The sequence below is a fragment of the Lutra lutra genome, chromosome 6 (genome assembly GCF_902655055.1).
Source record: "Lutra lutra chromosome 6, mLutLut1.2, whole genome shotgun sequence".
NCBI lineage: Eukaryota > Metazoa > Chordata > Mammalia > Carnivora > Mustelidae > Lutra > Lutra lutra.
The window spans coordinates 120,484,293-120,556,381 of record NC_062283.1 but is presented as its reverse complement, the minus strand read 5'-3'; positions in this window follow the sequence as shown (position 1 = coordinate 120,556,381).

Here is a 72,089-nt window from a genome sequence, read left to right as displayed (position 1 = left end):
ACAAAAATAAAATACTAACCTTGGGCATCACAAAAGTTAGGGAGACACACAATAGCTAGAGCAGGCTTGAACAGTAAATTTCATCTTTTTAAAAAGGCAAAATATTTAAGACTAAGAGAAGTGACTATTTCTCTAATGCATAGAGATCAACATAAAGAGTCATGCAAAATGGAGGAACAGAGTATGTTCCACACAACAAAGAAAATCTCAAAAAAAAAAAGAAAGAAAAAACACAACAACAACAAAACACAACAGCCTAATGAAATGGAGATAAGTAATTTACTCAAAGAATTCAAAGTATGATCATAAAATTGCTTACTAAAGCTGGGAGAAGAATGTATGAACAAAATGAGCACTTTGACAAAGAAATAAGAAATATAGGAAAGTTCTAAACAGAAGCCACAGAACTCAAGAATGCAATAACTGAATTTAAAAAAAAAAAAGTAAACTAGAGGCATTCAACAAATGACTAGATAAAGCAGAAGAAAGGATCAGTGAATATGAAGACAGAGCAGAGGAACTCACCCAATCAGAACAGAAAAGAAAAAGAGAGAGAATTTTAAAAACTGAAGATAGTTTGAGTTTATGGGATATCAAATGGATGAACATTCACATTATAGGCCTCTTAGAAGAAAAGAGAGGGGGGGAAAAAAGGCAGAAAATTCATTGGAACAAATAATCACTGAAAACTTCCCTAACCTGGGGAAAGAAACAGACATCAAGATCCAGGAAGTCCAGAGAGTCCCAACTGAGATGAACCCAAAGCAATCCACACAAAGACACATTATAATTAAAACATCAAAAGCTACAGACAGTAAATAATCTTAAAGCCAGGAGGAGAAAAGCAACTGGTTACCTATAAGGTAACCTTATATAACTATAAAAAGAGATATTTCAGCAGAAACTTTGAAGACAAGGAGCAAGTGGCATGATAGATGCAAAGTGAAAAGAAAAAAAAAAAAAAAATCCAGCAGAGAATACTCTAACTAGCAGCTGTGATTCAGAATTAAAGGGAAGATAAAGACTTTTAAAAACAAACAAAAGCTAAGGGAATGTCTCACCATTAAATAGGTTTACAAAAAATGTTAAAGGAACTTCTCTAAGCTAAAAACAAGGGCACTAATTAGTAACAAAAATATTAAAAAAGTATAAACCTTACTCATAAAGGCAAATATATAGTAAAGCTAGTATATTAATCACAACATTAAGATGAAGATTAAAAGACAAAAGTAGCAAAAATAACTAACAACAATACTTAAGGGATATATCTATGATAAAAACATGTTTAAACATGATATCTAAAACAAAATGTGGGAGGGGGGACTAAAAATGTAGAGTTTTAAAATGCACTTAAATTTAAGTTGCCATCAACTTCAAATAGATTGTTATAAGTTGTAATAAAAAATTTTCTTGGTAGGGGCACCTGGGTTCCTCAGTGGGTTAAAGCCTCTGCCTTTGACTCAGGTCATGATCACAGGGTCCTGAGATCGAGCCCCACATTGGGCTCTCTGCTCAGCAGGGAGCCTGCTTCCTCCCTCTCTTTCTGCCTGCCTCTCTGCCCACTTGTGATCTCTGTCTGTCAAATAAATAAATAACGTTTAAAAAAAAAGAAAGAAAGAAAGAAATTTTCTTGGTAATCACCAAGCAAAAACATAGTAGATGCAGGGAAGATAATAAAAAAGGAATCTAAACATAACACTAAAGATAGTCATCAAACCAGAAAGGAAGAGATCAAGAGAAGGAGACAGAAACAGAGAGGAACTACAAAACAGGCAGAAAACAACAAAATGAGAATAAGTACAAACCTATCAATAATTACTTTAAATGTAATGGAGTAAATTTTCAAATCAAAAGGCAGTGGTTAAACAAATTAAAAAGAAATCCATCCATATTCTACCTATAAGAGATACACTTTAGAACTAGACATACACAGACTGAGAATGAAAGGGTAAACAAAGCTATTCCATGAAAATGAAAACCAAAAGAAAGCTGGGGAGGCTATACTTATATCCCACAAAATAGACTTTAAAACAAAGACTATAATAAGAGATAAAGGGCATTACATATTGATTAAAGGATTGATTCAATTAGAAAATGTAACATTTGTAAATATTTGTGCTCCCAACATGGTAGCATCTGAATATATAACACAAATATTAATAAACCCAAGGGAGAAAAAGAGACAGCAATATCATAATACTAGAGGACTTTAATGCCCAACTTATATCAATAAATAGATTATCCATACATAAAATCAATAAGGAAACACTGGCTTCAAATGACTTATCAGACCTGATGGACTTAATAGATAAATACAGAACATTCCATTCAAAAGTAACAGAATACACATTCTTCTCAAGTACTCATGAAATATTCTCCAGGACAGATAATATCTTAGGCCACACACAAAAAAAAAATCGTTTTTTTTTTTTAAATTTCTTTTCAGCATAACAGAATTCATTGTTTTTGTACCACACCCAGTGCTCCATGTAATGCGTGCCCTCTGTAACACCCATCACCTGGCGCCCCCAACCTCCCACCCCCCGCCCCTTCAAAACCCTCAGGTTGTTTCTCAGAGTCCACAGTCTCTCATGGTTCATCTCCCCCTCCAATTTCCCTCAACTCCCTTCTCCTCTCCATCTCCCCATGTCCTCCATGTTATTTGTTATGCTCCACAAATAAGTGAAACCATGATAATTGACTCTCTCTGCTTGACTTATTTTACTCAGCATCATCTCTTCCAGTCCCGTCCATGTTGATACAAAAGTTGTGTATTCATCCTTGCTGATGGAGGCATAATACTCCATAGTGTATATGGACCACGTCTTCCTTATCCATTCGTCCACTGAAGGGCATCTTGGTTCTTTCCACAGTTTGGCAACCGTGGACATTGCTACTATAAACATTGGGGTACAGATGACCCTTCTTTTCACTACATCTGTATCTTTGGGGTAAATACGCAGTAGTGCAATTGCAGGGTCATAGGGAAGCTCTATTTCTAATTTCTTAAGGAATCTCCACACTGTTTTCCAAAGTGGCTGCACCAACTTGCATTCCCACCAACAGTGTCAGAAGAGACCCGAATTGCTAAGAAAATGTTGAAAAACAAAAATAAAACTGGGGGGATCATGTTACCTGATTTCAAGCTTTACTACAAAGCTGTGATCACCAAAACAGCCTGGTACTGGCATAAAAACAGACACATAGACCAGTGGAACAAAGTAGAGAGCCCAGATATGGACCCTCAACTCTATAGTCAAATAATCTTCGACAAAGCAGGAAAAAATATACAGTGGAAAAAAGACAGTCTCTTCAATAAATGGTGCTGGGAAAATTGGACAGCTATATGTAGAAGAATGAAACTCGACCATTCTCTTACACTGTACACAAAGATAAACTCGAAATGGATAAAAGACCTCATCATGAGACAGGAATTCATCAGAATCCTAGAGGAGAACATAGGCAGTAACCTCTTCAATATCAGCCACAGCAACTTCTTTCAAGATATGTCTCCAAAGGCAAAGGAAACAAAAGCGAAAATGAACTTTTGGGACTTCATCAAGATCAAAAGCTTCTGCAGAGCAAAGGAAACAGTCAACAAAACAAAGAGGCAACCCACGGAATGGGAGAAGATATTTGCAAATGACAGTACAGACAAAAGGTTGACATCCAGGATCTTCTCAAACTCAAACAAAAAGAACTTCTCAAACTCAACACACACAAAACAGATAATCATATCAAAAAATGGATAGAAGATATGAACAGACACTTCTCCAATGAAGACATACAAATGGCTATCAGACACATGAAAAAATGTTGATCATCACTAGCCATCAGGGATATTCAAATTAAAACCACATTGAGATACCACCTTACACCAGTTAGAATGGCCAAAATTAGCAAGACAGGAAACAACATGTGTTGGAGAGGATATGGAGAAAGGGGAACCCTCTTACACTATTGGTGGGAATGCAAGTTGGTGCAGCCACAAAAAAAAAAAAAAAAATCTTAATTTTTTTGTTTCAAGCTTTTATTTAAATTCTAGTTAGTTAACATACAATATAATATTGGTTTTAGTAGTAAAACTTAGTGACTCATCACATATATAACACACAGTGCTTATTACAAAGGTCAACTTAAAGTTGAATTGATATGAGGCCCCTTTTCCAACCACAATTATAACACAAAACTAGAAAATTCAGAAATATGTGAAGACAAACAATATTTTACTAAACAACCAGTCCAAAATGAACTCAAAGGCAAAAATAAAAATACCTTGAGACAAACAAAAAGGAAATACAGCATACTAAAATTTCTGGGATACAGCAAAAGAAATTTTAGGGGGGAAGGTCACAGTGATAAATGCTACCTTGAGAAAAAGAGAAAAATTTAAAATTACCTAACTTTCAATTTTAAAGGGTGTAGAAAGAGAAGTAAAATAATGTGCAAAATTAGTGGAAGGTAATAAACACTGAAGCATAAAGAAATAGAGACTGATCGCTTCTTGGCCTTTTGGCCAAGATCAAGTGAGGAAATAGAGTCTGAAAAGATCAATAAAATCAAGAACTGTCTCTTTGAAAAGATAAACAAAACTGACAAACCTTTAGACTCACCAAGAAAAAAAAAAGACGGAGGGCTCAAATAAATAAAATCAGAAATGAAAGAAGAAACATTATAGCTAATACTATAGATATGCAAAGAATTATACAATACTACTATGAACAAGTTTTTGCCAGTAAGCTGTGCAACCAAGAAGAAATGGCTAAATTCCTAGAAATATCACCTTCAAAAACTACATCATAAAGAAATAGAAAACTTGAACAGACTAATTACTAGTAAGGAAATTGAAATAGTAATTTTAAAAACTGCCTATAAACCAAAGTTCAGATCAGACAATTTTACTAGTAAATTCTGTCAAACATTCAAAGAAGAATTAATACCAATCTTTCTCAAAGTCTTCCAAAAATAGAAGAAGAAGGCACACTTTCAACCTCTTTTTCTGAAGCCAATGTTACCTTGATACTAAAATCAGATAAGGATACCATAAAAAAAGAAAATTACAGGCTAATATCCCTGATGAGCACATATACTTAATAAACATCCTCAACAAAATCTTAGCAAATCAAATTCAACAATTTTTTGAAAGGATCATACTTGGTCATTAAGTGAGATTTATTCCAAGGACAGAAGGAGAGTTCAACATCTGCAAATAATTGCTGTGATACAACATATAATCCAAATCAATGATAAAAATCATATGATCATCTCAATAGATTCAGAAAAAAACATTTCACAAAATTCAACATACAAATATGAGAAAAACTCTCAATAAAGTGAGTGTAGAGGGAATGCACCTCAACATAATAAAGACTATATATGAACAAGCCCATAATCAACATCACATTCAATGATGAAAAGCTGAAAGCTTTTCCTTTAGGATCTGGAATAGGGATGGTCACTCTCACCACTTTTTTCAACATAGATTTGGAAATCTTAAGACATAGCAATTAGGCAAGAAAAAGAAAAATCATCCAAATTTGAAAGAAAGTAAGTCTCATTATTTACAGATGATATACTATTTATTGAAAACCCTGAATAGTCCACCAGAAACTTTTAAAACTAATAAATAATTTCAGTAAAATTGCATGATATAAAGTCAACATACAGAGATCTGTTGCATTAACTTTCATGCCAAAGGGCCTCAAAAGAAAGCTGGGGTAGTGATTCTCATATCAGATAAATTAGATTTTAAGCTAAAGACAGTAGTCACAGATAAAGAAGGACACTACATCATTCTCAAAGGGTCTATCTGCCAAGAAGAGCTAACAAATGTAAATATTTATGCCCTCAATATGGGAGAAGCCATCTACATAAGACAACTGTTAATCAAGATAAAAAGTCATGTTGATATGAATATATTAATAGTAGGAGATCTTAACACACCTCTCTCAGTAATAGATCATCCAAGCAGAAAACCAATAAAGAAACAGAACATTTAATGGCACATTAGACCAGATAACCTCATACATATATAAAGAACATTCTACCCTAAAACAACAGAATACTCATTCTTCTCAAGTGCACATGGAACTTTCTCCAGAATAGACCACATACCTGGTCAAAATCAGGGCTCAAATGATACCTAAAGATTGAGATTATTCCCTGCATATTCTCAGACACAATGCTTTGAAACTGGAACTCAACCACAAGAAAAAGTATGGAAGGAATTCAAACACTTGGAAGCTAAAGACCACTCTGCTTAAAAATGTTTGAATCAACCAGGAAATCAAAGAACTTAAACAATTCATGGAAACCAATGAGAATGAAGACACATCAGTACAAAACCTATGGGATGCAGCAAAAGCCATCCTAAGGGGGAAATACATAGCCATTCAAGCCTCACTCAAAAAAATTGAAAAATCCAGAATACACCAGATTTCTTTACACCTTAAAGAACCAGAGAATCGACAACAAATTAAGCCAACCCCACACACAAGAAGAGAAATAATCAGGACTAGAGCAGAGATCAATGAGATAGAAACTAGAGATACAGTAGAACACATCAATGAAACTAGAAATTTGTTTTTTGAAAGAATCATTAAGATTGATAAACCACTGGCCAAACTAATCCAAAAGAAAAGAGGGAGGTCCTAAATTAATAAAATTATGAATGAAAAGGGAGAGATCACGACTAACACCAAAGAAATAGAAACAATCATCAGAAATTATTATAAACAGTTATATGGCATTAAGTTAAGCAACCTATACAAAATGGATGCATTCCTGGAAACCTATAAACTTCCAAAACTGAATCAGGAAGAAATTGACAACCTGAATAGACCAATATCTAGTAATGAGATTGAAGCAGTGATTAAAAACCTCCCAAAAAAACAAGAGCCCAGGACCTGATGGATTCCCTGGAGAATTCTATCAAATATTCAAAGAAGAAATAATACCTATTCTCCTGAAGCTCTTTCAAAAATTAGAAACAGAAGGAAAACTTCCAGACTCTTTTTATGAAGTTAGCATTACCTGATCCCCAAAACAGGCAAAGACCCCACCAAAAAGGAGAATTTCAGACCAATATCCCTGATGAATATGGATGCCAATATTCTCAACAAGATCCCAGCTAATAGGATTCAACAGTACATTAAAAAGATTATCCACAATGACCAGATGGAATTTATCCATGGGATGCAAGTGTGGTTCAACATTCACAAATCAATCAATGTGATAGAAAAAAATCAGTAAGAAAAGAGAGAAGAACCATGTGGTCTTCTCAATTGATGCAGAAAAAGCATTTGACAAAATACAGCATCCATTCCTGATTAAAACCCTTCAAGTATAGGGATAGAGGGAACATTCCTCAACTTCATAAAATATATCTATGAAAATCCCACAGCAAATATCATCCTCAATGGAGAAAAGCTGACAGCCTTTCTTTTGAGATCAGGAGAATGAAAAGGATGTCCTTTCTCACCACTGTTGTTCAACAAAGTACTAGAAGTCCTAGCAACAGCAATCAGACAACAAAAAGAAATAAAAGGTATTCAAATTGACAAAGAAGAAGTCAAACCCTGTCTCTTCACAGATAACATGGTACTTTATATGGAAAACCCAAAAGACTCCACCCCCAAACTATGAGAACTCATACAGCAATTCAGTAATGGGACAGGATACAAAATCAATCTACAGAAATCAGTTGCTTTCTTATACACTAATAATGAACATATAGAAAAGGAAATGAGAGAATCAATTCCATTTACTATAGCACCAAGAACCAAAAGATACCTGGGAATAAAACTAACCAAAGAGGTAAACGATCTGTACTCGAGGACCTACAGAACACTCATGAAAGAAATTGAAGGAGACACAAAAAGATAGAAGATTATTCCATGCTCATGGATTGGAAGAATAAACATTGTTAAAATGACTAGACTGCATAAAGCAATCTATACTTTCAATGCCATCCCGATCAAAATCCACAGTATTTTTCAAAGAGCTGGAACAAACAATCCTAACATTTGTATGGAACCAGAAGAGACCCCTAATTGCTAAGGAAATGTTGAAAAAAAAAAACAAAACTGGGGGCATCACGTTGCCTGACTTCAAGCTTTACTACAAAGCTGTGATCACCAAGACAGCATGGTACTGGCACAAAAACAGACACATAGATCAGCAGAACAGAGTAGAAAGCACAGGTACAGACCCTCAATTCTATGGTCAAATAATCTTCAACAAAGAGGAAAAAAATATACAGTGGATAAAAGTCTCTTCAATAAATGGTGCTGGGAAAATTGGACAGCTATGTATGGAATAATGATACTCAAACATTCTCTTACACCATACACAAAGATAAACTGGAAATGGATAAAAGACCTCAAGGTGAGGCAGGAGCCCATCAAAAACCTAGAGGAGAACATAGGCAGTAACCTCTTTGACATAAGCCACAGCAAATTCTTTCAAGACATGTCCCCAAAAGCAAAGGAAACCAAAGTGAAAATGAACTTTTGGGACTCCATTAAGATAAAAAGCTTCTGCACAGCAAAGGAAACAGTCAACAAAACAAAGGCAACCCACAGAATGGGAGAAGATATTCACAAATTACACTACACACAAAGAGCTGATATCCAAGATCTATAAAGAACTCCTCAAACCCAACACACACAAAACAGATCATCATGTCAAAAAATGGGCAGAAGACATGAACAGACAATTCTCCAAAGATGACATGTGAATGGCCAACAGACACATGAAAAAATGTTCATTATCATCATTAGCCATCAGGGAGATTCAAATCAAAACCACATTGAAATACCACCTTACACCAGTTAGAATGGCCAAAATCAACGAGACAGTAAACAACAAATGTTGGAGAAGATGGGGAGGAAGGGGGGACCTTCTTAACCCTGTTGGTGGGAATGCAAGTTGGTGCAGAGCCACTTTGGAAAACAGTGTGGAGATTCCTTAAGAAATTAAAAATAGAGCTACCCTATGACCCTACAATTGCACTACTGGGTATTTACCCCAAAGATACAGATGTAGTGAAAAGAAGGGCCATCTGTATCCCAATGTTCATAGCAACAATGGCCACATCACCAAACTGTGGAAAGAACCAAGATGCCCTTCAACAGACAAATGGATAAAGAAGATATGTCCATATATACAATGAAGTATTATGCCTCCATCAGAAAGGATGAATATACAATATTTGTATCAACATGGATGGGACCGGAGAGATTATACTGAGTGAAATAAGTCAAGCAGAGAGAGTCAATTACCATACGGTTTCACTTACTTGTGGAGCATAAGGAATAACACAGAGGACGTTGGGAGATGGAGAGGAGCAGTGAGTTGGGGGAAATCGGAGGGGGAGACAAATCATGAGAGACTGTGGAATCTGAGAAACAAACTGAGGGTTTTGGAGGGGAGGTGGGTGGGGGTTGGGTGAGCCTGGTGGTGGGTATTAAGGAGGGCACATATTGCATGGAGCACTGGGTGTGGTGCCTAAACAATGAATTTTGGAACACACACACACAAAATTAAATTAAATAAAAAAAGAAACCTGTTGCATTTTATACACCAATAACAAACTTTCAGAAAGAGAAATTAAGAAACCAATCCCATTTATAATTGCATTTAAAGAGAGTAAAATATGTAGAAATAAAGTTACCCAAGGAGGTGAAAGACCTGCATTCTGAAAACTGTAAGATTTTGATAAATGTAAGATGACACAAACAAATGGAAAGATATACAATGGTCATATATAGGAAGAATTAATATTGTTAAAATGTCCATACTACTCAAAGCATTATACAGATTCAATGAAATCCCTATCAAAATTCTTACAGAAATTAAGTGAACAATTCTAAAATTTGTATGGAACCACAAAAAGACCCTGAATAGCCAAAGCAGTACTCTTCTTCTTCTTTTTTTTTTCTTTTTTCTTTTTTTTAATTTTATCTATTTATTTGACAGACAGAGATCGCAAGTAGGCAGAGAGGCAGGCAGAGACAGAGAGAAGAGGAAGCAGGCTCCCCGCCAAGCAGAGAGCCCGATGCGGGGCTCAGGTCATGATCCCAGGGTCCTGGGATCCAGCCCCGCATCGGGCTCTCTGCTTGGCGGGGAGCCTGCTTCCTCCTCTCTCTCTCTCTCTCTGCCTGCCTCTCTGCCTACTTGTGATCTCTGTCTGTCAAATAAATAGATAAAATTAAAAAAAAAAGATTTATTTATTTATTTTGAGAGAGAGAGAGCACAAGTGGGAGAGGCAGAGGGAGAAGGAGAGAGACTATCAAGCAGACTCCATGCTCAGTGCTTGACATGGGGCTTGATCTCATGACCCTGAGATCACTACCTGAGCTAAAACCAAGAGTGAGATGCTTAACTGACTGTGCCACCCAAGTGCCCCTAGCCAAAGCAATCCTGAAAAGAACAAAGCTGGAGGCAACAGATTCTCTGACTTCAAATCATATTACTTAACTTATTAATTAAATCAGGTAGTATTGACATAAAAGCAAACAGAATAGTCAATTCAATGGAACAGAGAGCCTAGAAATAAACCATGCATATATGGCCATTTAAATTAAAACAAAAAATCCAAGAACATACAATGGGGAAAGTCATTATCTTCAATAAATGGTGTTGGGAAATGTGGACACCTACATGCAAAAGAATGAAATGGACTACTCTCTTTTATCATATAAAAGGCAACAAAGTAAAAAATAAACAAATAGTACTACATCACACTGCGAAGTTCTGTGCAACAAAGGAAATCCACCACAAAATGAAAAGACAACCTTCTGAATGGGAAAATAATTTGCAAATCCTATATCTGATAACAGACTAATATCTAAAATATAAAAAGAACTCACAACTTAATAGCAAAACAAAAACAAAATAAAAAACTAAGCATCTGATTTAAAAATGGGCAGAGGACATTAGGAGAAGGGAAAATTGAAGGGGTAGAAATCAGAGTGGAAGATGAACCATGAAAGACTCCAGGAAACAAATGGAGAATTTTAGAAGGGAGATGGATGGGGGGATGCATGAGTCTGGTGATGGGTATTAAGGAGGACATGGATTGCATGGAGCACTGGGTATTATATGCAAACAATGAATCATGGAACACTACATCAAAAACTAATGATATACTGTATGATGACTAACATAACAAAAAAAATAAAATAAAATAAAATAAAGAAAAAATAAATAAAAGTTCTACAACTATTAAAAAAAAATGGGCAGAGGATCTCAATAGATACTTTTTCCAAAGAAGGCATACAGATGGCCAACAGACACATGAAAAGATGTTCAGTATCACTAATATTAGAAAATACAAATTAAAACCACAATAAGACATCACTTTACACATGCCATTTGGTTAGTATAAAAAAGATAAGAAATAACAAGAGTCTCAAGAATGAAGAGAAAAGGAAACCCCAGTACACTGCTGGGGTAAATAGAAACTGGTAAAGCCACTATGGAAAACAATATGAAAATTTCTCAGAAACATTAAAAAAGAACTACCATGCAATCTGGCAATTCAATTTCTGGGCACTTATTCAAAGAAAACAAAAATACTGACTTGAAAAGATATTGCACACTCATGTTTACTGAAGCATTATTTATAATAGCCAAGATATGAAAACAATGTAACTGTCCATTGACAGATGAATCAATAAGAAAATGACACACACACACACACACACACACGCATGCACGCACACACACACAGGAATATTACTCAGTCATAAAAAAGAATGAACTCTTGCCACTTGTAACAACATAGATGGACCTTGACAGCCTTATGCTAAATTAAATAACTCAAACAGAAAAAGAGAGAGAGAGATCTCACTTATATTTGGAATCTAAAAAACCAAAACCAAAATCAAAATGTCAAGCTTAGGGTGCCTGGGTGGCTCAGGGGGTTAAAGTTACTAATTTGACTCAGGTCATGATCTCAGGGTCCTAGGATTGAGCCCCGCATCAGGCCCTCTGCTCAGTGGGGAGCCTGCTTCCCCCTCTCTCTCTGCCTGCCTCTCTGACTACTTTTGATCTCTGGCTGTCAAACAAATAAATAAAATCTTTTAAAAAAATGTCAAGCTCATAGATACAGACAACAGATTGGGGGTTGCCAGAAGCAGGGGTTGGAGTGTGGGCAAAACGGGTAAAGGGAATCAAAAAGTACAAATTTCTAGTTATAAGATAAATAACTCATGAGGGTGTAGAGCAGCATGACCAGTGTAGTTAATAAATAATATTGGACATTTGAAAGTTGCTAAACCAGTAAATCCTACCAGTTTTCATCACAAGAAAAAACAAGTTCTGTAACCATGTATGGTGATAACTATTAACTTATTGTAGTTATCATTTTTCAATATATACAAATATCAAATATTATGTGTACACTTGAAGTTAATATAATGTACATCAATCATACATCAGTAAAATTTTTTTTTTAATCAAAATCACATGAAGAGGGGCACTGGGATGGCTCAATCACTTAAGTGGTCAACTCTTGATTTTGGCTCAGGTCATGATCTCAGGGTTGTGAATTGAGTCCTGCATCGGGCTCCTCACTGAGTGTGGAGGCGGTTAAGATTTTCTCTCTCCCCCTCCCTCTGCCCCTACCCTGCCACTTGCACACACTCTTTCACTCTGAAAAAAAAAAACAAAAAAAAAATCAAAAAACAAAACAAACAAACAGAAAAACATGAAAAAAATCATGAACCTAAATAGATTTACTGTTGAATTCTACCAAACATTCAAAGAAAAATTAATACCAAATCTTCACAGACACTTCCAAAAATTTGAAGAGAAAGGCATACTTCTAACACATTCTCTGAGATGCCTATTACCATGATATCTAAGCCAAAGATTCACAAGAAAAAAAACTACCAAATGATATTAATTTTTATATAGATGCAAAAAATCTTAATGAAATACCACCAAACCAAATTCAGCAACATACAAAAGATTTATGAACATCAGACAAGTTGTACTCCAAGAAAAAAAGGGTGATTTAACTTTCAAAAATCAATTAATGTAACACACTATATTATTAGGAAAAAAATATGATCACCTTAATAGACACAAAAAAAGCATTTGACAAAATCCACACCCTTTCATAACAAAAATAATCCTCAAATTAGAAATAGAAAGAAACTTTTCAACTTAATAAGCAGTGTCTACTAAAATTGCACAGCTAGCCATCATAATTAACAGTGAAAAATTGAAAGCTTTCCCTTAAGATTAGAAAAAGTCAAGGATATTTTATGCATAATTGCAGATTTCTACATGTTTGGAATATTTTATATAACTCTTTTGATGCAATTATACTTAAAATATGTTGTAATATTAAATATCTGTCAAATGCTTAATTTTATTGGCAACATAATAATCTATTAATTGATGTACTATAATTTATTTAAATAATCTCCATATTGGAAAATATGGTTACTTTAAATTTTCTTTTATTTTTTAAAGAATTTATTTATTTGTTTGTTTGTTTGTTTGTCTGAGAGAGAGCGTATGAGTGATGGGAGTGGCAGAGGGACAAGCAGACTCCTCACTAAGCATGGAGTCCAGTACAGGCCTCAATCCCTGCACCCTGAGATAATGACATGAGCTGAAATCTGATGCTTAACTGATTAATCAATACAAGCACCCCTACGTCTTTCTTTCGTAAACAATGTTAGGCAAGTGGGCATGCTGTGTCCTGTACTAGGAGAGCTTTCAAAGACTTGATTTATTTGCCCAAATTTTTCCCAGTAAATTTGCACTAATTTATAATTCCTCCAGAACTTTGAGTAATATTTTAAAATTTTAAAACTTCTACAGAAAAAATATAGAAGCTAGAAGTTCAATGTTTTCTTAATTTGCACTTTAATTGATCTTGAATATATTTTCATGTTTATTGGCTATTTGTACTTTGTATTTTAGATTATTCATAGTTTTATATTTTTGTAATATTAAATAATTTTATCATACTTTATGAAAAAGTATCAAGTATCAATATCACATTTATTAATAGTTATTAATAATAATTATATTTAATAATAATAATATTATTATTAATATTATATTATAATATAATATTATATTATATAATTATAATATTATATAATAATATAATATTATAATAATTATTATTAATAATAATCTCATTCTTTAAAAATACTGTAACATTCTTCACAAAGTAAATTTAAATTTTCAGGTAATCAAAATCATTTTCTTTATGAGGTCTCAATATTTATTAAATATTCATCAATACTTTTAAAATTTTGTTTCATTTGTAACTCTTTAATCCATGAAATTTATTTTGATAATGATATAAATTTAAGGTGATAATTTGAGTTTTTAAAAACAGATGGCCCACTTTCTCACACATTTTTATAAAATAAACCCTTCTTTGTGATAAAGACACACACACACACACACACACACACACACACACACACACATTCAATAAATGATAGTTTGAAGAATAATAGTAGTATCTGCTGTTAAGAAACATTACCCAAATCAGGAATAAAGCAAAACAAGTTATGCGTGTTCTTTCAATGTTATACTGATGCACTGAATAACAAGTCCACCCACAGAGTATTTAATTCATAAGGGAAATGCAACTTCCTTTGATACATTATTTATTAGTCAGGGTTTAGGTTATGAAATTACATGTTAATTTCTAATTTGGGTGGATAGAGATATTATTGATTTTTATCCTAGAAGATTCACATTTTTATCATAAAAATTTATGATTTTATTGCCATGTAGGACTTTAAAGAATTTTATATATAAATTAGTAATTTTATTCTAACACTTTTCTTCAGACTATAGTAAACAGTTCCTTAAATGATCTCTGAACCCAGCTTTATAGCTCACTGGTTCCATCATTACTGATGTAAATAGACAAGTACATCTTTGACATACACTCCTCTTGATTTGTATGACACCCATATTTATATAACAGTTATAACTTTTAAAAAATTAACTTGCACTTCTGTATCTATGTAAAAATGTTAAAAATCAAATATTTTAATATTTGTTATTTATTAATTTTTATTCTTTCTATGCTATTTAGATTATTGTTCTTATTGTTTGTGCTCCTCTTTTTAGGCTTTTATAATTGTCCTTTTCTCTTTGTATTGTTCTGCTTATTTCTGTCTTCATATGTAATCTGAAGGATCATATCTGATTTTTATTTAAATTTAGTTATTTTATTTTTTTAACATATTTCATACTTAAATCTAATTTTAAACATCAAAGAATAAGTATAAGCCAAGTAATTTTTTTAAAAATATTTTTATTAACAGTTAATGTATTATTTGCTCCAGGGGTACAGGTCTGTGAATCATTAGGCTTTCACATTTCACAGCACTCACCATAGCACATGCCCTCCCCAATGTTCATAACCCAACCACCCTATCCTTATCCCCCACCCCCCAACAACCCTCAGTAGGTTTTGTGAGATTAAGAGTCTCTTAGGGTTTGTCTCTGTCCCAATCCCATCTTGTTTCATTTTTTTTCTTTCCCTACCCCCCCATAAACCCCTGCCCTGCCTCTCGAATTTCTCATATCAGAGAGATCATACGATACTTGTCTTTCTCTGATTGACTTATTTTGCTCAGCATTAATACCCTCTAGTTACATCCACATCTTTGCAAATGGCAAGATTTCGGTTTTTTTTATTATAAGCCAAATAATTTATCAGAAGTTTAAACCCTCTTTCCTGACAATGACTCCACCCCAACTCATCCTTACTTGATCTATTATAAGAGAACCTGGAATTTTAGATGCTGACTACTGAGATTGTATTATTATATTCATATTACATATGGTTTTATTCAAAAATAAAATCTGAATTATATTTGATCATAATAATTAAAACAATGTTAATTAGTAATAATATTCTATGAGCTATACAGAGCATTTAAAATATATTTGATCACTAAATTACTCTCTGAGATTGGTTCCATACTTTTTCCAATTGAGACAAAATATTCTGAGGCTTAAAGAAAGTTAATGCACAAGGCCACAGATTTCTAAGTGTTCCACCTAGGAATTAAATATAATTGTCTTTCCAGAACATATGCACCAAACTACCAAGTGATATTGCTTCTTAGTTTAGATTCAACTACATGTTTATGTGATCTCAGTGCTTATCATCAGACATAGTCCACATGTTCCCCATATTTTTTTTTTAAAGATTTTATTTATTTATTTGACAGACAGAGATCACAAGTAGGCAGAGAGGCAGGCAGAGAGAGAGAGGTGGAGGCAGGCTCCCCGCGGAGCAGAGAGCCCGATGTGGGGCTCGATCCCAGGACACTGGGATCATGACCCGAGCTGAAGGCAGAGGCTTAACCCACTGAGCCACCCAGGCGCCCCTGTTCCCCATATTTTAATTTTTAATTTTCTTCCATTATTTAGTTAGGTATAATATATTATTAAGATTTTTATTTCTAAAGAAGAATGAGGAAGTGGAGATGCAACATGGGGGGTTAAAGGGGTAGGAGAAGAATAAATGAAACAAGATGGGATTGGGAGGGAGACAAACCATAAGTGACTCTTAATCTCACAAAACAAACTGAGGGTTGCTGGGGGGAGTGGGGTTGGGAGAGGGGGGTGGGGTTATGGACATTGGGGAGGGTATGTGCTAAGGTGAGTGCTGTGAAGTGTGTAGACCTGGCGATTCACAGACCTGTACCCCTGGGGATAAAAATATAGGTTTATAAAAAATTTTTAAAAAAATAAAAAAATAAAGAAGAAACATTGGAAAATATATTCTAATATGTTTTATTTAGAAGTTTATGTTTCTACTGATTTTTATGTTTTAATGATAGCTCACTGACGAATAAAAGTTCTACATCATAATTTTTTTCCTTTCAATCCAGTAGATTTTGCTCCAATGTGACCTATAATGTCATCTTGTAGACATAAAATATGGTACTGGCCTAATGTTTTTATCACCATTTTATTTTTGTACCCAAATGCTAATTATTCAATTAAAAAATAGTATGAGGTAATTATAACATTTTGAGATGTATCTAGGATGTGTCTCTTTTCATTATTTTCTTCTTCATCATTTGATTACTAGTTCTGTTCCATTTGTTTTATGTTTCCTAAAATTGTTTCTTTTCCTTCCCACTAACTGAAATATATATTTCAACTTTATTTCTTTTGTCGTTTTTTGAATACCAGAGATTTTCTCAAGTGCATCTTCCATTTCGTGGATAAATTTATTCCATTAGGTTAGTATTATTTGATTGCTTTTTTGTTTATATTCTTATAATTTCTCTTCATTATCTACAAACTTCCCATATAATATTGGAAGTCAATCACAAGGAAAAAAAAAACTGAAAACAAAACAAAACAAAACACAAACATATGGAGGTTCAACAATATACTACTAAATAGCCCATGGATCAACAAAGAAATCAATGAAGAAATTTAAAAAAATACATGGAGACAAATGACATTTAAAAGACAGCATATCAAAAGCTTTGGGATCAAATGAACAGAGTTGCTACAGGGAAATCTAAAGTTATATAGACTTACCACAAGAAATAAGAAAAATTCAAATAAACAATATAACCTCACATCTAAAGGAACTGGAAAAAGAAAAACAAAGCCCAAAGTTAGTAGAAGGAATGGAACAAAAAGATCAGAGCAGAAATAAATGAAATAGAGACTAAAAGTGCAATAGAAAAGATCCATGCAACCAAGAGCTGATTCTTTGAAAAGATAAACAAAATTACTAAAATTTTAACCAGACTCATCAAGGAAAAAAAAAAAAAGGGAAAGCACAAAAAAATAAAATCAGAGAGCAAATGCCACAGAAAAACAATTATAAGAGAATAATACAAAAAATTATATGTCAACAAATTTAAAAACCTAGAAGAAATGGATAAATTTTTAGAAACATACAATTTCCAAAACTGAATCAGGAAAAAATAGAAAATATGAATGGACCAATTACTAGTGACAAAATTGAATCAGTAATCAAAACATTCCCAACAAATGAAAACTCAGGACTAAATGGATTCACAGGTGAATTCTACCTAACATTTAAAGAAGAGAAAATACTTATCTCAAAGTATTCTGAAACAACATACGTGGGAGAAAGGCTTCTAAATACAAGACCAACATTACCTTGATACCAAAACTAGACAAAGACAGAAGAAAGAAAGAAAGAAAGAAAGAAAAAAAAAAAAAAGAAAGAAAGAAGAAAGAAGAGAAAAGAAAGGAAAAGAAAAGAAATAAAGGAAAAGAAAAGAAAAGAACAGAGAAGGACAGAACAGGCCAATATCCCTAATGAACAATGAGGCAAAACTCCTCAAAATATTAGCAAACCACATTCAATAATACATGAAAAGGATCATTCACCATGATCAGGTGAGATTCATTTCAGGGATGCAAGGATGGTTCAATATTTGAAAAATCAATAAACATGATACAGCACATCAACAAAATGAAGGATATAAAGCATATGATCATCTCCGTAGGTGCATTAAAAAGCATTTCACAAAATTCAAGATCTGTACGTGATAAAATTTCTCAACTAAGTGGATATAGAGGGAACATATCTCAATGTAATAAAGGCCATATATGACATGCACAGATAACATCACACTAAGTGATGAAAAACTGAGAACTTTTTCTCTAAGATCAAGAACAAGATAAGGATGTCCACTTAACTTTTATTCAACATAGTACTAGTCACAGCAATTGGATGAGAAGAAATAAAAGGAATCCAAATTGGTAAGGAAGACATTAAACTGTCGCTATTTGTAGATGACATGATACTATACATGGCCCTAAAGATTCCACTAAAAAAACTATTGGATGTAATAAATGAATTCAGTAAATTTGCTGGATATAAGAATAATACACAGAAATTGGGCTATATTTCTGCTCACTAATAACAAAGTCAGAGAAATCAAGAAAACAATTTCATTTACAATTGTGCCAAAATAAAATATCTAGGAATAAACTCAACCAAGGAGGTGAAATACCTGTACTTTTAGAAATATAAAACACTGAAGAAAGAAACTGAAGATGCCACAAACCAATGGAAAGATATTCTACACTTATGGACTGATAGAATTAATATTATAAAATCTCCATATTTTCTTTGATCCCAAAGCAATCTATAAATTCAATGCAATCCTTATCAAAATACCAACACTATTTTTCACAGAACTAAAAGTTATTGAAAAGTTATATCTAAGTTATAGTGAAAAATAATGGAGTTCTAGCACTTTGCTGCCATAAATGGGAGCTTTGCAAAAGAACAAAAGACCTTCTCAGTAGAAGACACTTTCAGAAACAAAGACTTCAAGGTCTGTCATTTAATTTGAATATTCAGCACAACATTAAGGGATAGCTTTCTTCACTTGCTACCCACATGAAACTGATTGATGACATCCTTTATTGTTGTGCCCTAAATGGTTTAAAGTGTTACTTTCACAGGTAAACATGTTCTAATCAGTTCAAGGTACATTTTATTATTCAACTTCCAGAGAAAATGTTTTCAACATAAATGATACAAAATTTAATAAAACAATACCAATTAGATATTGTACTTAAGGAAAGTGCCTTTGAATGATACTTTTTTTTTTTACCTTTTTTAAAATTTTTTATAAACATGTATTTTTATCCCCAGGGGTACAGGTCTGTGAATCGCCAGGTTTACACACTTCATAGCACTCACCATAGCACATACCCTCCCCAAAGTCCATAATCCCACTTCCCTTCTCCCAACCCCCCTCTCCCCAGCAACCCTCAGTTTGTTTTGTGAGATTAAGAGTCACTTATGGTTTGTCTCCCTCCCAATCCCATCTTGTTTCATTTATTCTTCTCCTACCCCCTTAACTGAATGATACATTTTTAAGAAAGCCTGGGAACTATGGTGATATACCTCAAAGAAATGGATTAATACAATGTTTTGTAAACTTGTAACACTTTGTAAATTTTGGAGCAAAAGCTTTAGTATCTACTTTATTTTTCTTTATGTTTATGTCATAAATGTTTTCTTTATATTTGTGTCAGGAAACAATTAGAAATCATGATTTCTCTGAGATCTTTTAAGTCTCCCATATATTCTAATTTCGTGGTAGCTTTTCTTTTTTTTTTTTTCCCTAGCATGTATCATTGACTAGAAGCCTGAAGTACTCATATAAAAAAAATAAATATTGCTTGTAGACATGCAGATGATTTCAAATATTTCTGCACTTCACGGTGAATTGCTCATTCACCTGAGTGTTTAACAGTGTCAATGTGCTCAACATTATCATATTTAATTGAATAGTTCAACAAGATAATATGCCAGGGCACACACCATCCTGTGAAATCATTCAATGCATTATGCTCACTATAAATAAAACAACACTTAAATGTAATACAGGGGACTTAGAGGAAATTACACCAAAAAAGAGTAGAAGATAAGAAATAGAGGGAATGTTGAGAGAAAAAAAGGAAGGTGGATGGATGTCTTAGAAGAGATTTCTGAAGACTGATAACACCAATTCTAAAACCTTATTTTATTGAATGACACTGAGTAAATAAAGAGAGAAAGAGAAAGAGAGAATATGTTTGAATACTATGAACACAGCAAATGAGCACTGTTTCTAATGCTTTAACCTAGACCAAGGTTGGTATATAAACTTTCTGCAAAAGACCAGATAGCAACAATCACATGGCTTTGGGAGCCATATAAAAGCATCCATAGATAATACATAAACAAATGAGTGTCTCTGTTCCAGCAAAACTTGATATACAAAACAAATGTTTGGCCATAGTCAGTTCACAGCCTTATATCACTGATTCCTGATCTAAATAGTAAAGTCAACTCATCCTTAAGCTTGGATGGTCTAAAATGTCATGGAAAACAGTCAGGTCTTTTATTTTATTAGGGATCCAGTGACATCATTAGAGGTCATTTTTTTCCTTCCATGGAGTGACTTGAAGCACATAGGACATCAGCTTCATGTAACTGCTTTCTATTTACTATCACTTCTAGATGATTTCAAGACTGCCAATCTTTAGATATTTTGCATATTCTAATTTTATTGTCATGTCTAGATACTTCTTAACATTCATTGTAGGAAAGAAGCTTAAAGGTTCACCAATACAAATTTTATTTGTTCCTAGTACACTGAATACCTCTTCATCAAGTAAAGTATGTAAAAGTTTTAAAGGAAATGTTGAAAAAGAAAAAGCGGGAGGCATCATGTTGCCTGAATTCATGCTTTATTACAAAGCTGTGATCACCAAGTCAGCATGGTACTGGCACAAAAACAGACACATAGACCAGTGGAACAGAGTAGAGAGCCCAGATACAGACCCTCAACTCTATGGTCAAATAATCTTCGACAAAGCAGGAGAAAATATACAGTGGACAAAAGCCTCTTAAATAAATGGTGCTGGGAAAATTGGACAGCTATATACAGAAGAATGAAACTCGACCATTCTTTCACACCATACACAAAGATAAACTTGAAATGGATAAAAGACCTCAATTTGAGGGCGCCTGGGTGGCTCAGTGGGTTAAGCCGCTGCCTTCGGCTCAGGTCATGATCTCAGGGTCCTGGGATCGAGTCCCACATCGGGCTCTCTGCTCAGCAAGAAGCCTGCTTCCCTCTCTCTCTCTCTCTCTCTCTGCCTGCCTCTCCGTCTACTTGTGATCTCTCTCTGTCAAATAAATAAATAAAATCTTTAAAAAAAAAAAAAAAGACCTCAATTTGAGACAGGAATCCACTGAAATCCTAGAGAAGAACATAGGCAGTAAACTCTTTGACATCAGCCACAGCAACTTCTTTTAAAACACATCTTCAGGGGCGCCGCGGTGGCTCAGTGGGTTAAAGCCTCTGCCTTCGTCTTGGGTCATGATTCCAGGGTCCTGGGATCAAGCCCTGCATCAGGCTCTCTGCTCAGCAGGAGGCCTGCTTCTCTTCCTCTCTCTCTGCCTGCCTCTCTGCCTACTTGTGATCTCTGTCAAATAAATAAATAAAATCTTAAAAAAAAAAATCTCCAAAGGCAAGGGAAACAAAAGTGAAAATGAACTTTTGGAACTTTATCAAGATAAAAAGCTTCTGCACAGCAAAGGAAACAGTCAACAAAACAAAAGAGACAAGCCACTATATGGGAGAAGGTATTGCAAATGACACTACATACGAAGGGTTGATATCCAAGATCTGTAAAGAACTTCTGAAACTCAACACCCCAAAAACAGATAAGTCAAAAAATGGGCAGAAGACATGAACAGACACTTCTCCAAAGAAGACATGCAAATGGCTAGCAGACACATGAATGTTCATCGTCATTAGCCATCAGGGAGATTCAAATCAACACCACATTGAGATACCACCTTACACCAGTTAGAATGGCCAAAATTAACAAGGCAAGAAACAACAAATGTCGGAGAGGATGTGGAGAAAGGGGAACTCTCTTATACTGTTGGTGGCAATGCAAGCTGGTACAGCCACTTTGGCAAACTGTGTGAAGGTTCCTCAAAAAATTAAAAATAGAGCTACCCTATGATATGGCAATTGCACTACTGGATATTTAACCCAAAGATATAGATATAATGAAAATAAGAGCCATACGCACTCCCATGTTCATAGCAGCAATGTCCATAATAGTCAAACTGTGGAAAGAGCTGAGATGCCTTTCAACAGATGAATGGATAAAGAAAATGTGGTCCATATATAAAATGGAATATTACTCAGCCATCAGAAATGATGAATGCCCAACTTTTGCATCAACATGGGTGGGACTGGAGGAGATTAAGCTGAATGAAATAAGTAAAGCAGAGAAAGTCAATTATCATATGGTTTCACTTACTTGTGGAACATGAGGTATAGCATGGAAGACATAAGGAGAAGGAAGGGAAAAATGAAGAGGGGAAACTGGAGAAGGAGATGAACCATGAGGGACTGTGGACTCCAAGAAACAAACTGATGGTTTTAGAGGGGAGGGGGTTGTGGAAATGAGTTTGCATGGTCATGGATATTAAGGAAGGCACATATTGCATGGAGCACTGGGTATTACATATGAACAATGAATTCTGGAACCCTACATCAAAAACTGATGATGTACTGCATGGTGACTAACATAACATAATAAAAAAATGCAAATGAAAATTTCAAGTAATAAAAAAGTAACATAATGTGTCATGTTTTCTCAGGATATGTTTTAAAATTTCAAGTTATGCAAATGTATCTTATTCCATTATTAAAATTACTAAGATAATATATTACAGAATGACATCAGGATTATCTTTCTCTGTTCTATTCATTCTTTGGATACCGATCAAGAACAATATTTCTAATATTGTCAAATTTCCTGGCTTTTACTAGACTGTGAGTCATAATAACAGCATCTCCATGCTTCTGACTCCAGGGAACAAGATAGGTGCTCCTACAGAGGCTTCCCAAAGCTGCTCAAAGTTGGCAAAAGACCTGAGGGACCAGGTTTGTATTCCAAATTTTCACTGGCTAACTGTGTGACCTCAGATAGATTATTTTATATCTCTGAATTTAATTTTCCAGAGATGTAAAATGATGGCAATAATGCCTAACACAGATGACTGTTCTGAAAGTTAAGTAAGAAAAGTAAGTATCTTCTTCCACAGTTGGAGTCGAATATATGTTAATTCCCTTTCCTTCTTTCCGTATTTTAAATGGATGCTTCTTAGAGTGTAAAAAATCAGAAATCATTTTTAACCAGAGGGATCAAATTTTTGTTGTAATTAATCAGGGGGGCAATGGCCTAATTGGGAATTTACTTTGAAAAATGTGGTTAAAAATTATGGCTATAGATTTATCTTGTATTTTATAAAATAAATTTAATTCTATAAATATAATGATTTGCTAATTCCTAGACCAAAAGAAAGGATTGTGTAAATGGAAAGGGAGGTATATAACTATTTTGGATAAAATATATCATAATATGATATGATATATACATGAAATCATTTCAAATTTTTAGCCCAAAGTATTATTTTTCAAAAGAAATCACAGAGGATTTAAAACAAAAAAGTCCCTCAAAATAGATAAATAATGGACAAAGGTTAAAACAAAGAACCACATGCTGTTTAACAAATTATAGAATGCACCTCCATTTCAGATATTCTACACGCCTTATTTTGGCTTGTAACCAAATTTTCTTAATTGCAACAGTAAAATGTTAGATGGTATATTTGAAAAAGAAAAAAAACTTTATAAATGTTAGGTAGAAATAGTTTGACTGTTGTCATTACATGTGAATTTTAAGAGCAGACATTTGGAACAATTTTATTGCTGAATTGTCTTTGTTTGGAAGATGATTAAAAAGGATTGGGAAAATATATGCAATGATATCTCTGTAATTGTCCTTGGAAACTCACATTTGGCTATAGTGATATGAAACATGATTAACCTTAATAATATAATTACAAGTAACTAAAATATAACATACAGTATTTTCAGAATAATTAATTTATACTTCATTATTTTAAAAAATGGGCTTTTTTGGACCTAATAGCAAGCATGCTATATTTCTTAATGGATTTTAAAAATTGGCATGATTGTTTAAAAGTTAACAGGATAATAATTATAGAAGTTGAAAATATGAAGTTGAAAGTTATGGTATAGATATGAAGCATAGTAGTTATAGGTTTTGTTTAAGTCTTGGATTCATAACTTCACACATATGATTAAAAGTAATACAGTGTATGTTCCATTCCCCTTGGACATATTCTTCTAAATTTTTTTTTCTTCTTAGTGCATGCAATAGCACATAAATTTTGACACATTCTGAATAGACCAAGGGACTACTTGCTGTCATAATGAATAGTTTGTTACCTAAAGTTAGAGTATTTTTTAGACATTAAATTAGTCCTCCCTTAATGAATTGGAAATTCAATTATAGTGAAATGAACAGGTTTGGTGACCCTTTCTAAGATTACATCTTGCATATAAATGTATCTGAATCATAAATGACTATCATTTTTCTAAACAAGTGAGTATATCAGGCAACTACTACCCACTTACTTAAGTTAAATTAGTACCACACAAGCATTTTCATAAAATATGTAAATGGAACAAAACCTCTAGTTTAAAATATAAATAAAATCAGTGGAAACTTATGCTTTTTAATATTTATAAACCATGTGATCATGAATCAAGTTGAACAAAATCTTACAAATATAAGTGTATAACTTGCAGGAAGTATCTAAAAATTTTTTTAAAGTTCTTTTATTTATTTTTTTGACAGACAGAGATCACAAGTTGGCAGAGAGGCAGGCAGAGAGAGAGAAAGATGGGGACGCAGGCTCCCCGCTGAGCAGAGAGCCGGAAGCAGGGCTCGATCCCAGGACCCTGGGATCATGACCTGAGCCAAAGGTAGGAGGCTTTAACCCACTGAGCCACCCAGGCACCCCTAGAAGTATCTAAAATTATACAAGGATTCTTATAGAGGCGTTAAAATAATGTACCACAGTATATTATTTAAGAGGTCTCAAAATTTCAATAAAATTTGGACTCTAAAAAGGAGAAAAATTTTTAGCTAATCATTATCATTATCCAAGATTAAATCTGTTTTCTGATGAAAATTCATGTATACATATTACTGAGATAAGAATAAAAAATAGTATTTTTGCTACTTGGTAAAATGCAAGATAACCTTGAATTAGGAGATTCATAAATAAAATGTGAGGAGAATGTATCAGGAACTATCCTATGTTGAATATGGCCTAGATTGGATATAAGCAAAGTTCAATGCTGTCTCAGAGTAGTTTTGGGGCTTAAATCAGATAGTTGAAATAGAGCTTCCAAGAAAAATATTTATAAAGGAAATTATTCAGCAGTCTATAAACAATTCAGACCACCATACTGAAATCATGTCCATCCAGTGCAAACCAGTTAGTTATGGCTAGCACCAAGAAGCCTGATCAAACCTGGCATTCCTCTGCCTGCTCAGTCCCGTGGATACAGCCCTTACCCGATTCCAACAGAAAACCTTCTGCGGCAAAAACAAACTTATCAATACAAGTTATCAAATCAAAATACAATTCAGTATTCTATTCCAAGAATTTTTTGGATTTAATTCCTCACTGCTGTTATAGAACACAGAACTGCATTATTGAACATTTTTTAATGCACTGTAGTTTATATATAAGAATGTTTTCTCTGTTGGGAACAAATGGTAATTTTTAATGTTAGAACTTTATTGTCCATTGATTATAGAGGTCTATATTCCTCAAGATTGCAGTCTCCATTATTTTATAAACAATCACTTTTTTTTTTTTTAACCCCTGTACCATTTAAAGAAATGGCTTAAAGTTCTTGGGATATTCTGAAAAACAAAAGTGAAAAAAATATAGGACAATTTAGTAGTAACTTATAATTGGAAACTATGCATACTGTAGCCTATTTTGAAATATAATCTTTTTGAGGGTAGGACTATGTGCTTTAAATGATAGCATATATTTATATTTATATGAAACAAAAAGATTAGTAATTTTAATGTTTTTTGCTTATTTATATATATGAAATATAGGTATATAGTTTCATGTTTCTATCTGCCTACTTATTATGAATGTTGACTTTAGAACCAATACATTTCTGTGTCAAATAAGCACAGATGACACTTCGGTCTGTTTCACATCCCCATGGGCCTTATGATGGCTTTCTGCATGGCACATAATGGTCTCTGTGACATTCAGGCTTGGATGTCATCCAACTTTTTAAAGCCAAATGTAGACAAGACTAAATTATTACTCATAGGGTCTCCTCAACATCAATCTTTGTATTTCTCTTTAGTTCTTCCTTCTGACATCTAGTATATCCTCCTCAATGTCTCAGGGCTCATAACACCGAACTGATTTTAGATTCTGAGCTTTGTTTTGATGTCCATATTAATCAGGTTGCAAAGTCATCTTATTATCATCCTAGGAGCCTTTCTAGGATGTATCTCACTGAGTCTCCAAGGGATAGAAAAACCTTCAGATGTGCTTCCATTATTTCTTGCCAGGATTACCGTAATTCATTATATTCTGGCCTACCTGTCACCTTTACTCTTAGCTGCATAAAGCTAGCGCAGACTCTGGTAATGTGTAAAGGCCTACAAAACCTAAAATACCTGATCACATTACTTCAGTAAGGAGGAAATTCAGCTTGCCTCTAGGAAATCTGTGGACTGTGTTTAAGTCTTTATTCCATACAAACATGACGGGTTTCTGAACTATAGTCAAGTGACTTGCTATCACTAATTGCTATTTTTCCTTAGGAAAAGTGCCAAGCATTGAAAGTATTCGTTTCCAAAAGCAAGTTTACCACATTGAAAATATAATAGTTATGATTCTGAAGGGATGAATAGTGAACATTTTTAAAATTGATTCCCATTTTTTATGAACTTGGGAGGAGAGCTTATTATATAAAAGAATCTTGTTAAAAATCACATATTATTTTGTAGTGCAAATAATCACTCCTATGTTTATTTATATTGTAAATTTAAATGTTGGTGTTAAGGTATTAGGTTTAATAAGGCAAGGAGCACCTGTATTGGTGCTGTAAAAAGAAACAATCACCTCTGTTTCATGATTCTGGGTCATGATAAAGTGCTGAAGGAAAATTAGCAATGAAGGAACAAATTTATAAGGTTTTTTCACATTAGCCACTCAACAGAAATTGACAAAACTGTACAATAAAATATATCTACATTCTATTTCAAATGTGATCAACTTGTATACAGTATTTACATTTCTTCATTCTGAGACTTATTTCATCTTATTATTATCCTTCATCCATGGTACACCATTCCAATGTTGAAAGATCATTAGACATCTCTTTTTGTGACTTAAGGGCTTTACTTACTTTATTTTCTATGTCAAAGCTGACTTTGAAGGTTCTTGAATGTGATAAGAAGGTCTTCTTCCAAATCAAATCCATAACAGATATACAATATGAGAAGGCATAAGACATCCTATAATCTCTCCATGTCCATACTCCTTACCTATTTCTTATGTTTATAAATTCTATTGAAGGCATCTGCTATGGTAGACTTCCAATATTATATCAATATAGGCATGTTGTTATGCAACATTGCAATTAGTCTGTCAAAAACACTTCCCCAGGTAATAAATCTGAAAAATGGCAAAACTTCTCAGAATCATCACTTGTTTTAGGAACTGGAATATTAAAGGGAAACAAAAAGCAAATGCATATCCTCACTGATGTTCAGGATGGATGGTGAGGAGCCAGGGATGATGTTGAGGATAAGAAGAATTTTGAAACTAAAATCTTCCTTGAGATAAAAGATGTTGAGCTCTCCTTGAAAATCAGTGGTGACATATTATCTAAAATCACTACCTGTTATCCAATTTTTGGAATTGACTAAGTAGCAGGTAGGCAGCAATCTTGGAAAATTGACCCTTTATAAAATTGTATTTTATCAAAATAGGTAAAAACTTCTATAAGAGTAATAATCAGCAGTGTCCTCAAGTAATGGAAATCTTATCCTTCATAGTCTTAAAACCAGGATCAATCTCTCCTCTTATTAATAGCTCCCTTCTTCAATTAGTTCCCTTACAATCTCCAAAAAAAAAAAAAAAACAAACAAAATAGTAAAAGCAGAGGCTGCATTGTTCTTCATTATGAACTTTTTTCCTCTATGAGATCCTCCATCTTCCACAACATCCACACCGTGGGCAGCAAATTTTTCATGTTTCCAAATTTCAGTTGATCATAAATACTTTTTCCCCATTCTACATGTGTCAGAAACATACCTACTAAGGTGTTTTGAAGTTCCACACACTGAAAAGGATTCTGAGTAAAAGGACTGAAAGCTTTCTTTTCCTAAGACATCAGGAAAAACTAGAAATCCTTATGTTGCAAATAAATTTATAATGTACATTCATTTCTTCATTTATTAATAAAGCACTATTTATTAATAGAATATTATAGATATTCTATAGAATATTATAGAATATTAATAGAATATCTATAAGACAACCAGGTACATTTTTAAAGTGCCATCAAAGTAGAATCAACAAAAATAGGAGAAAAATTCTAACGTTTACTATGTTATTTATTTAAAATTGTCATCATGATAAAGATCAGATTTTTATTATACTTCAAACTTATTTTGTAGTTTCATATATTTTAAATAATATTTGGTGGAGCAGAGTCCCACCCTCTTATCAATGCTTAGGCCTCTGTAGTCTTTGTCTAGACTTGTAGACATCATGACAGGAAGTGGCATAATACTGTGAATCAGATAGATGAGGTCTGTGTCCTCAAGAACATTGGAAAAAAAAATAAAGACAATTACAATTGTGTTAAATGCCATCAGATAATAATAGAAGATGAGGAACCTGTCTTAGATGCAGTGGTTACAAAGTCCTCTCTGAAAACAACATGCAAGCTGATAATGAATGGATGATAAACTTTTCTTACAGAGTGATGGACAATAGCACCCTGGAAGTTGTAGGAGCCACAGTCCAATGAAGGGAAGGGGCTTGAAATGATAAAGGAAAATAAATCAGAACAGTGTGGTCAAAGAATATTGACTGAATGAAGAAAGGGTCAAGATGAATTTGGAGAGGGAGGCAGAAGAACAAATGAGGATCCAGGAACTAAATAAATCTGAGATAAGTAGTTCCAATATTGTTGTAATAGAAATGGAAAGTATTGAAACAATTTAGCAGAAAAGCCAAAGTGACATGATCTATGATCTTAACAAATCATTCTGGCTGCTGAGGATAGATTTGAGAAATAACACAGATGAGAATCCTCAACTTCTAGTTTGAAAAATTGAGTGGATAATTGTTTCTTAAGAAACAATAAAACTTCTGAGATAGGGAGTCTGAAGGAGAAAGATAAATGAAATAAGTAACGAGATACAAGACTTTCTTTTAGACAAGTTGAGTTTGAGAAGTTTATGAAAAGATAGCAAGTATTAGATATTGAAGTCTGGAATTTAAAGATGCCAAAGCTTAAAATATAAATTTGGGAGTCTATACCATATACGGTATATTTAAAAGTAAAGGCTTAGAGGACATCATCTAGGAAAGAGATAGAGCTAGAGAAGAAAAAAAATAATAGGGACCAACCCCAAGGTACTCTATTATGTTGTGGCCAGTAAAGGAGACTGATTACTAAAATAGAAGAGGCAAGGGAAATGAAGATTAAGTGATGAGAGAGTCTCAAGAAGAAAGAGTGGTCAAATGTTGTTCTATGCCTAATGAAAATAAGAGGTGAGAATTGTCAATTAGACTTGGTTAATGGACCATGGCTGTCACTGGTATCAGAGAAAAGGCATGGTGGAGATAAAAATCAGCAGGAGGGTATGGTGTAAGATAGCAAACTGTGGATGAGAAAGTGGAGATTAACAGATTAATTTTAATCCCTACATTGTGGATGTGTTATTTCAAAACAAGACACATGTAAATAAAAAAAAAATAAGAACTAAATAGAAATGCTACTGTAAAATATTAAATAATGGCACAAAGCAGAGGGTGCCTCTTCCACACACCTGTGCTGCCCAGTTCTGTACAGTACTCTGGGTTGATTTTTAGGGGTTAAAAAATACAAGGGTACAAAGAGAATTTTAAATTCATGGGATTTATTTTTCAGACAACAGCAGTTCTTCATTCAGTTGCCCATTTAAGGATGAATAAATAAACAAATAAAAAGCACCTATAAGCTACTTTTGCAAAAAAAAAAAAAAAATCCACAACAGAAAGAAGAAAATATAGTGTTATATATAGAGATGAAGAATATATTACCAAATAACACAAAATTTTAGATGATAAACTTTGGGCATTCTTAAAAAATGAAGATGTTTTAAAAAGATAAAAGAAAACAGACTGAATAAAAACTAAGTTGGAGTATCTAAGAAAATACTTTTAAGGAAAGAAATCATGTCATCATAACATTTAAATATTATAAACAGTCAAATGAAGAATCAATGATGCTGAAAACTAAGACTATGATGTGGAGAACAATCTCCATGATGTGGAGAAAAGCACAGGCAAATATAAATTGGCAAAACCAATCAGAAAGGAGAGTATACAATTAAATCCAACAAATACTGAATTTGTGTATCTGAAGAGGAGAATGAAAAGAAAGATATGCTCAACTGCCTAACAAGAGCAAGGATGTTTACAAGTATGGGTTTTTCCAATTATGTAATCATGCCTTCATCTAAGGTTCTTTCCACAGAAGTGCTTGTAGCTTCAGGTGACAAAAGAATACTGAATGTGGCTGGATTTAGGTAGCAAGAATCGGCTGCCGTCTTATAGTTCAGGAAAGAGGTATTTGAAAAGCAAGTAATTTCCCCTTTTTTCAGTTTTCTTAATGGAAAGATAGAAATAATTAAAATTTAAAATTCCAAATTAAAACATAATTGAGCAGGTAACTACACTGCCCTATCTTGTCTTTATTGATTATTAATATTTATTGTTGCTTACATCTAAATTTAAGATGAAGTGGTCTAAAACTGGAAGTGCTAATAGCAGTTATAAGAATATTATGGAAGACGTAAATAGTAGACTTATTTAGTTGGATACTAACTAAAGATGACAACCACATCAAGACCTTCAGAGAAGTCTTGCAGTACTTTTTTCACCATTAATAGTGGTTGAGAGGAAAAAATAGTGGTATATATATATATATATATATATATATATATATATATTTATGTGGCTATATTTATAATATAACCATGTAAATTCTTCCTATTTAGATAGGCAAACTAGGCTATACGCTATTAAATTTGCAAACCTGTTTGAAATGGATAATTTTTTTAGAGACTGTAAATCATCAAATTTGACTCAAGAAAAACTAGATAAACCAATAATGATAGAAGAAACCAAGAAAGTTGTTAATCATATCTCAGAAATATATTGGCAAATATTATTATAATTCTTCTAAATCTATTAAGGAGGGACTCCTGAGTGGCTCACCTGATTAAAGAGTTAAGTGGCTGACTCTTGGTTTGGGCTCAGGTCACCATCTCCTGGTGGTGAGATAGAGTCCAGAAGGGGCTCTGCAATCAATGGGAAGTCTAATGATTGTCTCTCCCTCTCTTTCTCTGCACCCCTCCCCACACTCATGTGCTTGCTCACTCACTCTCTCAAATAAATAAATAAATCTTTAAAAAAATCTATGAAATCTATGAAATAAAGCTTTCTAATTACTTATGAAGATTTTATACATCCAATATCAAAGCTTTATAAAAATAACAAAACAAATGATATAGAAAGTGTATTTTTTAATATTAGAGTCAAATTTCTTAAAAATCATTAGCATATAAATTTAATTTATTAAAATATAATCCAAAATAAGTGAAAAAAATTCCAGTAATTCAAAGACTGTTTATTCATTCCTCAATAGGTCAGAGAATAAACTATAAGGCCAATTCAAAAAAGATCTAGTACAGGCTAAAATTCAAGATTCATGCTGGAATTAAAAAAATATTATTTAAAAAGCAATATAAATTGGCATTATGCTAAATCCATCATAACCAAAAATAAGAAAAAATTATCTTTTCATATTACCTTACAAAAAGATACCAATGCAACTCAAGATGAACATAAAGGCAACAATAAAAGACCCACCCACACACTGGAAACAAGAAGGACGAATGATCATCATTAACAAATAATGTTTTTGTTCATCTAAAAAAACAAAGAAAGAGAAAAAACTTAAAAGAATTAGAGTTCTTTATGGTAGTAAAACTAATATTTGAAAAATAATTATTTTCTTATTTGCCAATCTATGTCAAATATAAAATGTAGTATGAAAATAATAATTCACATTGTCCAAAATACATAAAGATATCAAATTTCTCAAAATAAATGTAATAAGAAGTCTATAGAAATCTGTAGAGAAATAGCATTAAATTAACTTAGGGACATAACCCAGTATGAATGGAAATATAAAGTTCTGTTTTTAAAGCGACAGATTTATTAGCATTGGGTCTTATATGCAACTGATGAGTTACTGAACTCAACATCTGAAACTAATGATGTACTCTATGTTGGCTAACTGAATTTAAATAAAAAAACACTTCTCTCCTCATGAAAACAAACAAATAAACAAACAGGCAAGGTTGTCAACTTTCCAAATTGGAAATTTTAATCCAAATTTCAATAGATTTTTTTTGAGGAAATGAAAAGAAATGTGTCCAGTGTTTTATGAAAAATAAATTGGATAAGCAAAGACTAAAAAAAACCCTAAATCTACCCTAGTATGTATTAAAATATAGAGAAATGTAACAATTTAATATAGCAATGTTTATGAAAAAATAAAAAAAGCAATAGAATAGAAAACAAAATTCAATAAAAAACTAGAATAATCCCCTTAATATTTAATATCAAAGCAAATCAATACATCAATATCAATACTCAAAATCTTAGGAAAATGATATATTTTTAGAAACTGGACTATAATTTGTGAAAAAAACTGTAAAGTAAATTCACTTTTGTTTCACAATTTTGGTAGAGGTTTTAATATAGTATTTTAGCCTTAAAATTCCACTTTTAAGAATTTAAGAATCAAAACACATTATAAGTTAAAAATATATTTATCTTAGTGTTATCAGTAAAAAATGGAATTAAAATACATATACTGATAAAAATACATTATTGTACATAAAATACTGACAATAGTTAACATGATTTTATACAACATTTATACAGTGTACATTAAACCAAAAAGGCACGTTTAAAAAAAGACGTGATTTTTTTTCTAGCTAGAGTGTGTGAATGATGGTTTTTATTTTAATGATACATTAGATTTGATATAATTAGCATCTATTTGTGAAAAAGAAATAATTATATACTATATATATATATATATATATATATATATATATATATATATTTTAGAGACAAGCATTCCAAGCCAGGGTTAACCACTTATAACATGTGATCCTGGGCAAACTAATTAACCTAGGGGAGTCTCAGTTCCTTTAACTAATAGTTAAAAAAAAAGAATGGTTAGACTGCTTACCTGTTATGTGTTATAATGTATGTGTAACATATATTGTGTCATGAGAATTTATTAGTAGAAAACATCATCTTATATAACTCTATTAAGAAATTTCTGATATACAAAATTAGATCATTAAAATATGGGGGATATATAATCTGAAAGTAATCATTTTTCTGTATTGAGTATTTTAAACTTGGAAAATGAGCCTGTACTAGGGTACAGAAGAGTATTTTTGAGAAAGCCTTATGGACTTTTCTGAATGGCATCAAGAAAAATTGCAGTATTCTTTTAAAAAAACTCAAACCTGTTATCATTTGACATTAATATTAAGATACAGACAAAGCATACAATTAAGGTGTATGGGGATCTTAGGAAAATAAATATATAGCTGTAAGCTTTATGAACCTCAAAGAGTTGAAAATCTCAGTACTAGAAAGTCAAGTAATGATAAATTTACAATTTATGTAAGAAAAGTTTGGTCTTAAATCACTGTGTTGGTTTTTTAAAAAAGACTATTTAATTATTTATTTGACATAGAGAGTGAGAGAGAAAGAACATGAGCCAGAGGGAAGGGCATAGGGAGAAGGCAAAGCAGGCTCCAGATGTAGGGCTCGATCTCAGGACCTCAGGATCACGACCTGAGTCAAAGGCAGATGTCCAACCGACTGAGCCACCTAAGTGCTCCCTAAAGTCATTGTTTAATAATGAGACTATTTCATAAAACTTTGTTCACAGATTGCACATCAAGATATACATATCTTTATCTCTGTCATACATGTTGGGGAAGAAATTGTGTTGGGAAAGGGTTTGGTTTTGTTTTTTAATTGCCTGTATAATAAACTGTGACTTTATGAAGATTCCTAAGGTATCTTTGATGGAACCAGCATTTTTGAGGGTTAGCACAAGACTAAGAATGAAAAGAAATAAATTGTCAATCATATCCAACTAACCATCATGGTTACTTTGAAAAAAAATGACATTAAATACAAACATTTGCAATGATATATCTGTCTATAGTTTTAATTTTTATATATTTCTTCTAAAATATTTTATATCAACTTTTTAAAAATGTGTATATTGATAAGGTCAGTAAAGCTTATGAATAAGAAAAAGTTTTAAGTCAGAAGGACCTTAGCATTTCCTCCCTAAGATATGTGACTATTTCTCTAAATACAAGGTGCCTTGTTTGTAAGATGGGTAACATATGTGTACTTGCCACATATGGTTGTTGGGAGTGTTAAACAAAACTGGCATGGAAGCAGCAGTAGTAAATGTTGAATATTTTTAGTAATATTAGTGACAATTACGTAGCATCCTTTTGTTGCTTAATTATTCCTGAAAAAGTATGACATAGTTTGGAAATAAATATTCTTCAAGTGTAAATTTTGTCAGTAATTTAAATGTGAACTCTATAAGGAAAAGACCATTGTATTGATTAGTAGTTAAACAATGGTGTTTCCATTGCAGTGTTTCTTAGCTATATAATAAAACTAGCTATCCATTTTTCTGCATTTAATAAGAGTGATATACAGATAGTATACATACATAGAACTATACAGATAGCTCCATACTTATGGTGGTTCAATTTATAATATTTTGACTTTACCACTGTGCAAAAGCAGCATGCAGTAAGTATAAACTGTACCTTGAATTTTGAATCTTGATTTTTTTCCCAGGTTAGTCATATGCAGTACAGCACTCTCTGGTGATGCTGAGCAGTGGCAGTGAGCTACAGCTCCCAGTCAGCCACATGATCGCAACCACTCTGTACCACACAACCCTTTTGTTTTTCACCTTCAGTACAGTATTCAATAAATTCCATGAGATATATTTATTATAGAATAGGCTTTTTGTTCGGTGATTTTGCACAATTATAGGCTAATGTCAGTGTTCTGAGCATATTTAAGGTAGGTTAAGCTAAGTTATGATGTTCAATAGATTAGGTGCATTCAATGCATTTTGACTTGTGATTATTTTCAGCTTATGGTCAGTTGATTAGAATGTAACCCCATTCAAGTCAAGGAAGACCTGTGTGGACTGATGGGATGGATGGATGGATGGGTAGATATACGTAGATAGGTCTCCAATCTCAAATACCCTGTAATCTTTCAGTGTTACTTTGAATATCACTTTAGACTTTGGTAGTAATAGCATTAAGTGTAAAACACAAGTTACAAATTAAAAAAAGTAAAAGGTACAGTATTATATAAATAAAACATAATTTAAAGAGTGTCTCAGATGAATAAAATGGTCAGAAATATATTCTTCAAATTTCTAATGGTATTTAAGTCAGAAGAAAAACCTAAAAACAATGTTTATGATTTTTTTCCTTCAAAGTTTAATAATTTTTTATTATAGAAATAGTGAGTCTTAAAATGTCTAGTAGTAATTTAAATTTGTGTATTAGTTTTAATTTTCATACTAGCCGTTTCTGTTACAGCACTTTTTCATATTGTTTTTCCTATTACAACCCAACTCTCAAGAAGAAACATATATGAATACAGATCAAACAATAAAATATTTTCTTTGTACTCTTAAATCTCTACTTGGTTTCTTTGAATCATAGCTCAGAACTCCTAAAATGTTTTGACTGCAATAGTTACATATTCAAAAGTTTATAAGTACTGGAAAAGATTAATCTATAAATAATGTTATATGGATTTCACAGTATCCTATGTACCATGACTAATAAATGTGAAAATAGAGCACTGACAAAATTCTGACCACAAATCAAATACACATATATTTGGTTTAACATACATGTTTAGGCCCAAAATTGCAACTATGAAGAGTATATTATTATATAAAATAAACACTACATAATTGGTGTCTATCACCTAAGCTTTCTTAAGCTTTGTCTGGCAGACAAAGCTAGGCAACTGATCCTACCATATAAAATTGTATGTGAATGCTGGATAAATTTAAATGCCTATGGAAGCTCTGATATAATTTACACATAATAATTAAATAATTAAAATTTCTCCTTCAAAAATGCAATCTCCATAATGTAAAATAAAGTACAAAATAACAAATTGGATGAAACACTTGCTACAGATGTAGCAAGCAAAGGGTTAGTACTTTAGTATAAAGAAAATATTTAGTAATCAATAGAAAGGTTAATATTCCTATAGCAAAACAAATATCAGTCAAGAGGAAGAAATTTTCAGTGAAAAACACAGAAATGTCCATACTACCCAAAGCCACCTATAGATTTAATGCAATCCCATTCAAGATTCTAATGACATTTTTTAATATAAATAGAAAAAAAATCCTAAAATTTTTATGGAACCACAATACACCCATAGTAGCCAAACCAATCCTGAGAATGATGGACAAAGTGGGAGACATCACATTTCTGATTTCAAGCTGTATTTCAAAACTATAGTAATCAAAACAGTATGGTATGGTATAAAAATAGACACATAGACCAATGGAACAGGATCAAGAGCTCAGAAATAAACCCATGTATCTATGGTCAACTAATATTTGGCAAGGGAGCAAAGAAAACTTGATGGAGAAAAGATAGTCTCTTCAATTAATGGTACTGGAAAAATTGAATATTAACATGAAAAGAATGAAACTAACCTCTACATTCTACTACTCATAAAAATTAACTTAAAATGGATTAAAGACTTAAATGTAAGACTGGAAACTATGAAAGTACTAGAAGAAAACAGAGGGAAAAAAAAACTTTTTGACACGAGCCTTGGCAATGATTTTTTTGGACCTGCAGCATAAGCAACAAAATAAAAAATCAACAAATGAGACTACATCAAACCAAAAATCTTCTTTACAGCAAAGAAACAATCAACAAAATGAGAAGATAATCTATGAAATGAGAAAAATTATAAATCATATATCTGATAAGGGGTTAATATTGAAAATATATAAGAACTTTACTCAATAGAAAGAAAAAGTCTCCAGATAACACAATTAAAAATAAGCTAAGGTGGGGGGGGGAGGCTCGGTGGCTCAGTGGCTCAGTGGGTTAAAGCCTCTGCCTTTGGCTCAGATCATGATTCCAGGTCCTGAGATGGAGCCCCGCATCGGGCTCTCTGCTCTGCGGAGAGCCTGCTTCCCCCCCACCCCTGCCTGCCTCTCTGTCTACTTGTGATCTCTGTCTGTCAAATAAATAAATAAAATCTTAAAAAAAATAAGAAAAGAGAGAGTAAATCTTAAGAGTTGTCATCACAAGGAAATAGCATTTTTTTGTATATATATGAGATGATGGATGTTAAATAAACTTAACTGTGGTGATCATTTCACAGTATATCTGAAAGTCATTATGCTATACATCTTAAACTTATACAATGTTGCATGGTAACTATATCTCAATAAAACTGAAAAATAAATGTATGAAAATGGTCAAATGCACAATAACCAAATAAGTGTTAAAAATGAGATTTTTGAAATTTCATTACCAAATTGGCAAAGATTAAAATGTATACAATCCATCAATAATTAAATGTTAAAACATTATGGTACATTAACATGGTGAACTGCTATGTGCCCATTAAAGAGAGTGAACCAGCATTATAACATTTGGCTTGGATTGATTTCAAATTTCTAGGTATACTTAGTGAGAAAAACAAGGTGCCATCAAGGGTATAGCATATTAATTATTCTGTTAAAAAAAAAAGAGAGAGAGAGAGAAGTCTCTATAAATTAGATAAGTGGATCTAGATAGGTATATTTATGTATGGGGTATATGAGTGTATATAACTATTTATGTGTATTTAGAGATGTGTACATATCCATACATACATTTTTATATAAGTTTATACAGGTATAAGTGTGTGTATTATGAAAGCATTTATGAATATATACAGCTGGCTGTATACTATGATATCTGTGGTGTGGGTATAGAAATATGGGAAAACTTAATGAAAAGAACAAAGGCTATAAGAGTTAAAAATAACTGCTCTTTAAAAAGTAATGGCACATAGGATATAATCATATTTATACAAAATTATAAACATACGGGGATAACATAAGAATTTCAAAATTATTTTAAAAATCTGCTAACTTATAGGATAATGACAATATTTTACAAACAGAAGTAATTTGTAAATTAGTGTCATTAATATGGTTCTGTTTGGTGGTGAAAAACAAAACAAACAAGACTTCTACCTGTATATGTTTGAATGAGGGAAAGAAAGCCACTCCAGGTTATTAACATTGCTTATTTTAGTGCAGGATAAGGAGCAGATACAATTGTTAGAGGTCCCATGACCTGGTAGGTAATAATTACATATCATTTCATGTGTATTTAGTACAAAGACAATGTATTAGGTATGTTAAAAACCTCTTTAATAAATTCTCTGAAATTTCCCGGCTGACCAATGCTGACCCATAGTTAGGGACATCTCTATACCCTTCATCAGGAAAAAGTTATAGGAGATGAGACTTTCCGCTCTCAGCAACCTCAAAGATTTAAGGGCCTAAATTGTTTGGAGTTGGGGGTGGGGATGATGAGGAGAACAAAGGCAAGAGAAATGTAGATAAAATTAAATTTCCTTACAACTTGCAGGCCATTGATAATAAATACCTGAGGCATCTAGGTGACATTCCTCAAAGGGATCCTGGCTGCCTTCATTGTTGACGTTTTGCTAGAGACTAAAAGTGAATTTAGTTTGGCAATAGCCAGAACCCTAAGATCCTGTAAGTCTTCTTTAACATATGGAAATCTTTTAGAGACTCTACCCTCTCCCCAACTTAAAAGTATATAACCAATCGCTCCTCATAATCACAGTGCGGCTCTTTCTGCCAACTGGTCCTGTCCCTGTGCTTTAATAAAAACACCTTTTTGCACTGAAAAAAAAAAATTATCTGAATCCCATGTGACAAGACCTATTGAGAACCTTAAAAATGCTCCTTTCTCTTGATGCACTAAACTGAATTTTTCTTAATAATTGCAGACGCTTTCCAGAATTTATGTACAAGAATATTAATTATAGAATTATATTTATAGGAGCAAAAAAGTTGAGCTAACTTTCTACCAATAAGGTGTTAACAAATATATTACATAAAATTTTATTTACACATATATGTATATGTAAAAGATAGATATATATATATACTATGTTTTCCCCAGTTTGTCATTGCTCTCCGTTCCATTTGTGACACATTTACTATACTTTCAACTGCATGAAAAGACACTAGTATGAATTAACAACACCAAATTATTAACAGTGAGCCAGTAATACACATTTCATGTGATTTTAGCTTCAGATTGATGTGTTTATACATTCTATATATACTTTATGATGAAAACATGTTAAATTTATAAAAATAAATTGTTAAAAAATAAAATCACCAGTGTTATTGTGTTTAATATGTTGTGTTTATTTAACAGTTTGCCCAGAAAATTGTTACATTAACTAGAATAGCGTATGTGCAGACTAAAAAAGACTCTTCAGGAAGTCATGCTTAGAATATTGTGACATGGGGGGCGCCTGGGTGGCTCAGTGGGTTAAGCCGCTGCCTTCAGCTCAGGTCGTGATCTCAGGGTCCTGGGATCGAGCCCCGCGTCCGGCTCTCTGCTCAGCAGGGAGTCTGCTTCCCTCTCTCTCTCTGCCTGCCTCTCTGCCTACTTGTGATCTCTCTCTGTCAAATAAATAAATAAAATCTTTAAAAAAAAAAAAAGAATATTGTGACATGGGATAAAAGATTACCATTATTTTAGATGGGAAATGGAAATAAGAATTGTTAATAATTTATGCTCTGAACATATTTCTTTAAGTCACTAGTCAATATTTTCCTTTTTTTTCTAAATGTATCACAGTAATGGTATCACATACAAATTTTAGAATATATATATAATATTTTCAGAAATTCTAGATTGTTAAAGAGACAAATATTACTAAACACTTCAATATAAATTCTCTCCAATATGCATTTTAATATATAAATTTTCTATTAAATGATTTAATTTCTTTTGTTTTCACTTTTAGCTGTCTCAAATGCACATTTTCTTTTTTTTTTTAAGATTTTATTTATTTATTTGACATAGATCACAAGTAGGCAGAGAGGCAGGCAGAGAGAGAGAGAGAGAAGGAAGCAGGCTCCGTGCTGAGCGGAGAGCCGGATACGGGGCTCGATCCCAAGATCCTGGGATCATGACCTGAGCCGAAGGCAGGGGCTTTAACCCACTGAGCCACCCAGGCGCCCCTGCACATTTTCTTATAAAATAAGCAGAAATGAGAGGGGTTTTGTTTGGTTTGGTTTGGTTTGGTTTGGCAGCTGTTTTATATGAGTAGTTTGAAAATATTTCCAAAATGAAACTTCCAAGGTGGTCAAGTTATTCCTATTATCTTTCCATAGCACCAGCCATGAAAAGAAAATTATTGCTATTTTAACAATCATATTAAGGAGTAAAAAGACCTTTCCAAAAGGTGAGAGCTTGACTTTAGTACTGTTAGTTAAATGTCATATTTTCCTCAAGAAATAGAAGTCACCTTTACTTATAGTCGACTACAGTGGCATCTGCTATTCCCCTTTGCATATAGAAAACCACTAAAATTTTCCTATTTTTCATACATGTAATCTGGCTTGCTTATCAAATATAGGAGCTGCCTCACTTTTTTTCTTGGTTCCATTCATTTCAAACTTAGTTTAAGACGAGTTATATTAGTTAGAATTCTGGTGGTTGGAAGTGACATAAACCTAACTCCAACCAGTTTAAAATAAAAATGGAATTCTATAAAGATGTGAGATATCTCACTAAATCCAAAATTAATAATGGCATAGGACCTCAGGAAAAACTAGAATGAGCAACTTTCTTCTCTTCTGCTGGTTCTGCTTCATCTATCTCCCTGTCATTGCTTCTAAAGGACATGTGGTCATACAACTATTCCTAACAGTCTAGACCTCTGCTGGGAGTATGACATTCTTCACTTCAAGTTCTAAACCTCGCAGATAAGGACTCAATATATCTTGTCATTTGCCTACCCAAAACCAGTTGATGGAGGTCATATGGTCCTAAGGTTGATCCTGCTGCTACAGTATGGTTGATAGCACTGGGAAAGTCATAGACTTAGAAAAAGTGAAAGCTGATAGTACAACAAATTAAGAGACATTCATTGCCCTAGTGTCCTACCTAAACTATTCTCTATATTAGATTGGTTTCCACCTAAACTACAGAAATTCACTTTGGATCAGATGGAAGCAGAATACATTGGTTCATTAATTTCATGAAGAATCAGTTTTGATTTCTATGAAAAATATTGGTCCTAGCCACTTACTTTATTCTTTCTGTGGTGCCAAATATGTTGTTCCATGCCACGGTAATCCCCCCTTCTTGCTGGTCACCCCTGGCATGTGGTACAGCCAAACACAAATAATTATGACAAGTGACATTATCATCTGAATCCCTTTTGTAAGTCCTAGAGCATCTTGGGTTCCTTGTCATTATCAAAACCTTTGGCCAGGCCATGTACCTGGTAGAGCTAAGGCAACAGAGTTCATCACAAATGTCCTCATACTCCCCTCAGTCTCACCAAACATATAACCAAATTTACAGCATAATTTACCCATCTATCAGATAAATGAAGATAATTTTGAGTCATGTATATTCTCACACTCTAGTATTTCATTGACTGGAAGGATATGATCAAGAAGAATTAAATTTAGGAACCTATTACCACCTATCACCACATCCACATACTCCAAGACATTAGTATGCTATTCACAAGTTTATTTCTCTCAGAGGCCCACAGTTATAGATTTCTACTCCAGTCTTTCCATGTAATATAATCTTGGCCAAATAACTTAACCTTTCTGCACCTATGATCTTATCTCCAAAAATAGGCTTGTTATATCTAACTCAAAGTGTTGTAAGGATTAAATAGGGTAATATGTACCATGCTACAAGCACAGTTTGTTTTTTTAGTAAACACCAGTATTCATTTTATTTAACCCAACAACCCTCAAGGACCAGAGGCTCAGAGTGGCCCTGGGATAATAGACACAACCAAGCTAACTGGCAGGATTCAGAAAGTCAGCCTCCAGGAGACCTCAGTTTCACACCTGCAAGAGGAAGCATCATCTCTCCCGGCCTGAAGAAGCTGCTGGTTATCACAGCCTCACTTTGTTTCATCCTACACTTGTCCTTGATGTACATTGTCACCTCTGAGTCTAGAAACAACTACAGGCTTCAGGTTTGAGGCATACCTTTGAGCTGAGTAGCATACAAATTACCTACCAGATAATTAGAAGTCCTAAATGTTAGGAATAAATAAATAAATAAATAAATAAATAAATAAATTCTTAAGAAAGTAAGCCAAAACGTTGATATGTTATAATGGTAAACATACAAATATTTTATTAAATTTTTCTGTTTTTAAAACTTTTTTCATGCGGTTATATGACTTTTGGGATGAAAAATAAATTTTATTTATTATTGAAACAAACAGGAAAGAAATAGAACTTTTAAAGAGTATTTACATTAGGAAAAAAACATAAAAAGCCTAAATGCCCATCTATAGAGGATGGATAAAGTATGCTTGGGTATATTCATCAAATGAATTACTATGTACACATTGAAAACAACAATTTTATGAAATTCTTAAAAGCAGATTACGTATGACTATGATCCAAGTTTAAAAAAAGAAAGTATTTGCTGTATATGGAAAGACAAATTGGTTACATACTTATTAAATATATTGAATTCAGGACTTTACTTTGTACTCTTGTGTGTCGAGTTCTTATATCATCTAAGCATTTCAATATATGTTTGTAATATTCATAATAAAATCAAATAAGCTATTAACAATTTGAACAGAAAAGTGAATGATAAATTTTGGCCTCACTTCTGCCTAAATCCTTCAGGAGCCCTTCTTTCCAGTATCAACAAACACAGCCTGGATGCTGTTTCTCCTTCCATCCCTCTCCACTCCCGACCACCTCTTAACGAGCCTATTCTTCCCTTATCCCCAACACAGGTGTTTTGGCCCTTGGACTCTGAATCCAGACATGTCTGACTTGAGTTTCTGCTTCTAGCTGCCTGATGGTATCCCAGACTTATCTGCCTCCCTGACCTAGCTCCAGGGATGTCCTGTTGCAAGGGGGCTGGCCTGAGCCTTTGCTCTGGCACACTCTTTCAGCCTACCTAGCAGTGTGTACTCTTCTTTTAAAGATATTACAATTATTATTACTTTTTAGTAACATGGGACAAATTCATCAATTGAGCTTCTTAATAATTTAAATGAAATACAACTCTTTCATAACATGATATCAAAATAGTTTTTCTAAAGTATCTTTTAATATGCCTTAATTTCCAAGAAATAATATTACAATTGAATCCCTCATTCCTTCCATCCTATAAGAAGTACTTTCCTCTTGTGTTTGCAGAAGGTACATTTATAGTCATAAAACCACTTTCTCTACTTGTCTCAAATTAAGTGATATTTCTGAGAATGAATAACTCTTCATTAACAGGAACTACTGATAATAAAATACACCTTGGATTGGCATATGGTAAAATACATATTTTATAACACTGACAACAATTCTGATTTCTCTTATTCTGTAGTTCACTGAGTTTTTTTTTTTTTAAACATTTTATTTATTTGAGAGAGAGACAGTGAGAGAGAGCATGAGCGAGGAGAAGGTCAGAGGAAGAAGCAGACTCCCCATGGAGCTGGGAGCCTGATGCAGGACTCGATCCCGGGACTCTAGGATCATGACCTGAGCCAAAGGCAGTCGCTTAACCAACTGAGCCACCCAGGCGCCCTGTAGTTCACTGAGTTTTATTATCAGTGTCCCATAGTTGCCTTTGCAATGACAGAGCTCACCACTGGGCCTTGTTGCTGCTCTTAATTCTGCTGGGGTAAGCCAACTACAGCTGCCCTAGAGAGACTTCTGAGCATCATTGGTTTTGGCGTGCATCCACCTCCTCTATGAGTACCTGCCTGTAAGTGTGAGAAGCTTTAACTCTGCACTCCCTTGTCTGGCAAGGCAACTACCCTCTTCTTCTCTATGAAGCTTTAGTCAATGTGAGACTGCATTAAAAGTTGCTGTGCTTTATTGTCATTCTTTTCTCTCAGTAAAGTTTCATTTACCTGGAGAGAAAAGAAAAAAAAAATTTATCTTCAATTATGAAACTTGAAATTGATCTCAATAAGACCTGAAATTGAAATTTCAAAAATTAGGAAACTTGATATTAACCGATTGCACATTAGGGAAATAGGAGGAAAATATGACAGGTACAATTCTGGATGTTTTATATAATTTACTAAAGTTCTACAGTATGTCTGTGGGGGAAAGCATTATAATACCCATTTCACAAATAAGGTCACATAGTAGGTAAGAAGCAAAGATGGAATTTGAATCCCAGTCTGTTTGGTCAAGAATTTATAACCTTTCTAAACACTGTTCTCCCTATAGTTACACACACAAATTTGCTTCTATTCTTAATACCTGGACTATGTCTTGTAATTGATTGAACTCATTTTCTATTTTGAATTAGGCTTGTCAAATCAGTCAGCAAAATTTTAGTTCTCAGTGGATGTTATCATAGGTTAATTGAGGACCACACTTCATTGGTAAACACACCTCCTGATTACCTCCACCATCATCACCAAGGTGAGAATGACTTTTTTGAGCACCTATTCTGTGCTAGGATTTTATTATGAAATTAGTGCACATTGTTCTGTTTAATTCTCAAAATAATTCCCAAATCAAGAACTGTAAACCACAGATTACTACTCCAGAGAAACAGAACCAATAAGAGAGAAAGAAAGAGGGAGCCAGAGATAGAAACATGCACAAAGAGAGGTTTATTTTAAGGAATTGGCTCACAGGAATGTGGGAGCTAGCAAACCCATAGAGCAGGCAGATAGGCTATAAACTCAGGCATGATTTCTATGTTACAGTCCTGAGGCAGAATTCCTTCTCTAGAAACCTCAGTCTTTAGTTCTTAAGGACATTGGATGAGACCCAACACCCACATTACCAAGGGAAAATTCCTTCCTTTAAAGTCAACTGATTGTAAATGTTAATCACATCTACAAAATAGCCTCTTAGCAACATCTAGACTAATGTTTGGTCAAACGTCAGATACCATAGCCTAACCAAATTGACGTATATTATTAATCACCACACAACCCTTTCTATGATGCCTTACTTTACTTGATAGCATGCTATAAATGAGGCCACACTCACCAGCGTATTTCTCATGTAGGTCAGTTAGCTTTAGCATCATAATACCTTTACCATACCTAAATTTCCTTTCCTTAAGTTCTATCTTGCATCCAAATGTCACCTCTAAATATGTCTCTATAAATCACTGCCTACTTTTGGTCACGAGATTAACTGATTGCTATATTACTAACAACTTTGAATAGGCAAAGGATCCATAGCTTTAATTTGCATACCAAGACCAACACTGTAACCCAAGTCTAGGTCTTCTCTAAATCAGATAACTCAAGCAAAGGAAACAAAAACAAAAAAAAAACCTCCACAGGGTTTGCTCAAAGCTGTTTGATGTTCCAACAGCAATCATTTGCCCTTAGAAAAAAGCTCTTAACCATAGTGTTTCATTTAATCAGCAAAAGGTAGCAGCATCATTATTTCTCATGCTTTGTAGATAAGGAAACAGAAATTAGCAGACTAAGTAACTTGCCTAAGATCAAAGATCTCATGAATGAGATATGGGAAATCTGGAACCCTAATCCATTTACTCAACATATATCACTGAATACCTAAATATTTCAGGCTCTGAGATCAAGCAGTGAATAAAATATACATACCACCTGCCCTCACAGAGTCCAAATTCTTAAAAAGAAAAAAGAAATTGTTGTTAGCAAACCAATAAATATGTATATGTAGGGTGTCAGATAAGTGTTTCTGAAGAAATATAAGGCAGGTAGCCATTAAGTTGTATGCGTGGGGGCTGAGCTGCAATACAAAATAAGGTGGTCAGGAAGTCCTCACTGAGAAGATGTCACTTGATCAAGACCTGAAAGACATGAGTGAGCAAGCTTTGTGGGAATACCAAGAGAAAAGCTGTCACGTAGAAGGAAAAGTCCTGGTGTAGAAGCTGCCTAGTGTGTTTGAGAACTATTGTGGAAGCATTATAGCATGGTGCTGACTTAATTTATGCTAATCTGTCATTCCCATTTTCAGATGCCTTTGCTATAAAATTCTATGTGGCAAATCTACATGGAAAGTCAAATACGGTTTACAATATGAAAGCTACAAAATCTATAATCATAATTTTATCCCTAAATATATCTATTAAATTGATACTTCTTATGTCATAATATAAATTTATCTTTCACTTTTAATGGGGCTGCAATTTAATTGAAGTGACTGGCAACTAAGTATACAAAGCATTGATTCCATTTCTTAGCCAACCCAAAGAGTGATATGATTTTTATAAATCCTTCTCATTTTAGGAAATAATTTAGGCTTGGCAGTGCTTTGTTTAAAATGTATTAAAACTTTAAGAAAACTACAGTTTAAAAAGCCCTTAGGAGAAATTACTTTTTATAATGCAAAGTAAATTTGAGCAAAAATTTGTACATTGGAACTACAATATCTTGGGCCGTCTGGGTGGCTCAATGGGTTAAAAAGCCTCTGCCTTCAGCTCAGGTCATGATCCCAGGGTCCTGGGATCGAGTCCTGCATCAGGCTCTCTGCTCAGCAGGGAGCCTGCTTCCCCTTCTTTCTGCCTGCCTCTCTGCCTACTTGTGATCTCTGTCTGTTATAAATAAATAAAAAAAATCTTAAAAAAAAACTATAATATCTGACCATATCTTTATTAGCAGAGCTTCTTATTTTATAGGTAAGTTTTCAAGACACACTGATAAATATTAATGGTGGCTGTGAAAGATAGCCATTCATAACATCTACAAACCTTATTATATGTTGATCATTTATCTAAAATCTGTATCCATATAATGCTATTTAAAATTTAAAATGATAATGGTAGAGAGTCTAGTGTTATCATCTAGAGTTAAGCTGCATCTAGGTAATATGTTTTACCAATAAAATCTTTGGATGTCATACACACACACACACGTATATATAATATACCAATTACCAAGCAAATTCTCCACCTATAATATGGTACTTACTGCCATCTAAGTCATATAAATATAGCAAATAAATGTTCATGTTTACAGCAGTTTGTGGCACATTTCTCATACATTTTGTTTTGCTACAATTCAATCACTTCCAAGAAAATGAGAAGATGTAAGGTGTCCATTTTATTCCTTCCTTTTCAATTCAGCCGGATGACCAAGCACCACATGTGGAGCAACAGGGAATGCAATGACAAAAAGCCAACTAACTCCATATGCAGAAGTATTCAAAAAGGAACTTCTTAAATTGAGATTTAAGAAAATCTGAACTTATTAAAGTACACTTGAAGATTTTTCTATATTTTCCAATAAAAACTACGAAGGATCTGCTTCAAGTGTCGTAACAATAAATAAGAAAAAGAAACTTTTGAGAATCCTATTGGTCTTGCAGCCTCCTGCCGGAGTCCCACACAATAACAAATACTTAGGATGAGAATGGCTCCAGTGGAGCAACACTAATACATTTGACACAGCTTCCACCCCGTCATTATGCAGAGGAGTCTGCGCTTATCCTTTTGTAAATTGGAGACTCTTTTAACCAGGAATCCCAGGATGAAACGGAACCATTTTCCTCACAGCAAAACAAATCCTTCTCCAGTGAATTTTGTTATTGTTTATTGTTACACTGTTTTATCAGCACTAAACTGTATGAACGCTTCAATTAGTTCTTGATGAATGATCCCATAAAAGCATGTAGTTTCATTTCCCCTGCCACCAGATATTTCACTGAGTGTTATTAAATGAAATATAATTGGGATAAGATTCAGGAAACTTAGAGAGCTGTAGTGCTCTCAGTTCAGCCTAAAATGGTTAGTCATCAGTGTAGCTGAATCATATTCAATGCACTGCACATATAAATTTCCATCACTTGATCCTGGGGAGAACATAGAGGCACTAGATATAGTGTGATGTGCAATCTCAGTCCTTTGGTAAGGATAAAGGCTACAAAGAATTGTTATACCCACAGAGGAGCAAAAAGCATCTGTATCAATCAGACCTCTGCACATAGAATATATCTATGTTATATGTTACTTAGCAACACTTTACATTGTTCCAGGAAGAGGTGGAGGCCATCAGTTTTCTTCTTTCTTCTTAGTATAGGAACCCTAATTTTTAGGTAGTAGACATGTTGCCACAAAGAATAAAAGGCTAACTTCTCTGCCTCCCTTATATGTGACCATGCTGCAGCTACAAAACATAGATGTGCGGTATGAGACTTCTGCAAAACCTGTTTAAAGAGAGCTGATTCGGCTGGGGTCAGACTTTTCAAAACAAACAAACAAACCCTTCTCACCTTTCTTTCTACCTCTGGCCTTCACTGCAGAAGCAAAAACTGGACTTTCAACAGTTACATTGGATCGAGACATGACTTTAAGATGAAAGTCATGTGGTAGGATATTAATGCAGGAAAGTAGAAGCCTGAGTGCCTGAAGACATTCTGGATCTACCAGCTAAGCCTTCAATTGCTGTCCCAGGTCTTTGCTTACAGATGATCCTTTACTCTTTTGATTGCAATGTTATTATAGGCAACAGAACCAGCTATAACTGAGACAATATGGATCCTTTATATATCCTTTCTTAATATATTTTTAAATAATAGAACATCACTACCTTGCATTGGTCATCCTATGAAGCATATTTGATGCATTATCATATTTCATCTTTAAAACAAACCCATAAGCTAGGTACTAATATTATCTCTTTTAAAGATTAGAAAACTAAATCACAAAACCATTCAGCACATAGTCTGATTGGTGGTGAGGGGATAGGAGACAGGCGAGGGATCAAAATTCATGATTTGAATGTTACTCTCTTTAAGACAACAGATAACATGTTTACACTTACATCATGTGTTAGAGATCATTCTGAGTGCTTGAGATCCATAAATGAACAAATCAAAGATCCATGCCCTCACAGTGCAAATATTCTAGGATCAAGGTTCTTAACTATAATCTTAAACAATGTTGTACAATGTGGTCTGTGGACCCCTCGGTAACTTAAGATACTTTAAGTGGATATACATGGTCAAAATTTTGCCATAGTAATACTAAGACATTACTTGATTTTTTTTCACTATGTTCATAATAGTACTAATGGTACAAAAAGTTAAAGTGGATAAAGCTTCTGGCAGTTTGCACCCAACTACTAGAAGTCATGATATTTTCTACTACCACAGAGCCACATTTAGTAACTAGTTCAATTAATTAAAGGAAGAACTTCCCTTAAGAATGTCCTCAGTAAAGCAGTCAAAATTTATAATTTTATTAAATCTTGAAACTTGAGGACAAATCATTTCAATAACATGTGTGATAAAATGGAAAGTATACAAATGCATTTCTGCTATCGAATGAAGAATGACAGTTATCTGGAGAAGCACTTGCGCAATTGAATCACAAGCTGAACTAGCCAGTCTTTCATGGAATATCATTTTACTTGAAAGAATTAATGACAAACTATTGTTATTCAGACATTGGTATTTGGGAAATACTTTATCAAAAATGATTGAAGTAAACCTGTCAGAGGAAGAAACCGATGGTATTTGCTGCCAGTGATAAAATTTGAGCTTCACAATACTAAGATTTTTTTTATGAAATTGGTGGTGATATTGACAACATATTTTTAGAACCCAACAGAGACACCCATTTGGCAATTGAGCTTAATATAGAGTCATTTACTCTTCAAGTATCTCCTTAAAATTAAGATGATATCAGTTATCTAAGTTTCAGTTTTTATATATTCAATATAAGGAGAGCAAGATTTACTCCTTAGGGTTGTTCTAGAATTTAAAAGAGATAACAAGTGTGAAGACACTAAAAACAACTGGGATATTACAGGAAATTACATATTTTGGTTTTCTTTTGATATTTTCATTTTTTTGGCCCCGAGTTTCCTTTGATAATGAACTAGTTCTCATCCACCATGGTGGCCATGAAAATATGCTCCTCAGATCTCTTATAACTGCAACTAGGGATAACCGACCTTGAGCATAGCTCTCCTCTCAGGCACAGTTTCTGCACCAAAGCTGGGCTTCCCACAGGTGTTCCCATTCAAGGATATGTCAAGGAGCTAAGGTAGACTTGCTCTTGGGAAATGGCAATTCTCAAGATTCTGGTCAGAAAAGCATTGAGAATTCATATAATCAGTTTGCTCAAAGAGCTAAAGAGCTGAGAATGTTGTAAGTGAATTTGTTACTATGTAGAAAGCTATCTGGGATATGGGACTACAAATATTTGCAAGGTGGCTTCAGTTGATTACAAATAAGACACAGAGAGTAACAGGCAGAAAAATGTAATATCAGTCAACCCCAAACTTTTGTAACCACAAATTTCAATTCAGAAACTCAAATCCATACAATTTTGTGCAGTGACTTCTAACCATATGTACCTTTTAATTCATAATATAAAACTCTATCATGTATTATACTGAGTTCTATTCTATCATATATTCAAATCTTACACACACACACACACACACACACACACATATCATGTTTTAGTCATCTTTCAAATGTAGAATGAAATAACCACCTTGGGAAAACAAATAATTGAAGGAGGGAAAAGAGGATTAACCTAACCCATGACCTGCTCCTGATCCTCATAATCTTAAACTTAATATATTCTGAATCAGCTTTCCATATATTTTTAGAAATGAAATACTATAAATAGGATTCAAATTACATTTTCTATTACAAACAATATTTAGACTATGTGGATAACAATAAAAAGTAAATATAGAAATAATAAATAATAAACAGTAAATAATAAAAAGTAAAAATTACTATTAACATTTTCTGTTCTTTGCTCTAATATCTATGTATTTCAGTAACTTTTCTTAGATACTCAATTTATTTGTAATTATAATACCAGTTTATGTCCAAAACTCTCACAACCCAGTCATATTTATATTCAGGCAAAAAAAAAAAAATAAATTACTTGGTTAAATACAAATTTCTGGGATGGAAAATTGACAGTGATGATGACCATGGTGATGATGGCTTGGCACTCATCACTATTCACAGTTTTCCCCCAAATTAACTTTGTCTCACAATATTTCAATCAGGTGGATAAAGCAGAAATACCTTTTTACCTAAAGAGAAAAGTACAGCAGTCCAGATGACTTGTCATCAGAGTACTTGTTCTCCTGACTTGTAGGCTTCCCAAGATCAGAAATAACATGAAATTTAGTAAAACTGTACTACGTGATTCAAATCCATAAGGTTCTGTTCACCATTTATATATTATTTTCCTCAGAATCTTAGAGTTAAAGGAACACTAACCTTATTTTCTTGATAGCCAGATTTTACCATATTTTACTTATCAGTTAAAATCATTCAAAATAAACAAAACTTTTCAAAAGTAGATTGCATGTAATATTAGTCCTCCACAACTTGATCTATAGGTTCAATACAATCTCAATCAAAATCCCAACAAGTTATTTTGTGGGTAACAACTAACTGATTCTAAATTTTATATGGAAAGGCAAAAGACTGAGAATATCGAACATAATATTGAAGGGGAAGAACAAAATTAGAGGATGACAATACCTGACTTCAAGGTTTAAATAAAGCTACAGTAATCAAGACAATGTGGTACTGGCAAAAGGATAAACAAATAGATCAATGGAACAGAATAGAAAGCCCATAAACAGATCCACAAAAATATAGTCAACTAAACTTCAACAAAGAAACAAAGATATTTCAATTCAGCAAAGATAATCTTTTCAGTAAATGGTGCTGGAATAACTGGGCATTCATATGCAAAAAAATTAATCGAGACACAGACCTTACACTCTTCAAAAAAAATGAACTCAAGGGTTGCCTGGGTGGCTCAGTCAGTTAAGTGTTTGCCTTCAGCTCAGATCATGTTCCCAGGTTCCTGGGATTGAGTCCCATGTTGTGTTCTCTGCTCAGCAGAGAATCTGCTTCTCCCTCTGCCTGCCCCTCCCCCCTGCTTGTGTATGTTCATTCTCTCTCTCTTTCTCTCTCTCTCTGAGATAAATGAATAAAATCTTTAAAAAAAATTAATTCAGGAGGGAGGCAAGATGGCGGAGGAGTAGCAGACTGAGATGACATCAGGTTTCAGGAGTTCAGCTAGTTATCAAACCATTCTGAACACCTACAAACTCAACAGGATATAGAAGAGAAGAAGAGCAGCAATTCTAGGAACAGAAAATTGACCACTTTCTGAAAGGTTGGACATGTGGAGAAGGGAATCTGAAGCCACAGGAAGATAGACTGCAAGGGGAGGGGCCAACTCTCAGCAAGCAGTGGAACAGCAGAGCACAAAATTCAAACTTTTAGAAGTCTGCTCCACTGAGGGGTAATGCACCAGAGACTAAGTGGGGGTGGAACCCTCTCGAGGACAGTGTGGTCTCAGGTCCCATGGGGTCACAGAAAGATCAGGGGTGTCTGAGTGTGGCAGAGCTTGCAGGTATCAGAGCAGGGAAACCAACTATAGAGACAGAGCCAAGGAGTGCACTCTCCGCTTGGGGTTACCTTAAACCCTTAAACCGAAATCTGAGACACAGGCCACTGTTTTTTGAGTAGGGACCCCACAAGTGGCAGATCCAGGGAGACTCACATTTCTCTTTCAGAGCAGCACAGCATGAATCTGCTGGGTTTGGAAACTCCAAACGGGGCTGTGCACCAGAGACAGAAATGCTCAGTCACAAGCTGGGTGAACTTGGAGCATGGCCGGAGACCAGGGAGATGGAGGTAATTGACTGCTTTTCTCTGAGGGAGCACTGAGGAGTGCAGCCCTGAGCTCTCAGCTCCTCCAGGCCGGAGACTGGGAGGCTGACATTTTCATTCCTGCACTCCAGAGCTTTACGGAAAGCGGAAAGCATTCAGGGAACAAAAGCTTCTGAGAGTGAAGCCGAGCAGGTTACTTACCCTGACCCTAGCAAGGGTGGTGCAATTCCGCCTTGGGCAAAGACATTTGAGACTCACTGCAACAGGCTCCTCCCCCAGAAGACCAGCAAGAACATCCAACCAAGACCAAGCTCACTGATCAAGAAGAACAGCAGAACTTCAGAATTACGGGAAAGCAATACATGGAATTCATGGCTTTCTCCCCATGATCCTTTAGTCTTGCAAAGTTAAATTAAATTTTTTAATTTTATTTTTTTCTTATTCTATTTTTTTTAGCTTTTCCTCTTTCCTCTTTTAACATTCTTTAACTAGTTTATCTTAACAATACCTTTCTAGGGCGCCTGGGTGGCTCAGTGGGTTAAGCCGCTGCCTTCGGATCAGGTCATGATCTCAGGGTCCTGGGATCGAGTCCCACATCGGGTTCTCTGCTCAGTGGAGATCCTGCTTCCCTCTCTCTCTCTCTCTCTGCCTGCCTCTCCATCTACTTGTGATCTCTCTCTGTCAAATAAATAAATAAAATCTTTAAAAAAAAATACCTTTCTAAAAAAAATCTTTTTAAACCTTATTATAGTCATATTTTATCCTACATTAATTTACCCTTATATTTTGTATATATATAGGGATTTTTGTTTTTCTTTTCTAAAAGGTTTTGGGATACAATTGCTTCTAATAGATCAAAATATACCCTAAATCTAGCACAGGGCTTTGTTCTAGCTTCCAGCCTGAGCACATTCTCTCCACTTTTTTTTTCTTTCTTTTTCCAACCAACTTATCTTATCAATTCCTTTTTTATCATTTTTTAAAAATTTTTCATCTTTACAGTCATATACCATCCCTTCATCATTTTTACCCAGACTTTTGTATATATATATATAAGTTTTTCTTTCTGTAAAATTTTGGGAGGTATTTTCTTCTAAGAGACCAAAATTCACCTAAAATCAAGTGGGTGGCTTTGTTCTATTCACCAGTCTAATACATATATATATATATACACACACACACACACAATATATATATATAAATATATATATAAATTAAAAAATAAAAAATATATATGTGTGTGTGTATTTACACACACACACACACACACACACACATATATATATATATATATATATATATATATTTTTTTTTTTTTTAATTTCTTTTTACACCCTTTCTTCTCCTCCTGATATGGGGTCTCTTCTGATTTGGTTAGCATACATTTTTCTGGGGTCTTTGCCACCCTTTTAGTATTTTATTCTCTCGTTCATATATTCTTATCTGGATAAAATGACAAGGCGGAAAAACTCACCACAATAAAAAGAACAAGAGGCAGTATTGAAGGCTAAGGACATAATCAATACGGACATTGGAATATATCAGATCTAGAGTTCAGAATGATGATTCTCAAGGTGCTAGCTGGGCTCAAAAAAAGCATGGAAGATATTAGAGAAACCCTGTCTGGAGAAATAAAAGCCCTTTCTGGAGAAATAAAATAATTAAAATCTAACCAAGCTAAAATAAAAAAAGCTATTAATGAGGTGCAATCAAAAATGGAGTCTCTTACTGCTAGGATAAATGAGGCAGAAGGGAGAATTAGTGATATAGAAGATCAAATGATGGAGAATAAAGAAGCTGAGCAAAAGAGAGACAAACAACTACTGGACCATGAGGGGAGAATTCGAGAGATAAATGATACCATAGGATGAAACAATATTAGAATAATTGGGATTCCAGAAGAAGAAGAAAGAGAGAGGGGGGCAGAAGGTATATTAGAGCAAATTATAATAGAGAATTTCCCTAATATGGCAATGGGAACAAGCATCAAAATCCAAGAGGCACAGAGAACCCCCCTCAAAATCAATAAGGATAGGTCCAAACCCCATCATCTAATAGTAAAACTTACAAGTCTTAGTGACAAAGAGAAAATCCTGAAGGCACCTCGGGACAAGAAGTCTGTAAAATACAATGGTAAAAATATTAGATTGACAGCAGACTTATTCACAGAGACCTGGGAGGCCAGAAAGAATATGGCATGACATATTCAGAGCACTAAATGAGAAAAATATGTAGCTGAGAATACTATATCCAGCTAGGCTATCATTGAAAAGAGGAGAGATAAAAAGCTTCTAGGACAAACAAAAACTAAAAGAATTTGCAAACACCAAACCAGCCCTTTAGGAAATATTGAAAGGGGTCCTCTAAGCAAAGAGAGAGCCTAAGAGTAGTAGACCAGAGACCGAACTTAGCCTGGCCCCATTATACAGTAATAGTCACCTTACAGGCAATACAACAGCACTAAATTCATATATTTCAATAGTTACCCTGAATGTAAATGGGCTAAATGCCCCAATCAAAAGACATAGGGTATCAGAATGGAAAAAACAAACAAACAAACAAACGTCAATATGCTGTCTATAAGAAACTCATTGTAGACCCAAAGACACCTCCATATTTAAAGTGAGGGGGTGGAAAACAATTTACCATGCTAATGGAAATCAAGAGAAAGCTGGGATGGCAATCCTTAGATAAATTAGATTTGAAGACAAAGACTATAATAAGAGATGAGGAAGAACATTATATCATACTGAAAGGGCCTGTCCAACAAGAAGATCTAACAGTTTTAAATATCTATGCCCCTAACATGGGAGCAGCCAACTATATAAACCAATTAATAACAAAATCAAAGAAACACATCAACAATAATACAATAATAGTAGGGGACTTTAACACCCCCATTACTGAAATGGACAGATCATCCAAGCAAAAGATCAACAAGGAAATAAAGGCTTTAAATGATACACTGGATCAGATGGACATCACAGATATATTCAGAACATTTCATCCCAAAGCAACAGAATACACATTCTTCTCTAGTGCACATGGAACATTCTCCAGAATAGATCACATCCTGAGTCACAAATCAGGTCTCAATGGGTACCAAAAGATTGGGATCATCTCCTGCATATTTTCAGACCACAATGCTCTGAAACTGGAACTCAATCACAAGAGGAAAGTTGGAATAAACTCATATATACAGAAGCTAAAGAGCATCCTACTAAAGAATGAATAGGTCAAGCAGGAAATTAAGGAAGAATTGAAAAAATTCATGGAAAGAAATGATAACAAAAATGCAACTGTTCAAAATCTGTGGGACGCAGCAAAGGTGGTCCTGAGAGGGAAGTATATAGCAATAAAGACCTTCTCAAAAACAAGAAAGTTCTCAAGTATGCAACCTAACCCTATACCTAAAAGAGCTGGAGAAAGGACAGCAAAGAAAGCCTTAATCTAGCAGGAGAAGAGAAATAACAAAGATCAGAGGAGAAATCAATGAAATAGAAACCAATGAACAGTAGAACAAATCAATGAAACTAGGAGCTAGTTCTCTGAAAGAATTAATAATATTGAAAACCCCTGGCCAGACTTATCAAAAAGAAAAGAGAAAGGACCCAAATTAATAAAATCATGAATGAAAGAGGAGTGATCACAACCAACACCAAAGAAATACAAACAATTATAAGAACATATTATAAGCAACTGTACGCCAGCAAATTTGACAATATAGAAGAAATGGAGGCATTCCTAGAGATGTATAAACTACCAAAACTGAACCAGGAAGAAATAGAAAACCTGGACAGACCCATAACCAGTAAGGAGATTGAAGCAGTCATCAAAAATCTCCCAACAAACAAGAGTCCAGGGCCAGATGGCATCCCAGGGGAATTCTACCAAACATTTAAAGATGCCAACATCACTTGGCATCAGGAAATACAAATCAAAACCACAATGAGATACCACCTCATACCAGTCAGAATGGCTAAAATTAACAAGGCAGGAAATGACAGATGTTGGAGAGGATGTGGAGAAAGGGGAACCCTCCTATACTGTTGGGGGCAATGCAAGCTGGTGCAGTCACTCTGAAAACAGAAAGGAGGTTCCTCAAAAAGTTGAAAATAGAGTTATCCTACAACCTAGCAATTGCACTACTGGGTATTTACCCTAAAGATACAAATGTAGTGATCCGAAGGGGCATATGCATCTGAATGTTTATAGAAGCAATGTCCACAATAGCCAAACTATGGAAAGAAACCGGATGTCCATCAACAGATGAATGGAAAAGAAGAAGTGGTATATATATAAAATGGAATACTATGCAGCCATCAAAAGAAATGATCTTGACATTTGCAATGACATGGATGGAACTAGAGGGTATTATGCTGAGCGAAGTAAGTTGATCAGAGAAAGAGAAATATCATATGATCTCCCTGATATGAGGAATTTGAGAGGTAGAGTGTGGGGTGTAGGGAAGGAAATAATGAAACAAGATGGGATTGGGAGGGAGACAAACCATAAGAGACTCTTAATCTCACGAAACAACTGGGGTTATGGAGAGAGTGGTTGGGTTATGGACATTGGGGAGGGTAGGTGATATGGTGAGTGCTGTGAAGTGTGTAAGCCTGACAATTCACAGACCTGTACCCCTGGGACAAATAATACATCATATATTAATAAAAATAATTTTTAAAATGAACTCAAAATAGATCATGGTCCTATGTATAAAGGTGAAGCCATATAATATCTAGAAAAATAACAGGAGAAAATCTATGTGACCTTGGGTATGGTGATTACTTTTACATACAACATCAATGGCATGATCCATGGAAGAAAGAATTGATAAGCTGAAGTTTTTTAAAATTGAAAACTTCTGCTTTGCAGGAGACATTGTCAAGACAATGAAAAGAAAAAGGCACAAATTGGGAGAAAATATTTCCAAAAGATATTTCTAACAAAGCACTGTTTTTAAAACATACATACAAGGAAATCTTTAAATTTAACAATAAGAAAAAAATCCAATTAAAAATGGGTCAAATGTCTGAATAGACCCCACAAAGAAGATTACACAGATACAAATAAGCAGATTAAAATATGTTCCACAGCACATACCTAAATGGAAATGCAAATTAAAATAAGATATGACTACCCATCTATTAGAATGGTCTAATAGTACCTATTAGAATGGTGCTATCCAGAGCACTGACAACACCAAAGCTGTCAAGGATGTGGAACAATAAGAAACCCCATTTACTGCTCTTGGGAGTACAAAATATGTAGAGCCATCTTAGAAGTTAGTTTGGCAGTTTCTGACGAAACTAAACATACTCTCATCATACCGCAGTATGTCCTTGGTATTTCCAATAGCAACAGCAGTCCTTGGTATTTCCCCAAAGGAAAAAAAAAAAAAAAAAAACAACAAAAAACAAACTTATGTCCTGCCTACATAATTTAGCAGCATTATTCATAAATGCCAAATCTTGTAAGCAACTAAGCTGCTCTTCAGTAGAAGAATGGATAAACTGTGATACTTTCAGGTAATGAAATATTATTCAATGTGAAAAAGAAATGAGCTATTGAGCCATGAAAAGACATGGAAGAAACTTAAACACATATCACTATTTGAAAGAAGCCAATTTGTTTGTACACCTGAAACTAAAATAAAACTCTATGTTACTTATACTGGAATTAAAATTTTAAAAAGACGTTAAGTAGTGTATACTAGTCCTATTATTCCATGAATTGACTAATAAGTCTGTTCGTATTCATATTATTATGATTTCATAAACAATGAATATGGTTCATCTTAATAAACATTTATTGTTTTTAAAAAAGAAAGAAGCCAATTTTTAAAAAGATATATACTATATGATTCTAACTATAAAATAGTCTGGAAAATGCAACAGTATGGAGATAGTAAAAAGATCAAGATTACTAGGGGTTGGAGGGAAGGAGGGACGAATAGTCAGAGCACAGAGGATTTCTAGGGCAGTGAGGCTATTTGGTATGATACTATGATGGTTGATACAAATCATTCACATTTGTCCAAACTCATAGAATGCCCACCACCAAGAGTGAACTCTAATGTAAACTATGGACTTTGGGTGATAATGATGTGTTGATGCAGTTTCATCAGTTTTAACACAAGTACCGCTCTGGTGGGGAATGTTGGTAGTTGGGAAACCATGCATGTGCGGGGGGTAGGGATCATATGTATTCTCTCTGTACCTCGTTTTCAGTTTTTCTGTGAACCTAAAACCACTCAAAAACTAAAGTATATTTTCAAAAAAACTAGATTGTGTACAAACTGCATAACATTTTAAAATTATAATCTGAGACTTGGGAACTGGAAGCAGTATTTTGTAGAGCTTTGGGAGTTTTCTTTCAGAGCCTCCATAATGCTTTGGGCTTCTACTTTAAAAGACTTCATTTTGCTAAGGGGTGGCATGTTTTCCACTTTGAAGATTCTGACATGTTTTAATGGTCCTTTCTTTGAAGAAATGAATATCTGTGGGATTCCCTGGTGAGGAAGTTTTCTATTCAGGGAGAAAGAAAGTCCTCTGTTGAAATTATTTACCAGATTATGATTTTAACCCTGGAGACAGTCTAATCCCTGACAGGGTTATCGTCTTTTTGAAAATATTAATATGTTTGGAAAAGGTTCTACTTCTGAAGAAATTCTTATTGCTGGAAGGAGACTATCTTTAAAATTTTAGCAAGTTGTTGTTTTCAAGGATGTTCTCTAGTGAAAGATGACTTCTCTGGGAGAACATTAACGTAAGAGGTAATTTCTTCTATTGACATTTCCTTATAGAATTCTATGAAATTCAGAATAGAACTAGTGTCTCATGGAGTATGTAAATCACTGTTCTCACTTATTACATTAAAATAAAATGTTAATTGAAATCTATGTTACCTAAAAGAATATATGTACCTTTATTCGTCATCTTTTATATGTTGGCAGTTTAAATATATAAAAGGCATCCACAAAAATAATCATAAATATTGTCTGATTGTGGGGTCTACTAATGAAGGAAAAATCATGCTCTTTGTCAATTGTCCTTTTTTACTCCATTTTTAAGATACCAAACACTTCTGAAGACAACACAACTATTCCTCATTTGGAGAATTCACATGAGTAAACTGAAGGAAGATGAAAGGAGGTGTAATTATAAATATTTTAATGGTTTTCACAGAGCCAAAAAAATGAAGTGAAAGAAAGAAGGAGGGTAGTGAAGAAATAAGTTAGGTAATTGCATGACTATTATCTCACTTACTTCCCTGTGTGATGTGAAACACAATAAGGGCCATAAAATAGTGTCAGAAAAGAAAAATGAACTTCTTAATCAATCTAATTTTATTAAAATCAGTCAGTTGAAACACAATGGTTATTTCAGTAGAGTTTTATTTAAACTTTTTATTTTAAATTTATTTAAATGTTTTATTTATTTTATTATTTACTTTTCTTATTACCATTTGTTCTATACAAAAAAACTATCTAATTTGAAAATACTTTTTATGCAACTTCAAAATCTCAGGAAGAGATATTCTAGCTGTAATTATGTAAAGCCATTGTGAAATTACAACAAATCTAGAGTAAAATTTGATGTTATTCAACAGCTTTGTCTAGTAGTAAAAGCATTTAATCTATAGTTTGGGCCCAGAGTATTTTTCAATTGTATGTCCTCTGATCACTCTACAGTCTACAGCTGAATTGTAGCCCTCATTTTCCTAAGCACATACCCATATATTTTCGTTCATTTTGTCTCCCTCTCCTAGAATATCAAGTCCACTTTTATACTAGTTTTAAGGATTATTTTAGTCTCTTCAGGCTGCTATAGCCAAATACCAGAAACTGAGTAGATTATAAACAACAGACGTTTATAACTCACAGTTCTGGGGCTGGGAAGTCTAAGATCAAGGTGTTAGCCAACTGAGAAATGAGAACCCACTTCCTGGTTCACAGGCAATGTCTTTCCTCTGTACACTCACTTTGAAGGGGAAAACTAGCTCTTTGGGATCTCTTTTATAAGGTCATTAATCCCATTCATGACAGTCCTACCATCAAGACCTAAGCTCTTCCCAAAGGCCCTACCTCCAAACACCATTACACTGGGCATTAGGTTTCAATATATGACTATAGGGAAACACCAACATTCAATTAACAGCAGGGAGCAAGCCAAGATCTGTTTCGATGGCATCAGAGCCCATTTAACCTCTGCATCTTCCAAACTACAATAGTATATGTTCTTGTATATCCCTGGGTTAAGATCCATTTTGAATATATTGTAGGAAGATGGAGACACAGCCCAGTTCTATATATGATATAACTGTATTTAGAGTTTAATTTTTTTTGAGTTTAATATTTTAAAGTAGAGAGTCCCTAGTCACATAATATGTTGTATAAAGTGAGATTTATTAATGATTTCAGTGTTTTCCTGGTTCAAGAGCACCAAATCCAGCCAAATTTAATTAAGTATTAACCATGATCCAGCCAAATTTAATAAATTATTGTGTGATGATTCTTTAAAGTTGCATTTTTCCTTGAATAAGATGTTTATATTATTGTTATTAAACTCTACACCAAATAGACATCCAATCTAGTTATTGCTAGACATTAGAATGAGAAATACAATTTTCACTGATATTTATTACTGTACTTGCTGCTTTAAAAACTTGGTACATATAAGGATGGATTTACTTTCATTATCTGTTACTTAACTGAATGTGATTCTATTAACACAAAATAGCTTTCTCTGATCTGGAGGTTTGCATATATAAGTGTATGTGGATTTAATTTCTCCCAACATTCCTTCATTTGAATCAATGCACACTTCATATGGGAAGGAAAAAAGAGAAATGCAAACTATAAATGCAAATCTGCACATTCAAATTTCATGACAGAACTTGGTATTCTATCAGATAATCTAAAATATGATTAAATTAATTAGTAAAATATGATTATTATTTTATTTACTTTTAAAAATATTTGAGAGAGAGAGAGGATGAGAGAGAGCAGAGAGCACAAGCAGGGAGATGGGGTGGGGGCAGAGGGAGGAGCAGAGGCAGACAGCCCATTGATCAGGGAGGCCCATGCTGGCCTGGATCCCAGGATACTGAGATCATGACCTGAGCCGAAGAAGGCAGATGCTTAACAGACTGAGCCACCCAGGCACCCTGATTAATTACTATTTTAAAACTATCATTTGAATGAAAACACAAAATTAAACAAAATTCTGATAGAGCACTTCTACCTGCAGTAGAATAACTACATAAAGTACATACGCAATAAATAGTTGATGACTGATTAATATTGATGTGTATACCACATTAGAATAAGATTATAACCAGATATAAAATAATTAGATTTATGATTCTGTCCTTCTAAGGATCTTAAAATATAGTAATAAACATAGAATTAAAACTAGTGAAAAATATGAGTGCAGTTAAATAGACAGATGAAAATTATATTACAAGTCTACATTCTCAAATTATTTTAAGCACAGAATATTTTTTTCAAAAAATTGTTAAGAAAAAATGGGAAAAAAATATGACTTCTTCTAGACCCTTTTGCGATCAGCACCACCACCTTTCCATAGCATTATCCCCTACTCTTTCAGACTTCATTTTCTGACTTTACCCATTCTCATCTGACTTCAGAAAACTTGATTCCAAACAGCTCTCAGATCAGCAATGATGTTTAGTCACCAATTCTGATGAACGATTCCATTGCTAATTTTAATAGCGTTTGATATTTACCACTTCCTCCTTTAAAATCTTATTTCTGCTCCCTTGTATTCCTGGATATTTTCTAGCTTATTCCCTCCATATTGTCCCTTTTCCAAGATCACTCCCCTCTATCTGGCTGTCAGGGCTGTGGCTTCTCACAACTTGGTCCTATGCTTCTTTTTTATTATTTTATATTTTCTTCTGTCTCACATATGCACATGCAGTCAATTCATATTTCACCTCCTTTTCCCATTCTGGATCATACATTACATTATAGAAGGTAAAAACCTCTGAGTCATTGTAGAAACTCTCTAGCCTATAATCAATATACCAAAGACATCATCAAATTCTACCATTTTATGCACTAAATATCTCTTGAATCCCATCATCTTAGTTCACTGTCTTAGTTGCACTACTAGCCCACTCATATTTACTCTGGCCTCAAAGTCATCTTTCCTGTTTGTACTTCTCATTCTGTCATTTATTTCTTAGTTAAAACACTTCAGTGGTTTCTAAATGCTCATAGAACTAAAAACTAACATATGAACTGTAAGGCTGGACATACTAAAATTCCTTCCTGTCCCTCTAGGTTATTTCACAAAATTCCACTGTCCACCTCTTTGTCTGTATACATCCTGGCTTTGTTTCAGGATGAAAAATGGGGAGGTAAATGTAGAAACATTATAAGGAAAAGTGCTAAATGTTATTTACAGACTGGCTGTGAGAGATCATGTTGACTGAACGGATCAAATAACTACTGCATATCACCCCAAGCGTGCATTCCCTATTCCCATCTTCAGGTCTCTGCTTATGTTGCACAGGCTAGCCAGTTGGGAAAGTAGGGGTGATGTTAGTGAGAGCTGTGGAATGGTGAACAGATGATTGTTTCAGGGCAGAGGATGTACATACGACATAACACATTTGGCTGATTTCTAGGGACAGATGATCTCAACAGAACTATGAAGATCTGACTAGGCCAGGGACGGGGATAAGCTTGGGCACCAAGTTACCTATACTTACTTGGTAGTGTATATCACTAAAGACCCTTGGTAAGGAATTTTGTTAATAACCAGAAAGCCTGGGAATAATTATCTCAGAGGAATGGAGCTGTGGCCATGAGGGAAAACAAGATAGAAGGTATATGATGAGGAAAAAAGAAGGGAAAATTAAAACAAACAAACAGAAAGTATTAATGACATTCTGGGTAAGGATAGGGTTTGTGTGATAAATACCTAACTGTGGTAGGGTTAGAGGTATTTTACTTCTTATTTCCAGAATGGGGGACCAAGTAGGGAAATACGTGCCAGTGGTAGTTCCTAGCTCTCTGATCTGGGTGAATAAGTAATATGAATGGAGGAAAGAAGCAGTAGCTCAACTTCAAGGATTTCAGTTGTTGAAATCCATATGAAACACAGAATAAACCTAACGTGAAAAAAAAAACCTGAAAATGGGTAACAGACCTCATAAAATGGAAAGAAATATAAGTTGCCTCCTTTAAAGCATGTGTGGCAATTCTGCCTCAAAGAGTTTCTAAAGTCTTACCTAAACTGAAGGTCTTCTATAAGATCACACACATATGTGAATAGGCTTCTTTCAGTGAATTCTATTACCTTGTTTATTCTCCTTAGTTCAAATCTAAAGTAATTTGATACTTGCAGGTTTTATAAGCAACATGCTTTAAATTATTTTCAGTTTAATTGGCTTTAAATGACAGATAGTAGCTTAGCTTAATGCTAATAGTCATATATTTATATATTGATCAAAATGCATATGTTGCAGAATATTTAATGTGTCCCCAGTGAGAAGAGTGGAAGGAAGGAATACATGTGGTACAACTTACTTAACAATTTTCAATCAAAATGAAGTTGCTCTGGCTTTTTTAGAGAATGATTCTTTAAGGGCAATAATGTAAAAAACAATATGAACAGTCACGATGGCTATTTTTGTTCTTTGTTTCAGACTTAAAACATACCAGGCAAATAGAGTAAGATGCTGAAAAAATACATACTCTACCCTGATTAATGGATGCTATAGATATCTTTCTGCTCTGTCTGCTTGGATAGCTTGTTTCAAATGTGATACAGATCTCATGCTGCACAGCAGATTCTGAAATAGTCCATGTTCCTTTAATTCAGGCAATGCATCATATTCTGTTACACTGTGTCACATCAGTCTATGACAGTAAAGCATGAGTTATGTGGATATGGACCAGTAGGTGAACTAGTCCCAACACATGGACAATTTGAAGATCAAGCAAAATATTCTGGCAAAAAAATATTTTAAAAAATAGAATCATAAATAATATATGAGACACAAAGGACACTGTTCCTTATTTACTTACAAAATCAACATTCCACATAATCTTTCCAAAAACTCTGAAAAATGCATCCTAACCCCATGCATTTATATGATCTGGCTCGTAGATAGAAGTTTCTTATGTCAAACTTCACTTTTGTTTTTTCCCAGATATTAGCAATGGGAAAGATAAATAATACATCAGAGTTTCTCTTCACATCATCTGTGTCTAACAAAACAATAATGGGAGACATTAACATGGAGACCAAAGAATAGGCTTTCAAGGATAAAAATTATGTTTTTTGTAAAAATCCACACGATTCCGGTGGGTGTGTTAAGGCAGGATAAGTTAAATTGCTACTCATTGCTTTTACAATTATTAGTAATTAATATTTATTGTATCTTGATCTTCTAGGTATTGCAGAGTTTTAAAATGTACATAATTTTAAGATATACATAGTTCCAAATAAGAGAGCATTCAAAACAAATTAAAAACAAACTTGAGAATACCATAACTGAACAATTAAGAAAAGAGTAGATGGCAATTTGGTATATCACAAATCTAAAGTTCTCCCAGACTGACATATGATTATTTAGAATTAAGCATTTAGAATGTTTAACCAAATTGGGTATGAAAAGCATGTATTGAATAGGATTGAGAAGCTGAGGAAGATTCCATGTAAGAGGCAGTAACAGAAATAGGAAAACAGAAAACAAAACAAGACTGGCAATTTTGGCAAACCATTGTTATGAGATTTCTTGCCTAGTGGATTATTCATGAGATTTTTCCAACAGCTTTCTTTGAGCATCTGTATGTCCCTAATCATGCCCCTAAAACTGCCCTTGTGACTTTGAGGAAGAATGTCAGAGAAAGGCCATAAATTATGCAGGGAAAGAAAAAAAAATGAGCTAGAAGGGACACCAAAGCTTTGTAATACATATTTGGAGTAGGAAATGACCACATTAATTCATTTAATCATTCTCTCATTCAATAAGCATCAATTATCAGCTATGCATTACACTGTCTACTAGTCATGTGCTGAATCATATTGGAGCCTGAGGCAAAAGGAAAATGTGTGCCCCTCTATACAACTCATCAAATATCTTCCTGTATTTTTGAACCTAGTGGAAAAGTCAATAAAACTCTACAATCACAACCATAATTATATATAAAAAACCCACACTGCCCAAACTGCTTGCATGCCATGTTCAACCCTTATAAACCTCACCAGTGCCAGCTGCAGCACTCACAGCTGGAAGACTGAGGAGCAACTAGAAACCAATATCCCAGTCATACAATAATGAATAACGCAGGCTCATAAAAAGAAACAGAAATCTATATTTTTAGTTTTTTGATATTTTGTCATTGTGGATCTTTACATTTTTCTAAACATCGCATTCAATATTTATCTTGATTATTGAGTATTTGGTGCTCCTTTCCATTTTGTATCTCACTGGCTTTACCCCACAAAGTAGAACAGGGTATCTGAATATACGTCTATAAAGTGGTAAAATTTTAATACAAATTTGTTTCCAAATCAATATCCTCTAGCCTATAGTTTTACCCTCTCTTCTCCATTCCACATAAGGCGTGCTACACACTCACACAACACACAAAATTGTATTTTCATCTTTACTTAGAAAATTCTACATTTCCTCCTAGTGTTTTTCAGAATATTTATTTCCCAAAGTTCTAATCATTGTTTTCAAAATCTTCAATTTTTCCACTACTCCTAAGTTTCATTGACAAGTTTAATAAAGTTCTGATTGTTCAGCGCTTTGGGCCTTGAGACACTATTTTACTTTTGCTCATAATGTCAGGCATCTTCAGATGCACTGGTCTCTCCAAAGTCACTCTCCAATCTTCTCTGCATCATGAGAGGCTGACTCTAGATAGACTCCATCAACAAGCTTCCTTGCCTTCCATCTTAAAGCTGAATTCAGCCGACAGGGAGCACCAGCAACAGATTGGAAGGATGGAGGAGAATGAGCTCAGGATATTTACTTCTTTGCTTCCTCTGCCAGATCTCTGCGGTTGGCTATGTTCCTCCACCACTACATTCACAGTGATCTTTCTGGATTTTGGTAACTGCTCCCTCTCCTTCCTTTGGGACTGAAGTGACAAGAGCTGTTTTATACCAACTCTACTTTTTAACTTTTTTCTTCAGCTCATCCACACCTTTGTAAATGGTCCCTTTAAAAATAACAATTTTGGGGGCACCTGAGTGGCTCAGTGGGTTAAGCCTCTGCCTTTGGCTCAGGTCATGATCCCAGGGTCCTGGGATCGAGCCCCGCATCGGACTTTCTGCTCAGTAGGGAGCCTGCTTCCCTTCCTCTCTCTCTGCCTGCCTCTCTGCCTACTTGTGATCTCTGTCTGTCAAATAAATAAGTAAAATCTTTTAAAAAATTGATCTTTTATGTCATTTCTAGTGGGTATGGAGAACCAAATTTTCAGATAGCGTCTAGTAAATTTAAATTAAAAAATTTTTCCATGAAGTACTTACTAAGAATTGCAACCAAATATCTTTTAATCAGATAGCACATGAGATTTATTATCTCTATTATATAGCCAAACAGTGATTTAATTTAAATTATCAATTGATAATATTTTAAATTACTTTCCATTGGTTTTAAGTAAACTTATTCTTCCCATATATTTTAAGATGTTAATGTGTGAAGACCCTGAGATGTCCAAACTTATTCTACATAGCCAACAGTAGATAGTACGATATAGGGACATGGTAAATGTAGATGATTTATTAAATATTCTGATACAACATATTATTTTAAACAAAAGGGTATAAACAGGCATGCTTTGTTCTAATAACTTTGTTTAGACCTTTACATTGAAATGTATAGGTTTCTTTAATATCCAAATCACAGGAGGTGATCACAGATATTTTGGTCAATAGATTACACTTCGGTGACATCCCTATACTGCCTGAATGCACAGTGGGCACCTGGCATAGATGACCACAGCGTAAGGGTTAAAAGTAAAATCTTCTTGGCTTGAATACCATCTCTTTTCTACTAGTAAGTAGAAAAATTAATTAAACTTTCTGTGCCTCTGTTTCCCTTATCATTGAGATAATTATAGTATTGTATATATCCCAAAAGATTCTTGTGAAAATTAGATAAATGAATACATATAAATTGTGTCTACACAGGCAAGTTCCAAAAATCTTTAGCTCCTTTTACCACATATCTCATTTATTCTTTATAACAACACTTTAGGTTGCTGCCATGCCTATTTTTGTGGGGACAAGAACACCAAAATACAAATATTTGTTCTCCCCAAGTCCCTAAAATTAAAGCCTACATTTGATCACTGTAAAAAGCCACTGTAGCCAAATCATGGACATTTAAGTCATATCTCTATTTAATTTATTTTGTATTATTCAAAGTTCTAAATAGAGGGACTTGTCAAAATAAATAAAACATGGTTTATCCGTTAATTATGACCATAGCCTAACACTAGTTAAATTTGAATATAATGTGGAAAAAAATGAAAAAGAATTTTTAAAAAATAATAAGGGAATAGAAGAGGTTTACCAAATAGGCTTGCCCTCACTCCAAAATGGTCAGACAGGATTAAAGTAAAAAAAAAAAAAGAAGAAGTAGGAGGAGGAACTTGGCTTTTTAATATATTCTCAGTTACCTTTCCAATCTCACTTCTGTCTTTTCCACTGTTTTGACTGTGATTCTTCATATGATGTTTGCTAAATCACTTTCCACTTCTATTTTCCAGTTATACTTCAATTTCTGGTCTCACACATTTTATACTTTGCATATAATCTTAATGACATTGCAAAATGTACATGAAGGTTTCATGTACAATGAAAAAATTAACCCCTTCAAAACTGCTTCCTTTCTGTGTTGATCAACACTCTTATCAGCAACAACTGCACATCCATGTTGGGTGAGCATCTGTCTCCTGGTTTGCTTCCTTGTCAAATTTACAGATTATTCTGCATAACTTTTCACCCTGAATCTGCACTCTACATGACATAGGTAAAAAAGCACACAGCCAAGTGCAACACTCTTTCTTTTGAGAGTGAACATGCAGTGCAAATTCATGCTGTGAGGATCTGCAAAGCTCCTTGAGCCTCTGAACAGGTGTGAAAAATGTTGCGACAATCTGGAGAAGCATATTTTAGACAAACTACTATTGTATTATTTAGGTAACAATGAAATTGTTTACCCACAAAAGAGCAGTGTATAACACTGACTTTTTTTAGATATGAGGATATAACTTTGCAAATCTAAATTTAAAAAGAGTTCCCATTAGAGAATGCACAGGTAAATAATTAAAAGTCAAAATCAAAATACCAACAATAGCCACATAATTTATACATAAAGAAAGACCTGCTTTCTCCAGTTGCATCACACAAGAAATATTTCTTTGCAAAAGCTGAAAAGAGTAGAATCCAGATCCTGAATATTTAATAGAAAATAAAATGATATTTATTTTTAAGTGCATTCTACATTCAATACAACTGCATACTCACAACAAATCTATTGCGTTGCCCTGACATAGTTACTGCAAAGGTTTTTCCTTTGCTGTCCCAAGGGCCCAATTGATTTATCTGCCAGAAGCCTAAAGCCCCAAAATAAGATAGCTTTGAGTTTACAGAGGTCATTTTTCATTGTCTAAATAAAAATTTCTAAACAAAAATCTCTCATCCTGTTAACCGCAGGGTCCTTATCTCCCCAGAGGCTACGGCAACCTGAAAGAAGCCATTCCAATTCTTTCATGAAGAAAGATAAAAGCAAGTTTTCGATTAGAAAGCCCAGCAAAGCCTTCTTATTAAATGGTGGTAACAGTAACTAGTTGAAAAGGCAAAACTGTTCTCAAGCGGGGCGGGGGGAAAGAGAGAAATTATTATGCATGAGACAAACCTTGAACAGGGGCTGCGAAGACAATCGGAGACAGTGACATTCGAGGAGGCAAAGGGAAGTTTATGAATCCTTGTAACTCCTCACAGTTGTTCCACCCAGGTCCTTAATAAACTGCCTAATTTTATCAAGCATGTTCTCTTAATTATGTATGCCTACTTTTATCAACTAATATTAACTACATGTCACCATAATTATGCATTCAGGCCCATCTTCTCTGATCTGTCATCATTCAAAATTCCTTATGCCGCACAGGCAGAGGTGGGATGTGGCAGGCGATCCTGGCTTTGGAATAATAGATTTTTGTGAGGCTAAACTAAAAGGAAATTATCAAAAATGACTTCATAGACTAAGTTTTGATAAAGAAGATAAACACAGACACTAATGGTGATGCCCTGGGTAACAAACCTGAACCATAAAAGAAAAGGAGGATTTTGCTATTTGGAGAAATCTGCTCTAAGTGAAGGAGAATAAAAAGTATGCCTCATTTTAACTTAATTCTTTCAGTAGGGTGTAGTGGGAGAAATGGAATAATTCAGGAGCATATTACACTAAAACATAAACCTGTTTTTCTACCAGTGAAAGTGCCAGGCTGTCATCTTATTATCTCTAAAAATAGAAAAGACCAGAGAGGAGAGGGAAGATGGATACTTAACTCAGTAAGCAAAATTTTTAAAATTTGTTTTCAGTGTGTCCTCTAAATGTAGATCTTATTATTTTTTTTAGATGTTTATTAATTTTAAAGTCTGCTATAAGGAGGGATACCCCCAAACAAGAATAAACACTCAGGCACAATCTATAAAATCTGGCTTACCTTATCTTCCTGCTCTTAGCCTTAAGATAGTACCTGCGATTGAATATAACTTTATTTTTCTCATTTCGGTACATATTCCAAAAAGCAGCTGAAGGTGCTCTTTATGATGTACCTCATAAAGAAAATACTATCCTCATTTCCTCCAAGAAAATATGAAAATACAATTTCTATACATTGACTATAAAATTTAATTGTCATAAACTGGAGGTTACCCAAGAAATCACTGTCAGAAAGTATGGCTTCATATTAAATATTTTAATGCCAAAATTCTTACAGCTGATAGGGAGTATCTACATTTTCTAGTAGCTTGTTCTGCAGAGAACTCATTCCAGTAGATTCAGATGGAAACCATGCTGCTCAAAACCAGATAAAAAAGGAGAAAGTAACATAGGCTGTGTGCATGTGTATGTGTGTGTGTGTGTGTGTGTGTGTGTGTGTGTGTGTGTGTTTTGGTACTATAGCTAGGATGGGTAGGTGGTAATACCCGCTTTGAACATTTTTCAGCCAAAATAATCTTGACTATTTCCTATGGGGCAGAACTTTAAAGATTAATTTATCACTAGTTTACGTGCTACAAGGGACCCAGTACTGCCTCAGAAGAAAATATG